At 39.0% G+C, this 72,089-nt stretch overlaps 1 long non-coding RNA gene and 1 other non-coding gene across 2 annotated transcripts; both read right to left on the bottom strand.

Annotated features, from left to right (window-relative positions):
* Window positions 1-29,472: 29,472 nt before the first annotated feature.
* Window positions 29,473-62,634, bottom strand: LOC143443220 (uncharacterized). The gene is made up of 3 exons (XR_013111986.1): window positions 62,586-62,634; window positions 61,537-61,666; window positions 29,473-31,014 (listed from the first exon to the last, which is right to left on the bottom strand). It is a non-coding gene; the product is annotated as an uncharacterized LOC143443220 (long non-coding RNA).
* On the bottom strand, window positions 50,341-50,476 carry LOC117714450 (small nucleolar RNA SNORA17). The gene has a single exon (XR_004607532.1). It is a non-coding gene; the product is annotated as a small nucleolar RNA SNORA17 (small nucleolar RNA).
* Window positions 62,635-72,089: the final 9,455 nt, after the last annotated feature.

The raw sequence follows: 72,089 nt of genomic DNA, 5'->3' as shown, positions 1-72,089 counted from the left end.
TGACTGAAAGTAACAGGTTAAATGGAGTTACCTCGTCCAAGGCCCAACAGTCCTCTGTCTATAAACATGAACATTGGACTCAAGGTCTGTTCTATCTTACTGACCTGGTACATAGCACAGGCTGGTGACTCTGATAGTTGGTCTCACTTTTGATAAAAGGGTTTTAATGAAATCATCATCTTAATCACATTCTGAGCTTTTGATTCCTACCTCCATTCTTAGCCCTGCCCCCAACATGTTGGCTTCCCATGCACCATGCCATCAGTCAGCCTTTAGCATAGTCAATACCAGCCAGTTTATTTTTGCTACTCTATTCCCCTCCTGGTAAAGTGGCCACTGGACCTGGGGATTTTTTTCCTATGAATTCAGGGACCCTTTCTAATTTTTTTAGACTATCATTCTATAGTTGCATCCTGCTGACTATGACAGATGTGACGTCTGAGCCTCCAGCTAGAAAAGAAGAGACATCATGAGAGGCCACAAGACTTAAGGGAATGTGAGGAGTCATAAACAGATAAGACATGATTTATTTATGGACACACAGGCTGCTAAGCAGGCAGACCCTGGCAAGTACCTAGGCATGTATTAGCACATATCAGTCATATACAGGCTGGCGTGAGCACACACGCAGATCAACACACTTGCTTCAGGCAGGCCATGCAGGTCTATACAAACTGACTGGCAAAGACAGAAGACAAAAGGCACTTACCTTTGACCTCAAGGCTGTGTTTATACAGAATCACTTAAAAATGACATTTTCCATGAATAATTATAGCAGAGATTCCACCATTGTTTCTTTTTGGATGCCCTTGATATCTGATGTCAGCCATTTTTTTTTGCTCACTTGTAACCCTCTGGATATCCAGCATTAGTCATTTTGACCCATGTGGGTGTTAGTCTTGGTGCTGTGCTGTCTATGCCTATGTGTTCTTGAATGAATTTTCATTCCCTTCAGTCCCAACCTGCAATCACTAAAAATGAATGGATGTGGATTTCCGTGTCACTTTTTCTGTATACTTCCTTTGTCTCTAGGTCAACTTGGTTTCAACCTGAGCACATATATTACATTCCTGTGTGTTTCCGCTCTTCAAGAAGATGAATGTGGTCTTTGAGTTTCTACAACAAAAGTATTCTACTGGCTTATAAACAACAGCCATTTTTCTTATAGTCCTGAGAGTAGGGAAGTTCAAAGGTCATAATAATAGAAGATTCAGAGCCTAACTCTACTTTTATGCTTACATTTGTATGATGGAAAGAATCAATTATGATGAAAGAAGTCAATGAATTGCCTTTTGAAGCTGTGTTATGCTCCTTAATCCCACTGGTAAGGTTTTTGCCCTTTTGATCTAACCATTTTAGAGAGGTTTCACCTTTTAATACATGTACATTGGTTTTGGCATGTGACTTTTAGAATAGCCAAAACATAGAACATAGCAATTGACTTTTTTGAATCTGCGCCATGGCGTAGCAGGCTGACTAATACAACCTCTAACCTCAGGGACCAATAATCCTTAGACTGGTTGAATATGTTTTTTGATGAGAACAGGGATTAACAGATGGAATTGTGGCTAATAACTGGGTGACTTTAAAGACAGTATTCTGTATTATCCAAGTAGAATGGATGAAATAAAGCATCCCTCACCTGCTAAGAAGCAGAAAGTGATGTGCCAGGAAATTTGAAAACACTGCAGTATTAGCTTTAAAAATGAAGTTGGGTCACAACCAAGAAAAAATATATACAGGGAGCCCAAAGGAAAGAAAGACAGTCTCTTAAAGACTTTGGCAGGAACACAACATTTCTGACTGGTTGATTTTTTTTTAACCTTTCCAGATATCTGACGTCTTCAGGAAATTATGGCTCTAAGGTAATATGCTTCTGTTATTTCAGGCCACAGTGCTAATCTTTTTATTACAGCAGTAATCCAGAACTAACACACACAGTTGTGAATACACCTATACAGAAATGCTTGTGTGTTTCACTTCTCTTGAGGACCTCAGTCCGGTTCTATCAGCTTTCCAGTGCTTGGAAGCATTTCTTCCAAATGTTTGGTCTGGTTTATAGTGGTTTGCAGTGAGAATGTCAAGGAAAATTGTACCAGACAAGAAAACAGGCAAGGAAGATTATATTCAAGATTATTCCAGTAGGAAAGGCATGTAGAGCTCACCTGACAAACCAAAGACAAGAGGATGAGGAGGGAATACCGCCATTCTTTCTGCTATTTATAAATGTATTATATCTTAATTTAATGGATACATGGAATGTAAATGATTGCATAAAATCATGGGGTAATATATGATCTATATATATGCAAAATGTTCAAACTAAGACACAGGAATAAACTTATCAGGTTTTCTTCATGGTAAAAAATTCAATATTTATTATTTTTTCTTCTAGCTCTCAGAGAGACATAGTACATTACTATTATCTCTAGTAACTCTATAGCAGCAGTTCTTGACCTGTGGTTCATAACCACTTTGGGGTTCAAATGACCCCTTTAAAGGGATCACCTAATGCCAATGGAAAACACAGATCCTTATGTTACAATTCGTGTCTTAGACAAAGTTTCCGTTGCTATGAAGCAACACCATGACCAAGGCAACTCTTATAAAGGAAAACATCTAGTTGTGACTGGCTTACAGTTTCAGAGGTTCAGTCCATTATCATCATTGCAGGTAGCATGGCAGTGTGCAGGCAGACATGGTGCTGGAGGAGCCAAGAATTCTCTAGAAAGAGACTCACTTTTGTAGGCAGTCAGGAGGAGGCTATTTCCCACACTGGGCAGAGCTTGAACATTAGGAGCCTTCAAAGCACACCTACACAATGACACACTTCCTCCAACAAGGCCACACCTAGTTCAACAAAGCCATGACTCCTAACAGTGCCACTTTCTATGGGCCAAGCATATTCAAGTCACCACATTTCATAATAGTAGCAAAATAAAAGTTATGGAGTAGCAACAAAAGTAATTTTATAATTGGCATGGTCACCATACATGAAAAACTATTAAATTGTTGTAGCATTAGGAAGGTTGAGAACCACTGCTCTACACAATAATAGCACACCTAAATTATTCATATGTAATTGCAACTTAATATTCATTGGATAATGTTTTCTCACATCATTTACTCCCACTCTCCCAGCATATGATAATCACCATTCTTCGCTTAATTTTTATGTGATTACCTTTTATTACTTTACATACATATGAGTGAGCTCCTGTACCATTTGTCTTCATTCACCTAGCTTATTTCATGTAACATACACTCGTTTTATCCCAGTTATCACAAATAGTAGGATATCATCCTTTTAATGACTAAATAATATTCTATTGTAAACAAAGATCACATTTTCCGTATTCATCAGATGAGGAACAATAATGTTGATTGGATATCTTGGCAACAGGGACTAGTAATATAATAAACATTAAAGCATATTTCTTTGACATACTGATTTCATTTCTGTTAGATGATGATTCAATAGGTGTAATAGCTCATCTGCACTGTCAACTTGATGAGATTTAGAGATTTGCCATAGAGACAAACTCAAGGCCTATCTGTGAGGCATTCTCTAGATTAGGTTAGTTGGAAGATTAGGTTAGGGAAGATCCATTTGGATGTGGATTATAGCTGTACTCTTCCAGGGACTGGGGTCCTGGACTGTATAAAATGTAGAAAGCAAGCTGAATACAGTTATTCTTCACTCTTTGATTCCTGACTGTGAACAAAATATGTGCAACTGCTTGTTGCTGTGGATGCCATAGCCTGCCACAATGGTCTATTTCTGCTGGAACTGTTAAGCCAAGTCAACCCTTGGTCCCTTAAGTTCCCTTTGTTGGTTGTGTTTCTATAGCAGGAAGACAGGTAACTAATACAATGCTACAGAACTACCTTTGCATTCACCATTCCATTTAGTCTACTCACAAGCATTGCCTCACTTCACAGATAAGCAAATTATGGACAAGAGATGCCAAATAAATTTCCCAGAATTGTTTTGCTAGTAGTGATGAAACCAAAGTGTAGGGCAATCTCCAAGCCTCAGGTATCCCCACTACACACTATGTTACCACTCACCAGAGAGGTGCCATGCTGTTGGTCTATTAACCAAAGCAAAGTCAAGAGGTATTGATTCAGTTTAGGAGAAAACAATCCTCCTGCCCTTGTTGATGTTATTTGTCATTAAGACTTTGTGTGGAGACCCATAATGGTGTGAAAAAGATGATCTATAACCCGAGTGTTTTAGTGAATCCAAGAAAAGTACGTGTAAATAGTTCATAAATACATACATGGCACATGAAGTCTTCCTCTGTCATTGATGCTTAACATTCACCCCTATAGTCAAGCTATAGCTGGAGACTTTAGAAACACTGTCCTTCTGAAGATATGAAGTTATCCTGAAGCCTGAACTGATCCAATAAGCAACAGAACCATGACTGACCCTAGGTCACAGGAGTGCTCAAAACCTATGGTCATGTTACTTCATGTGTAAAGCAACCATCATGGACAGTGGCTCAGACAGCTGGGCTAATCAACTCCTCCAGCAACAGTTGCAGAGATTGCCTTTTCTTTTTACCTGACCTGAGGAACCCATCTAACGACACAAGTTCCTTCCATTCTCCCCTAGGCAGAAGACCTGCAAGCTCATTGGCAGTCTTCACCTCTGACTGCTTCCCATTGTAAAACTCTCAGTATCTGACTGCTGCTTAGTTCTTCACCTCATTCTTCCTCTCGCTGTAGCTGTTTGTGAGGATTGTAGGTGTGCCCAATTGCTGATCTGACTGACTCGACAAGGTTCCTGTTCTCTGTGTCTCTTGGCATGCTCCTTGAAGCTGTGTTCTCTGTGGTTGAGGGCACATTGGAGAATGGGGCATTAGGAATTATCAGGAGACTTTTCTCACCTGTATTATTTAGGGTTCTCTAAAAGAACAGAAGTGATAGAATGAATATAATATATACTAATATATATAATATATTTATTATATTATATTCATCCATATATATAAAATTGGGGTTCAATTACATATAATATCTAATATATATCACACACACATATATACACATATGTATGTATATACACACACATATATATACACACATATGTATGTATAAACACATATATGGGGTTTATTAGATCAGTTTACAAGATGTAGTCTGGGTAGTCTAGCAATGTCTGTCTCACATTGGGGAGGCTGAGAATCCAGTACTTATTCAGTATATGAGGTTGGATATCTTAGCAATCACAATCACAATCCGAAGGCTGGAGGGTTTCGGGAGAGCTGCTGGTCTTCAATCTACATTGGATCTCTGAAGAGGTTGGTTGTACTATCAATGAAGGAATGCCATAGCAACAGGATAGATATACTTGACAGTAAAAGTGAGGACAAGCAGACAAACAGCAAAGTTTTCTTCTGTGTCCTTTTATATGGGCTGCCACCATATGGTGCTACCCACATTTAGTGGGTCTTCCCATTTAAGACAACCTGATTAAGAACCTCCCTCACAGGAGTGCCAGCAACCCGAGTTTTAGTTGATTTCAGATGCAGTCAAGTTGTCAGCCAAAATTAGCCACCACACTGCCTCCTACTAGACTTCAGGCTACTTGAGGACAGAGGAAATTACTAGGCTGCCAGAAAAGGGCTCCTACATCTGAGAGATTATACTTGTCACCACAAAACAAGGCTCACTGACTACCTCCCAGTGCCACCTCCATCCACACTCTCAGCACTAACTGGGTACATGGTACCTTAGTGATTTGAGGTTTTTAGTCTTCAATAGTTACTGAGCTTCTGCTTTGTAGTAAATACAGATGAAGGAGACAAATTATAACATTATGATTCTGATTCTGACACATCAGAGTCATGGAATGGTGTGCAGTGCTTCTTTGTCAGGGAGAACAAAACATCAAAGAAACAGGAGGACTTTCCAGGTAGCCTTTGTCTCTGAATGATGCACAGACCACAATAATTGGTCCTATTAAATTTGTACTGACAGCCTATTATTTGGCAAGCTGTTTGCTACCCACACTATTTCATCCCATACACAATGGCCAAATAATAAAAATGAAAAAATGTTGGATTTTGGATCTGATCTTAATTCTTGAGTAGTTGTTCCAGTCCTAACCTGGCACAGCTACTCCAGGGAAAACAAATGGAAAATCTCAAATAAGATGAACCATCCCAGAGCCTGGTCTTGTTTTACTCCCACGTCCTGACAAGTGCATGTGCTCTGATATTCAAGGGCTGGGAGAGAGGAAGAATATGAAGTAAGCAAAGTAATAACCCCTAGAAGAATTCCATTTTTTTCTTCAGAACCTGTGGACATAAAAGGGGCTTTGCCAAAAATGTAAGATCAATTAAATGACATCAGGATGGGAGTATTGCTTCCAACTATCCAAGTAGGCCTAGTGTTATTACAGAGTTCTTAAAAATCAGAGTAAGGAAGTATAATACAGGAGGAAAAGGAAAGAGGTCTTTGAAGGTGTTGTGCTACTGACACAGAAAGTAGAAGAGATGGAACAAAAAAAAAATGAGTGTCCTCAAAGCAATCAGACTTGCTTACACCATGATGTAGCCCATTGAGCTACACCAGACATTGCTGACATCTGGAGCTCTTGTATTACTTTGAGCCACCACGTTTGTGTGATCTGTTACAGGAGTCATAGCAATAAATATAATATGACATGCTAGCCCGAATAATCCACAAGTTCTGAAGAAAAAAATGCAATTTCAGACAATGTCATTTTTGAATAATGCATTGAAAAGGAGGAGCCTGTTGAGTTAATTTTCACTGTTTTCATGTGTGTGAAATTGTCCAGTCATGCCAAGTTTTAACTTTTACCATGAGAAATAGAATAGTGGAGTGTGCATATTAACACCATGATGAGTTAATGAAAACCATCACACTCACTCCCTGCTTCTCTTTCTTTTGAGAAAGTAAGACATAGGAGGTGGGCAAAGGACAAAGGAGGGAGGGTTTCTGCTCCTCAACTCAACTCCTGTTCTTGGAGATCATTTAGCTAGGTCTTCTATTTCTGAAGTACTTTCAGGACTTTATGCCAGACAGTAGGCAAAGAGGAGTCTTTATGTCTACCCTGTATGGCTTATTCTCTGAGACATCAGCCAGGGTGGAGAGAGAAAAGTTGAAGAAATAGGAAGGAAAGTACAGGGAAGAAGATATACTGGAGGAAGCAGCCAAAGGTGCAAGGGAATCTCTATTTCTCATAGCATTCCCAAGAACTGAGCCTAAAAGGAAGGAGGGAAGAGAAAGGAGTGGGGAAGGGTTGCTAAGGAGAAGCTGAAATGTGATGACCAAAAATACAAAGGGACTCAGACTCATAGCACTTCAGGTCCTGGTGAAGTCTGGTGCTGATGACATACAGGTAATCCTCTGTACCTCATATCTGAACTTGTCCTTGCTTGATATGATGCTATGAAGAAGCCCAAAGAACTTTTCTTCTAGCACCAAATTACTTCACCTCAAGTGATAGTCTATGTGACCATGCCAGGGGATACTACGGGGCCTGGAGAACTTGTCTTGATCATTATTTTTACTGTTCAATAGCCTGTATCCACTATAAGCTTCTGAACCCTCACATACTATTATAGTCTATGGCGTGTCCTCATCATAGCATGTCCAACTGTTTGTGAAGTTAGAATCTGGTTTTACTTGAAATTCATTCAGCTTTTAAACTGGGTTAAGTAGCTTCCAGGTGGTATGCATATGATCGTTGCAGCCAATTGGAAAGGATCAAGTAACCAAAGACCTTGCCAAAAGATGATTGCAATGTGATTAAACAATAAAGTATTGGTCCTCTGGCCTTTGTCCCTGTGTTCTTTTGTGATCCTGATTCTGCAGCTGTGCCAGGAAAAGCATTATTTGAATAGTGGCACAGGAGAAAATCCAAGGACATGGGGCTATAATACAGTGTATAATGTTTCTCTGGTTATTTGACTCAAAAATAACTTCTTGGTGAAAAATCTAGAGTGCAAAAAATTACCAAGACTATAACTACAGAAGTCTGGAGAGAATTCTGTTGGGGGTGGGGCATTTGGCTTTCACAGGGCAGATGGAGGCAGCCAGGACTGCCATGTGGTCACAGGACCAGAGAAGCCCAGGAATAGATCTCACAGAGCAGAGCTTCAACAATAATGTGACCTTGTGCTGTAGAGGGGTTGAGAAGTGTGTGGAGTATTGTGCTCAGAGCAGAAGCAGGTGCTTTTCTGTGGAAGAAACTCATCAATCTAGTTAAGTACCCCAAACAAATACTGCTTTTAGTGTGTGCCCTTGGACATTAGGGTGGAATTCTCATAGAGTGCAGCAGAAACTTCACACAGGGTATGAGTACCCAGTGAGATGATGATGTGCAGAGAGAATAGTTAGGAGATGCCATAAGAGGGGGACTGTCAAATGAAAAAGAACAGCTACTTGTGCTTTACTGAGCTGAGCTATGAAGGTTATTGTTAAGCAGTGAAATCTGGTAGGAAGTAGGGCTAAAGGTGGGTGGAATTACAAAGACATAAAGACATCTCCCTTAATCCATTTCTAGCATAGGTAAGTATATTCTTTAGTATGTATTGTGTGGATGCCTGTATCCAGGTACAAAATCCTGGATCCCAAGAACATCCATAAGGCCACAATGTCTCCCACATCTCTCACTCAAGAACTTCAGAATCAAAAGGCAGTGATAGCATCCAATGATACCCTGTCTTCATCAGAGCTCTACCAGATGAGTCTTTCAGATTACTATTATTGAGTTCATAGTTCCTTAAGAAGAAAAGTAAATCTATTCTACTGTCATATGTGATAACAATGACAGAAATAAGTGGTACATCAAATCATATTCCTCCATGTGCTGAGGGATTCACTCAAACTGTACTTTATGTTTTAAATAAATATAAGGACAGGGCTGGGGAGATGTCTCAGTGGTTAAGAGCACTGATTGATTCTCTAGAGGACCCAGGATCAATTCCCAGGGCCCACATACTAGAATAAAGTTGTCTGTAACTGCAGTTCCAAAGGATCCTTTGTACCAGGCATGCACATAGAACCCATAACATAAAGGGGCGTTGGATTTGGTCAAAGGCTTTTTCAACATCTAATGATATGATTATGTAATTTTTCTTTCATTTTGTTTATATGGTGGATCATGGATTTTTGTATATTGAGTCATCCCTGAATCTTTGGGATAAAGCCTACTCGATCATGATAGATGATGTTTTTTATGTGTTCCTGCATTTGGTTTGCAAGTTTTTATTGAGTATTTTTACATCAATGTTTATAAGAGGAATTTTTATGAAGTTCTCTTTCTTTATTGAGTCTTTGTGTGGTTTAGGTATCGTGATGGCAGCTTCATAAAATGAGTTTGACAGTATTCTTTTTAATTCTATTTTGTGGAATAGTTTGAGGAATGTTGGTATTAGCTCTTCTTTGAAGGTCTGGTAGAATTCTGTACTAAAACCATCAGGTCCTAGGCTATTCTTGGTTGGGAAAACTTTTAAAGACTACATCTATTTCCTTTGGGATTATGGGACTGTTTAGATGGTTTAACTGCTCCTGATTTAACTTTGGTACCTGATATTTGTCTAGAAAATAATCCATTTTATCTAGATTTCCAGTTTTGTTGAGTAAAGGCTTTTGTAGTAAAATCTGCTGATTTTTAAAAGTTTCCTCAGTTTCTGTTGTTATGTCTCCCTTTTCATTCCTTATTTTGTTAATTTGTATACAGTCTCTCTGCCCTCTGGATAGTCTAGATAGTCTGGCTAAGGGTTTGTCTGTCTTGTTGATTTTCTCTAAGAGCCAGTATCTAGTTTTATTGATTCTTTGTATAGTTCTTTTTGTTTCTACTTGGTTGATTTCAGCCCTGAGCTTGATTATTTCCTGCAGTCTACTCCTCTTGGGTATATTTGTTTCTTTTTGTTCTAGAGCTTCCAGATAAGCTGTCAAGTTGCTAGTATATGCTCTCTCTAGTTTCTTTTTGGAGGCACTCAGAGCTGAGTTTTCCTCTTAGCACTACTTTCATTGTGTCTCATAAGTTTGGGGTATGTTGTGCCTTTATTTTCATTGAATTATAAAATCTCTCTCTCTCTCTCTCTCTCTCTCTCTCTCTCTCTCTCTCTCTCTCTCTCTCTCTCTCTCTTCCCTGAGCAAGTAATTACTGAATAGAGAATTGTTCAGCTTCCATGTGTATGTGGGCTTTCTGTTGTTTATGTTGCTATTAAAGACCAGCCTTAGTTCCTGGTGGTCTGATAGAATACATGGGATTAATTCAATGTTCTTATATCTGTTGAGGTTTGTTTTGTGTCTGTGTATATAGTCTGTTTTTGAGAAGATACCATGAGGTGCTGAGAAGAAGGTGTATTCTTCTGTTTTAGGGTGAAATGCTCTGTAGATATCTGTTAAATCCATTTAGTTCATAATTTCTTTTAGTTTTGTTGTGTCTCTGTTTAGTTTTTGCTTCCATGATTTGTCTATTGGTGAGAGTGGGGTGTTGAAATCTTCTACACTATTATCTGAGGTACAATGTGTGTTTTGAGCTTTCATAGCATTTCTTTTACAAATGTGGGTGCTTCCGTATGTGGGGCATAGATGTTCAAAATTGAGAATTTATCCTCTTGGATTTTTCCTTTGATGAGAATGTAGTGACCTTCTCAATATTTTTTTGATAACTTTTGGTTGAAAATTTATTTTGCTGGATATTACAATGGCTACTCCAGCTTGTTTCTTGGGACTATTTGCTTGGAAAAAAATTCACCATTCTTTTACTTTGAGGGAATGTCTGTCTTTGATTCTGAGGTGTGTTTCCTGTATGGAGCAAAATTTTGGATCTTGTTTACATATCCAGTTGGTTAACCTATGTTTTCTTATTGGCAAATTGAGTTCATTGATGTTGAGACATATTAGGGACCAATGATTATTGCTTTCTGTTATTTTTGTTTTTATAGTTGGAATTACGTTTGTGTGTCTCTGTTCTTTGAGATTTGTTGTTCCCTCCTTGTGTTGGACTTTTCATTCTATTATCCTCTGTAGGGCTGAGTTAGTAGAAAGATATTGTTTAAATTTGCTTTTGTCTCGGAACTCTTTGGTTTCTCCATCTATGGTAATCGTGAGTTTTGCTGTGTATAGTAGCCTAGGCTGGCATTTTTGATCTCATAGGGTCTGTATGACAACTGTCCAGGTTCTTCTGGCGTTTATAGTCTCTGATGAGAAGTCTGGTATAATTCTGATAGGTCTACCTTTATATGTTACTTGACCTTTTCCCCTTACATATTTCACTATTCTTTCTTTGTTCTGTGCATTTGGAGTTTTAATTACTATATGACAAGAGGAATTTTTTTCTGGTCTCATCTGTTTGGTGTTCTGTAGGCTTCTTGTATGTTTATGGACATTTCTTTCTTTAGGTTAGGAAAGTTTTCTTCTATAATTTTGTTGAAGATGTTTTCTGGATCTTTGAGTTGGGAATCTTTACTCTCTTTTATTCCTACTTATCTTAGGTTTGGTCTTTTCATTGTGTCTCAAATTTCCTGGAAGTTTGGGGTTAGGAACTTTTAAATTTGACATTTTCTTTGACTGATGTATCAATATTTTCTATGCTATTTTCTATTCCTGAGTTTCTCTCTTCCATCTCTTGTATTCTGTTGGTGCTGCTTGCATCTGTAGTTCCTGTTCTCTTTCCTAATTTCCATCTCCATGGTTGGCTCTATCTGTGATTTTTTTTTATTGTTTCTATTTCCATTTTCAGGTATTAGACCTCTTTGTTCATTTCCTTCACCTGTTTGTATTTTTCTGTATTTCTTTAAGAGGTTTGTGTCCTCTTCAAGGGTGTCTACCTGTTTGTGTTTTCCTGTATTTTTAAGGGAATTATTTATATCTTCTTTAACGTCCTCTATCATCTTCATGAGATCTGATTTAAGGCCAGGATCTTGCTCTTCAGATGTGGTAGGGGATCTAGGATTTGTAGTAGAAAAGCTGGGTTCTGGTGGTGCCAAATTGCATTCATTTATGTTGATTACTTTTTTTTGCTTGCCTTTCACCATCTTGTTGTCTCTGGTAGTAACTGGCCTGGGTGACCAGGTTTAAAGCAGGGCTCCCAGAAGGCATGTGGAGCTGTGTGTCTGGGGTTAGAGCAGGCTTCCTGGGAGGTAAGAAATGCTGTTTCTCTGGTTACAGCAGGCACCCCGTGTCTCTGTTTTGAGCAGGCATCATGTGAGACAAAAAAACAAAAGAGCTGTTGGGAGGGGAGGTGGACATGCCAATGCCCCTGAGTGCAAGTGAATGTATGGACCTGAAGGAAAATGGAGCTCTGCATGGTGAGACAAAGCCTGCTGGATTCTGTGGGGTCCCAGGTGGCATGAGTGTTGTGGCAGGGGGTCTCACCTGTGTCCCTGTTTAGATCAGTCCTCCTGGGAGATAGGCAGAGGTGTAGGGTGTGAGAGTGTGCATGAAGATCTGCTGTGAATTCAGGTGGAGATATAGACCAAAAGGGTAATGGTGCTCCAGCAGAGCGAGACAGATCTCATGTCTGCTAGGTTCTGTGAAGTCCCACGTGGGGGGTCTTACCTGTGTCCTTGATTAGAACAGTCCTTCTGGGAGACAGGCAGGGCTGTGGAATGAGGGTGTGAGCATACAGATCTCCCACCTACTAATGTTTTCTTGTCCCATCCATTTTTCTGTAAGGTGAATAATTTCATTTTTTCATGGATGAACAAAATTACATTATCTATATGCACCACATTTTCATTATCATGCATCTATTGATAGATATCTAGGCTAATTTTATTTCCTAGATTTTCACCATAAAAACAAACAAGATAAAGGAAGATGGGCAAGAAAGCAAACAACATAGGAATAGATATGGGGAATTTGGAACCCTCATTCACTGTTAGGGGAAGTGTATGTTTGGATAGCCATTATGTAAATAAGTATGGAAGTTTTTCAAACAACTAAAACTAAAATAACCATATAACTCAGTAATTACACTTCTGGTAATATACCCTAAATATTTTATATTCATATATATATTCATATATATATTCATATATGTATATTCATATATATATATATATATATATATATATATATATATATATATACACACACACACACACACACACACACACACACACACATATATATAACTTTCATAGCCCTGTTTCCATTATGTAAAAGGAGAGATGGAATCTCAAATAGATTTTCATTTTTTTTTGTTCTGTTTTTTTAATGCAAGATTCATTACTCTTGTGACTTAACTCATGGATCTGAAGATTTGGTTCTTAGTTGTAGTGTTCTTTGGAGAAGTTATGTAACCCTCAGGAGGTATAGCATTTCTACAATAAGTGCATCACTGGGGAAGACTTTGAGAGTTTACAGTCTCACTCACTTCCAGTTCACTCTCTCTACTGTGTTTTTTTGTGTTTGAAGATGTAATATCTTAATTTTCTGTTCTACCCTACTTCTACTATGACTCCCCTGACACTATAGATTTTTTTCCTTTGGAATGGTAAGTAAATTAAACTCTTCTAGTTTTGGTGTTTTAATAACAGCAACAAACAGTAATTACTACAAAAATTGTTGATACTAAGAATAGGAACAGGGTTCTTGTTGTGAAGAACCTGGTCATATTTTTTTTTGAAGGATGTAAAGGGCTTTGGCACTATAAATGAGAAAAGTTGTTGAATAATGCAAGCATAGCTTAAACAGGAGAATTTTGTAGGAACTTAAAAGACAATAATAGAGAGTAATACAAACTGTGGCTGCCTGGCTCATAAGGTTTGAAAGGGGAACAAAGTCTCTAATAGCAACCATTCTAGAAGCTATTCATGTGACATTTTCCAAAGAATTTGGCTGTTTTCTGCTCATGTCTTGACAATTTAAAAACAGCATAATGTTAACTCTGTTAAATGATTATTAATGATAATACTTCTGTGGGTCTACAACGAAAAAGAACAAATTGGTCAGAATGTGGTGCAAAATGTTCAATGTGGAGAGGAAAAGATCACTGGGAAACTTAATGATGGAGCCAGAGCATGGGCTAGAAAAGAGACTGTAGTTGGGGGAAAAAAGTTAGTGCCATTAAGGAGAGGTCTCCTTCTCTGCATTGAAATAATGATAAGAGTACCTTCAGGGAAAGACACCATTTTGCTGAGCTTCTAATTTATGAAAGAAGAAAGCCTAAGTGCTTTCTCATTCCTAGAAAGCAATTTTGAACACAGAAAAGCTGCTATAAATGTGGTAGAAGTGCGCAAGTGTCCATCTCAAGCTGTCAGCTGAATGTGACAGTACCATCCTCATGAAACTGGCTTTAGAGGTATGAAGGAAAGCTACAAGATTAATATATTCTTCATCTATTGTGTCTGTGAGCTGCTGAGGCCAGGCAGTGTGTGGCATAGAAGTCGCTGTGAGAAATCTATGACAGGCTATTGTATGAAATGATGTAAGTGAAGCCTGAGTTGTAATGCAGACCCCAGAGCCCAGAGAGATCTGCCAAAGCCAGATGCATATTGGGAAGGAAGCCAGCCCAAGAAAGAAATGATGTAGGTAGCAAAGATGGAAAAGTGGAACTGTTTAATCCCCATGAAACTGCTGGGCAGTGGTGGTGCACGCCTTTAATCCCAGCACTTGGGAGGCAGAGGCAGGTGGATTTCTGAGTTCAAGGCCAGCCTGGTCTACAGAGTGAGTTCCAGGACAGCCAGGGCTACACAGAGAAACCCTGTCTCAAAAAACCAAAAAAAAAAAAAAAAATCCCCATGAAACCTGGATGCCAGGCATGGACGTACTACATTAAATGGTTTTGGTCTAATTTTTTTTTTGTCTTCTTTCCTCACTATGCCCCCATTCTTCCCCCTTTGGACTAGGAGTGCATATTCTGTATCACTGTATGTTTAAAGTGTACAATTAGACTTATATTTTTCAGGGCTCACAATTAAGCTATTGCATTGATCTATTGCTGAAGACAATACATATGTCATTGAAAATGAAGAGGTGGAGCTGGTGCTTAACTAGTTTTACCTGGTCTTACTAGTTTTAACTGGTTTTACCTGTACTGGCTAGCATTCGTGGTACTGGAAACCACTCTTTATACTAATGAAGGAGAAAGGCAATCATTAAAATTTTTTAAGTACAACCTCTGAAATCTTCAAAGTGACCCACCTGCAAGAAATACTGCTCCAATAGTGATATAAATGGTAGGCGAGTAACCAACCACATTCTGATTGGGTTTAAAGCTGACTGCATGAGAAAGAACTCATATTTGATATTGCTAAAGTGACAAAGACCTGAGAATAGGTCATGGCCTTAGGGTGAAAACATACTACTATTATTTTGCTAAAGGAACATAGCAAAAGAAAAAATGACTTGTGTGACATACTGCTATAGTCCTAGATCAGTGCCTTCCTCAGCTATCATCAGAGAAGCTTCTTCTTATCGTAGATGTGAATTAGCGTAGAGACTCACAAATAGATAATGTACAGAGAGTGAGAGATTTTGGAGCACTCAATCCTAAATGGGATGTTTTCATCAAAAATTTCCTCTCAAGGTTCAGGGATCTATTTGAAGAGGAAACAGGGAGATTGTAAGAGCCAGAGGTGGTAGTCGATTTCAAGGAATATGTGTTTTCCTGACACTATAAAACTGAAGCATATATGAACTTCCTGGGGCTGTGGCAATACACACAAAACCTGCTTTATGCCAGATGGGTACTAGCACTGAGAAGGAAAGGTAGTCACAAGCTCCCACTTTTAATCAAGACTGTACCTGCAGTTGATACCCATTGGCAAAGAAAAGCCAGTTTTTTTTCTAATGGATTGTCATTGAGTGTATTAACCATATTTAAAGGTAGTCCACATGCCCAGGTGCAGTTGGACAATACAAAAATGAACTCAATGGTATTTTGTGGACTTTTGGTCTCATTTTGCTTTGTTTGGGAGTTTTTGTGTTATTAGCCTTTTTATTTCAGTTTTGTGGTTTTTTTTTTTTTTTAAATTCTTGGTTTATGTTGTTGGTGTTTTGCTTTTGTCTGTCTTTAAGAGAAAGCAAAAGCATAAAGCTGAGTGAGTAGGGAGATAGGGCGGGATCTGGAATGAACTAGTGGAGGAAGGAATAATTAAAGCATACTCTATGAAAAAAATTTCAATTAAAATAAGATATTTCCTTGAGTCTATAAAGATAATTTGGGCTTTTAAATTGCATTGAGTCTGTTAAAAGCTCTGGAGAATTTAAATTTGTATGAAATAAATTTTATATTATATATCCATGAGCCTTTCAGGTGCTAGGAATTCCAACACTTTTTGCTTAGTAGTTGGTGGCACTGTTTGGGGAGGATATAGAACCTTTAGCATGTGTAGCATTGCTAAAGTAAGTAGGTTACTCAGAGAGGCTCTGAGAGTTTAAAAACTTCCCCCACTTCTATCTCTGCTTTATACTTGGTTGGTTGAAGTTGTGGTCTCTCAGCTTTCTGCTCTAGCCATTTGCTGCCATGTATTCCTTGTCATTATGGACTCTCTTTCTGTAAACATAAGCCAAAATGAACTCTTCTCCCATAAATTTACTTTTTAGTAGTTTTGTGTGTATATGTGTTTGTGTGTCATATAAACAAAAATCCAGTTAATCAAATTATAGTAGCATGCTTGTTTAGGTAACCAGGCATTGGCGATCAACTTAACCTTTCACCTCTATTCCCTTCTTAAAGTAGGACAAGGAATTACTTGAAGTTCAGTCAGGTAATATTGACTTAGTATTTGAGAAATCAAACACCATCCTGAAGTAACTTATACGTTGTCCCAAATTAGTTAAATTTTAGTCTAAAAAAAATAAATTTAGCTCTTTGAACATTCCAAGGATGATTGTAGAAATTACTTGGCAATTACATGCCAGGAAATGGAGACAGTTTCCTAATAAATATTTTACAGCATAAAAAAGACTGATTCTGAAAAAGAAATAGAATATATAAATTATAAACACTTGGAATAAGAGAAGATCTAATCAGGACTGTGTTTTCCTTCTTAATAGTTTTATTAATACAGGTGTTTCTATTATAATCACCCCTTTACTCCCAACTATACCAAAATTCACTGCCTTTTCTACCCACTCAACTTTGTGTCCTTGTCCCCTTCCAAGAAGACCAACTGTGCTGTCCAAATACTCTTGAATGTGCATCCTTCCACTAGGGTGTGACATGAGAATATTTTCTTTTCAGGCTTAAGTTATATTGACGAGGCAGTTGAATCATGGGTTTCTAGAATCTATCAGGCTTGGTATACTTTGATGGTATAACCTCAGGCACAATTAGGGGCTTATTTCTTAGTCTCCAGATGAGTCTCGAATGTTAGGGGGATCACCATTGCAAAATTAGGTGTGCCTCTTTGATGGTGGTGGTGGGTCTAGATGAGGACATTGCATAAATCGGCAACATTAGGCATAAAGGAAGGCTGTTCTGGAGTGGTTCCTTTCAAAGGTGTTCTAGAGATAGTTTAATGACAGATTTCTTGAAGCTAGCTGGCTTGAATTACTTCTTTTATGGTGTATTTCTGAGTATTTTTCATACCTCACTCCAGGGTGAAGCCTTCATATGGAACACATGATTCTGTAAAGCATGGCTTTTCTGTGTCTGATTGAAAGGCTGAACTACTTTCACAATCTATCTCGTGTATTCAGGCTTGTTCTTTTTGTGGTTTTAATATGTCCATGTGTTCAGATGGCTTAAATTAACTGATAAATATTTGAGTTCTAATACTATGTTGTGTCTGTGATTGGTTGGTCCTGGGCAAGTGATGGTATTTGCATGTACAAGAAGGAACAGCCATCATGTCCTCTGATCTGTATTCAAAATGGACCCAACTGGTGCTTTGTACAATGGCATCTAGGAGAAGGAACACCCTGAAAGCTGCTGTTTTGCATAATAAGGAATGATAAAACAGGACATATCTGATTTTAGCAATGTGTCTCTTCTCTGTGACCACTGTCTTTTGCTCTCAGATATTTTTAATGCCAGGAAACAACCAACTCATTATTTTTATCCATTTTTTAAATATAGGAAGTTAAGTCTAATATTAGTGACTATGCCATTAGTTAATATGCACTAGAAGTGGCTTAATGTGTGCACAGAAAGCATTGCAAAGGTTGGTAAGCATTCTTTGTAGCTCTAAATAAGTATGTGTATTAAGGGTAAAGGCAACTGCTTCTCACCGAGGATGTGGCTGTAGACAGATGATTTCTGCCACTCCCTAGTTTATAAACCAAGTCGGCTATACTTCCTGGACTACAGTCTATATTCCTTGATATCCATGTACACACAAATCTTCAATAATCTTATTCTAAAATTAATGTTTATTCACATTCATGTGGCTACCCCATAACAGACTTTGGAAAGATTAGCCCATCTGCAGCATTTCAGAGAAGAATGGAATTCACAATCTCACAGAACCCGAGACTCACAGTAAGGAAAACTGACTATCTTAATGTCATAGATCACAATGGGAGCAGAGACAGGCAGCAGTAGCTCTAAGCACTGATCCTTTGTGGCTGAAGATGCTTTTTGCAATCCATGCTCCTGTCCTTATGCTGAGCCTATCAGCTCAGCCCAAGCTATTTTCCAGTTCCTTGGTGTTCTCTATCCTTGAAACCAAGTTCATCCTTCTCTAAGTTTAGGGCTGTTGGGCTACTTCTTTGGCTGGGAGTTTTGTACTTTGTAGGCAGCCACATTGCCTCTTTTCTCTGAGCTACAGACTAATGAGAATGGGAGAGGCCATTTATCATTTTAATAAGATCTCTACATTCAGATATTAGAGACCTCTACTTTATTGGTACTTGGGGATAGAATACTAAGGAAATCATTACATCGTTTAGTTGATGGGTTCTGCTAAAGCTGTTCATGTAAGCCACAGAGAGCTTAAGTCAATCATCCCTGACATCCTCTCCCTCTTGGCAACTCTCCCTGTAGTTGTGATATGCCTCTTGTTATATCCTCAGCACAGTACCCTCAGCTGTGAATATTGATGTTTTAAAAGTATAAGTGTTGGGGACACAGAAACCCAGGAGGTCTCATTATACTTGCTCCTAAGTTTTGTAGTCAATCTGCTATCTTCCTGTCCCACGATGCTGCAGCTAAAGAAATCAGCCCACTGCACCAGGTAATGTGATCTCCATAAGTGTTGGAAAGATACCTCTAAACAACCATTTAGCAAGAGTCATAAGCTTCTGAGGCTTCCAAGATTGGCCCAGGGGACAAGGCATTGTGAGGGTAGTAGCTAGTGTCTTCAGAACCTTAACCATAATAGTGCCTCTGTGGAGATGCAGATCAACTCACTTTAAGATCTCTCTTACTCAGCAAGTGAGGTACCAGTGATAGGATGAAGTTCAGGAGTCATGTTCTAGTATCTGTGTTGCCATATATCAAACATCTCCCTCCTCTATAACATTGAACAGCATTTTGCCTTCTTGACTCTGGTTTTTGCATTGGGATCCCCAAATTATTATTACTAAACAAAGGGGTACCTGAATATTACACTGTCACTCAAGTCTCTCTCACTCAAGATCAAGGTTCCAAGAATATTCTCTCTACCTTAGTGTTTTCACTCTATAATCTTTATTGGTGTGATCTCTTTGGCCTCCCAGGACTGACCAATCCTGCCATTCTACACTGGAATGCATTCTAAACTCATTGTGTATTTGATTCTCCAATAAGCTAACTGTAAACTTAATTAGTACAGATAATATGATTTCCACTTCAGCTGACATGAGGACACGTCTGGGCATCACTGAAGGTCTTCCTGCTGCTTCTATGATTCACAATGGTAGTTCATATACCATACAATGGGATTTCTGGTCTCAATTAATTCAAGCCTTGCAGTAGCTCTGCTCTTAGACAATACCCATGTTTTCACAGAGAAGGGACACAGAGTGTTTCTGAACTAAACTGCCCCCCTAAGATTTATGTTAGTGGATGATGGAAAGAGCTGCACCATACCATGTGACTCCAGGATGTGAGCCCCATACTGCTCTGCTCTATGGAAAATGACCATTGAGCCTGGCTGCTCTCTGATCCTATGGTTCTTGATCTGGTTATTACACTTCTCACTGACAACCACTCTTACCCCTGCTTGTTGGGAAGAAGCTAGCTTTACTTTATACTTTCTAGGGCCTTGAGTATGGTTTGACTCTTCAGATCCACACCCCAAACCGTCATGCTTCACCTATAGACTTAGGCCTCTATTCCATGCTTTAGTTTTATCCCTTTAACTGGATCTTCCCAAAGGCATTTCTTTCAAAGACATCTTTCCAGAAAGGATCAATAAAATAATAAGAACTACACTGTAGCACCAACAACAGACTTCTTGATCAAGTTCTAGTCCGACTTTTGAAGCCTGTTTTCAGGTAGGACTGTATGTGACTTTTTGCCTTTCCTTAACTAGCACTTTTTGGTGTTAAGAATCTTGATTAGTAATGATATCCTTCACATTTGGCTGGTTTAGTAAGAATCCTATATTAACTCATTTTCTGTCTGTTATGTACGTATTCTAACAAATACCTGAGATAAATGAACGTGTAATCAGAAAAGGGATACTTTGGCTTTCAGTTTTAGAGGTCTTATTTTATGTTAGATTGGTCCAAATGCTTTGCTTACCAAATGGTAAGACAGTCATCTGGAAGCAGAAGGTGGAACATAGTGATGGGAGAAGGAGGAGTCATTGACCCACAGTTTCATTTGAGAGAATAAAACCAATAATCTGATGACCTCACCAAAGTTTCCACCTCCTGACATTTTAATGAACTTCCAAAATTGCTGCCTTAGGACTTTAATATAGAAATCTTTTGGAGACACCTAAGATGTTTCATATTAATTAATTAATTAATTAATTAATCTTTGACTGCTCAACTGACTGTACACTCACATGCCAGAAGAGGGCAACAGATGTCCTTATCGATGGTCATCAGCCACCATGTGGTTGCTGGGAATTGAACTCAGGACCTCTGGAAGAACAAAGAGTATTCTTAACCACTGAGCCATCTCAGCAGCCCGACATCTAATGTGTTTACTATACTGGTTCTCACTAGATTATTAAAGCCATAATTCCTCAGCCTTTGAGATATTTATTATTATAAGTTTTCTTATTTATTTATTTATTTATTTATTTATTCATCAAAACACTGTTCTCTCTTCTGGTCCCTCCCTCACTGAGTCTCTTTCCCACATTTCTCCTCCTCTTCGTCTTTGAGAGGATAGGAATCCTCTGGTTGTCCCTTCCCTACCCATTGAGTTGCCTGTCTGCTACATATGTAGCTTGGGGCCCTCTTTCCAGCTCATGTATGTTCTTGATTGGTGACTCGGATTCTGAGAGTTCCCAGGGATTCAGGTTTGTTGACTCTGTTAGTGTTCCTGTGGCGTTTACATTTACTTCTGAGCTTTTGATACTTCCCCAAACTCTTCTATAGGTGTCTCTACCCTACATCTACTGTCTGGTGGTGGGTATCTGCTTCTGTTTTTGTCCACTGCTCGGTCATAGCTACTCAAAGGACAGTTACGCTAAGCTCCTGTCTGCAAGAAATTAGTCTGGCGGTTTCTCAGAAAATTGGAAATAAGTTTACCTGAAGACTCAACTATACCACTCCTGGGCATATACCCAAAAGATGCCCACCATCTCAAGCACACATGCTCTATTATATTTGTAGCAGACTTATTCATAATAGTAGAAAACCTGGAAACAATCCAGATGTCCCTCAAGCAAAGAATGGATACAGAATATGTGGTTTATTTTCTCTGTGAAATACTATTCAGCAATTGAAAACAAGGATATCATGAATTTTACAGGCACAAATGGATGAAACTACAAAATGTCATCCTGAGTAAGGTAACCCAGACTTAAAAGGACATGTACGGTATGTGCTCATGTCCTTTGAGTTTCTATTAAATTTTCCTAGTCATTTTTATCCATTGATCCCCAATGTTCATTGTTTTTAATTCCTGGGCTATCTTTGCTGTTTTTAGAGTTGAGCTGATTTTTATTCTGAAGTCTCTCTCTTGTTGTAGTAGGTCCAATGAATATTACCAAACATCAAAAATAAAGACATTCACAGTAACAGGGGATTTGATTTTTCACTTCTTTTCATAGATTAAAACAACTTTCTTACATTACTTATTGATGCATAATAGTATATAAATATCCACAGAACCTGGCTTATTTTCATGAGCTGAATATATCTGCTCCTCCAGAGCAAAGATCAAAATGAAACTAGCACACTTCTCAATGTTGAATTGCTTTCAAGACCAAGAAATTCAACCTCAAATAATAATTCAGATTGAAAGAAAGTGTCTCATAGACACCAGTTTAACCAGTCCTAGCCATACTATTGATACACACTGTTCCTACCATCATCGACTGAACTGTTTGTCCTGTTGTATATGGTTAATTATTATGTCAGCAGCATGTGGAAGTCATTAGAAATAGAGGTCAGTTGTCTTCATAAATTAACAAAATGCTCCTTGTGATATTTCTATATTTAAATTACAGATGCTTTTTAATTAAAATGTTTGTCTTCATGAGTAGTCTATAAAGGCCAGGAAGATTATGAGAACTACAGTTATCATTGCTATGAATGAAAGACCCATCCCATGTCAGGCACTGGCCTAGTGATGACATATGTCACACAGTGAATGTATTTCATTGAAGTCTCTGAGTTAAAGAAACTTACTGTTGCCATACACCTAAGAGGGGTTTGGGTGAGTTCCAGAACAAAGTCTGACCATGAAGTCAGCCATATTTAAATTGTGCCTCTCAGAAACAGAAATTTCTCCTAAAATATTATTTCCTAATAGAGATCAGATTAGGTTTTCCTAACATGAGGTGTAAGCATCATGATTCTTCTTGAAAATGTCCCCATATAGTCTTTCTGGAAAGAGATATGGGTAGAAGTTTGAGGGTTTGCAAGTATCTGAATAACTTGCATCTCCTAAATTTATATTTGAGATCTTTATCCTCAACACAATAGTATTAGAAGACAGGAGCTTTGGAAGGCGATATGCTCGTGAAGACAGAGGTCAAAGGGTAATGATTAGTTCTCTTCTAACAAAGGTTCTCATACACCCACCCTTTCATTACAAATAACAGGAAGGTATCTTTTGTGTAACACGCAAAGATGCTCATGAGAGATCAAATCTTGGGGCTATGATCTTGGGCTTCTATCCTTCAGATTACGTCTGTTCTTATAAATGCTCACTCTATGGTACTCTGTCACATCATTTGGACTACACATGCACAGGTGGGTGTCCCATTCCATTCTATGTTTAATTTTTCCATAAAATCCAGAATCTTTAAAATCTTTCTCTATTTATTAATAAATTTCTTCTGAATACACCAAACTGGTGCCACAGGAGCAGCAAAGGACTTCATGTAGTCTACTATGTGAAGCATGTCTCACTTCTTATGAGAGCCCATGGAGCAAGCCAGGATTTAAAGTCACCTTCATAGTCAGTGACTGTCTCTGTGAATTTCATTTAGCCTGGCCCATTCAGAGATTCTCTCTCAAGGCCCCTATTCAAAAAAGACCACATTAATTGAGATCCTCTGAGCCCTTAGTTCTATGACTGCCATTAACTCAATCTAAATTAAAGATTTTGCGCGTGCGCGCGCACACACACACACACACACACACACACACACACACACACACACACGTTATCAAAGGGCTGAGAAACAAACTAGAAGTTGGCTCAACTTCAGTAATGTAGGGTCCCTTAATTTAGAAGTTTAGTTGCTTCAAATGCTATTTTTATCTTTCCATTATATGTTTTGAAAAGATTTGCCAAATACACTTAGAGAATAAATGATATAATAAGAACCTTTCAACAGTTTAACAGAATGTCACCATTAAGTTGGTTAGGCATATGATTTTGTCTTGTTCTACCCTTTTGTCTTTATTAGGCTTCAGTTATCATTCTGCAGTCTTTTACTGAACAGTATTTATTTTCATGCTTAAAACAAAATATATAGACACAGATTTTAAATGTTAAGTAGAAAATTTCATGAGATAATTGAAATTAATGATAATTGAAATAAGTATAATGACTAGAAAAGCTAATACCAATACTTGGAGCAATCAATTTAGCATCGATTTCTGGATGTAAGTGTCCTGGCAGTAATGAAGATATTCTGTGTTTCTCTTGTTGACTATCATATTATTTAAAGAATGTTGTCCATTAATTAAATTTCTCTAGGAATGTCATGTTGAGAAAATAGTGAGGCTCTCATGCCAGCCAAGTTCAAGGGTTGTGTCAAACTGTCAGATCACTTTGCAGTTAGATCCAAACAGAGCCAAAGGTAGTGGCTGCAAGCACATCCTGACCAGAGATGCTTAGCTGTGAACACTTCTAGCTCTCTATTCAAACCTGGATCTCATGACTCAGAAATTTTACTTGATGAGTTGATGCGACCACTTTGTTTCTCCTCAGTTTTGTTTTTTTTTTTTTTTTTTTTAAAATATTTTGAGCAGGGCAGTAGTAGCATACACTTTAATCGAAGCACTTGGGTGGCAGAAAGGCCAGCCTGGTCTACAAAGTAAGTCTTCAAGACAGCCAGGGCTACACAGAGAGAAGCCCTGTGTATAAAAGAAAAACAAAATAAAATTTATTTTGAAAATTTTATATATGACTACTATATACATCATTTCTACCTCTCTGTCTCTTTTCCAATTTCTCCCGTGCCTTCTCCAACTCACTTTAAAATTGGTAATTTCTTCTATACTTAATCTATGAATATAAGGAAGTTAGAAGTTGTATTGTTTTGGAAAAATGGCCTTATACCCTAGGGCCCATGATTTTACCTGCTGTAAATAGCTGGCACATTACAATACCAGGCATGGATGCCTTCCCATTGTGTGGGCCTTAAGTCCATTTATATATCTGTTGGTTACTGCAATGATATATGAGCCACTGTTGCATTGTATTATATGACTCATTTGTTGTAGTTCTCAGGCTTTACATCTGGGCAGGACTGTTGATGGCTTTATCCATTTGGTAGCTTTCATAGTACTTCCAACATTATGGGAGATAGTCCTTTGGGAAGGGAGAAAGCCTTCAAGGCAGTCCCAGCTCAATTTCAAGTCCTATTTCCAAATTATATAGTATTCAGGAACGGGGAGGCAACCAAAAGCAATAGCAGTAGCCGATATTGCTTTAGGAGTATCTTGAGAGGTTTTACATGCATGGGACTTGGGATTTTGTTAGTCTATAGTTATTGAAGGAAACATTAGCAATCCAAATATATTTTATTTAACTGTATATATTTATACCTTAAATGTGTACATTTAAGTTGTATATATGCACATAACACACATAACCTTCCCCCCACGTGAGTAAACATACAAGTACAACTTGTTCAGTCTGTAAAATGTTATTTGCATGTCATTATCACAATTGCCTAAACATGACAACAACAGTAGACATACTAAGAAAACCCTATACACAGAGCTACAGAAACTAAGGCATGGTGAGATCAGAAGAAGCAGTCTTCCCCAGAGAAGAACATATGTATTTGTTATCCCCACCAAATTGTCAGCCCTATACTTTAAGAAAATGTAAACACATTGTTCTAGGCTTTATCAAGCATCCTTGGTGTTATGTTTCTTCACTCCTGCCCTCACATCCTTCTTCTCAGAATCCACCTTTCTTTTTCCCATCCTGTTATCCTCCTTACTAGAACTCTTTTTTCCCACCTCCCTACAGTCCCTTTTTACTTTTCGGGTATGTGGATTTACTTTATGTGAAATACTCACATGTAAAGGTTTGGAACCAGAGTTAACAAATAAAAAAGAACATGCACATTTTTCTTTCTGAGCCTGGGTTATTTTATTCTTTATATTTTGTATCTCCATCCATTTAACTGAAAGTCTCATAATTACTTTTTTTACAGCTGAATAGAAATCTATTGTGAATATGTATCACATTTATCATCCATTTATCTTTGAAGGATATTAAGGTTGTTTCCATTATTGTGGACAGAATGGGATGACTACGGCTGATCAATTATCTGTGGAGTAGGATGCCAAGTCTTTTGGGCATATACTCAGACGTGGTATAGTTAGATCATATAACTATTTTAGATTTTGAGAACTCTCCACACTAACTTTCAGGGTGACTGCATCAGGTTACTGTCCCACCAACAGTTAATGGTGCTCCCTTTCCCCCACACTCTATCCAACTTCACTGCAGGTTGTTTTGTTGATCTTAGCCATTCTGACTGGAGAAAGATGAGATAGCAAAAAAGTTTTAATTTGCCTTTCTCTAATTGCTAAGGCTGTTGATCATTGTTAAAAAAATTTTAGGTTTTTTTTTTTTTTAAAAAACTATCTTCTCAGATTCATAGTTCACTTTGAATTAATTGGGCCATTTGTTTTCCCGACTCTTTGTTTTTTTGGATTCTTGTATATTCTGGATATTAATTGTATATCAGACATATAGCTGGAAAAGATTCTCTCTCATCTTCTAGATTGATTTCTTCCTTTGCTGTTACCGAAGTTTTTAGTTTTATGAAACCCCATTTGTCAATTGTGGGCTTTAACTTATGAGCTAATGGAGTTCTGTACACAAAGTTCTTTGATGGACCTATATTTTGCAGGGTACTGACTGTGTTTTCTTTTTAGCTTTGTTACTCTTAATATTGTCACACTGAATACATATCCTTGCCTCTCTTCTCATTTTTACTTGTGGATTTATTTGGTTTATTGGAGACAGGGTGGCTGAGTTACAGGGAGAAAGATCAGATAGGGGCAGGTCATGGTGTGATATCTCCCAACTTTACTCTCTAAACTCAAGATAAAAGAAAAAAAAAACAAGATGAGTGATAGAACAACAAGATTTATCTATGGAAGGCCCTGTCCACAGGGAACATCTCATGAACCATTTCATACAATAGGATCCAGAAGAGTGATTTTTTTTCACAGTCTAACTTGTTTGTCAATACCTGAGCCTGTGTTTACTGACTTAGAGAAAATTCTTAGGTCTGGGGTTCATATCTTTGGTGAAGAAGTGCTCAAGGACCAGGGTAGTAAGGACATTAGTGAAGGCAAACAGGGAAGAAATGGGTGGGATCTCTGTAGAGGGCTTACTTGTCTGTGCTGAGGGCACACCTATGGCATAAGACACATATCAGCATCTTATAGCACCAAAGTAGACAAGAAGAGAATTAACCTACATGACTATCTCCTGTAGGTAGAGGGTTTCACCTCTTGGCTTTTTTTAGCATAAAAAAATTACGGGCATTTATCAGAGTGCCCAGCTCCACTAGGTCTTAAATCCACCCATAAGATGACTGTGAGTTCAGGTTCTATCAGGAGCCAGTGCCCATGAAAGGCTGATTTATATTTTTGTAGAGAGGCTGGGGAGGTTACAATTACCTGGAAAATGTTTTAGAAGGAGACAGTACAAAAGTTTTGAATGGTTCCTAGAAGATGTCTGAGTTCTACTGAAGAAGACCATAGCTATGGTCCAGCTCAGTACCCAGAGGACTTGACAACTGATGAAAGCCTGACCACAGCCAGAGGAGGTGTAGGCAGGCACTTCTGTGGATGGATGTTCAATGCATTGATTAACATTGTGTGTCAGCTTGACAGAATCTATAATCATCAAAGAGATAAAACTTCCATTTGAAGGGTTATTTTAATAACGTTAATTGAGATGAGATGACCTACTCAAAACATGGGCAGTGACTTTCCTTGTTTTGTCCTATTCTGAATATAAAGGAGAAAGATGTTGATTAGGAACATTCATTGCCCTCTGTTTCCTGACAACAGATGCACTGTGCCTAGATACATCAAGAGCTGCATCAATTGTCTTATGGCACTGCTTGCCATGATGAACTGCAAGTCTAAATAAACCCCTTATTCCTTAAGTGGTTTCTGATAAATGTAACTAATACATTCAGTAGCCCAAGTAGGAGAGCTTCATTCCCTTTCCACTGTACACAGGGGAGACAGTCATAGCCTGGAAATTCTAAAACTCAAATGCTCAAATTTTCAATTGCTCAATTGCTCAAATGGACCTTTGGGAAGATCAAGGGACTTTTCAGCACATGTACCTGCCTTCTGGTGTTTTTTTTCTAGTTGATTATTAAAAGAAACATAAGACCTCTTGAATGAGGAAGGAGATTGCTTATGTCAGAGAAAATTAACAATTTCCTATGATAAGCAGCCAATTCATAGTTGACTGACTGTAAACAAGGGTATGGCTAAATCTCTGGGAACAATGGCAGGACTCTGTTTTCCATACACTTGAAATAGCAAAAGCAGGTTAGAGAGGCTTGTTCCTACCCTGTTGACATAGCTCAAGGGGTATAGACTTGCCAAGTTGAAAACATTCTAAAGCATGTACCATCCCTGGAGGCTGGGTACCTGTAGGCCCATAGTATCTTCTCATGGTTGGCTAGTGGCTAGGCCAAATTCTCATTTGATTTATGTTCACTTTCTGCCATTTATAACCCAATTTAAGGTGAGGAGACCTACCAAAGGGTACTTATCTAAAAACATCCATTCTCCAGTACAACCATATCTATCTTGTGAGGTCATACTCATATCCTTGCTTAAAGGGGAAAGTTATTGTGTTGCTTTGTTATCAACTTAGAAGTAACTGGGTTGATGTTATTGACTTTCATGTTTTAACATGGTAGCCTTAACCATCTTGATTACAGTATCCAAAATGCCTCATTGCTCCAATTTGCCATCACTGGAAGTGGCCCAAACCTTGTCAATTATTCTGTTCAAGGTCACACATCTGGGGTTTGGATTCTGGGTACAGTAGAGGGCTGACTTAGAGGTGAAGTATAGGACTGCACACGAGTAAGATTTAATAGGGTCTACCTTGAGAAGTGAGAGCAGAGGCCATTCTTTCTCCATACAGCTATCCATTTTAGTCAGAGACTTTGGGGGGAATTTTCTATTTTTCCTTAGCTCAAAGCATTTCTGAGGTTAACAACTCACTGTGTACTTTAACTGTTGTTGGGGACCGCACTAGCCCCACGTTGGGTGCCAAAATAATGTTGCAGCCCAGGCAAAATGTTGAGGCCCGGGCCGACCCACGTTTGGGCAGCCACTGTATGCTGGCCCAAGCTGCCGCTCCGGTCTTTAGGTCGGGGGTTCAGCAAGAGCGAGGGTGAGGCCAGATTTTACCTAATGTCTGAGATTCGTCTCTGATGATCCCTCTATAGTCTCTGATCTCTGGTTCTGTCTTCTATCGTCTTAATTCTGATCTGTTCTGTCTCTGCCTTTTATATGTCTCACTTCTAAGCCACGCCTCTAAGTTACATCTTTAATCATGCCCTTAGGTCTTGTCTCTAATTCTGATCTCTATACTTCTAAGTCACACACCTTTAATCTCACACACCTTTAATCTCACACACCTTTAATCTCAAGGTATCTAAACCAAGATTATCCGAGTGTTCTCAGCTGTTGTAGGCTATTGTAATCCAAGTCTCATGTCAGGGTATATGGCTCAAGATGGCTGCAAAGCTGATAGCCGCTTTCTGTTAAAAGTCGGCCCCCAACAAACTGTGAGGTTTGTGGCTGGCTGTGCTGTTTCTCCATGTCTATTCTCTTCTAAGTAGGATGCTTCTAATTTTCTAACTAAGCACATCCAGTATCACCTCTGCTGATGTCCTTTCATGCTTGCCTCACTTAAAATGCAGCTTTTCTCCTGCAGGAACACCTGCAGATGCAGGGTGAGCCTGAGGGAGGCCTCAGGATAGTAAAAGTGAGAGGTCTGATGGCCTGCACTAGGACTGATATTGATGGCTGGTTCACTGAATCAGACACTTCTCATGTGTAGTTCTGGGGTATGTGTGTGTGTGTGTGTGTGTGTGTGTGTGTGTGTGTGTGTAAAAGAGAGAGAAACAGGTTTCTTACTCAGTTCAAAGTTGATTTCTTTGTATCTGGCATCCAAATTGAGTGATGCTTCTAGCATCCCATCTAGTTACTGTGGGCACTCAAAAATCATGACACTAGTTCTGTTCATCTAGTTATCTATCTCTGAGCTCTCCCTGACCAATAACTCATAATCACTTTTTTAAACATCATCCAAATTTTAGGTACCACTCCACACAGTTCTGGGTTTAATGGTGTTGAGTAATTCTCACTGCCTAGCTGGCTTCTGGTTCAATCATGTCCTTCCTAGTTCCTCTGAACATTGCCTTCCATACTTCTTACATCTATATGTCATTTGTGCAGTCAAATACTTCAGTATGATGATATTTTCCTTCTGCAGAGAATCTCCAGGGCTGTGTCCTGCATCCACAACAGGACCAGCACTGGTTTTCAGAGGGTTTGTGCTGCCCCCACTGGGATAGAACCACTACTGACTTGACATGAGATATTCCTCAATATGGGACACTAGTTGACTCAGAACAATGTGAAATGAGTAAAATAAAAGGTAATAGACAGAACATGATTCATAGGTCAGATGCCATTTCAGTAGATTAGAGATACAAACCATGTTAGAAAAGCTGTACATGCTCTAGAGAAGTGGTTCTTTCATAGGGGCTACAAATTAATTATCTTGTATGTAATATACTTACATTAAAAATCACAACACCGGCAAAATTATAGTTATGAACTAGCAACAAGATTATTTTATGATTGATGGTAACCACAAAATGAGAAACTGTATTAAAAGGTTTCCAACATTGAGAAGGTTAAGAACTATTGCTCTAGGCTATACATGTGCCTAAATATTTGTGGTTCCTTAATTCCATTGTCAAACACATGTCAATAGCTCTTCTTGGAAGATTCAGGAAAATAATTATGGACACCCTGAGGAAGAAAGATATGTGACACAAAGTCAAGGACAGCATGATTTCCACATAGCAGAGCTCCCCATTCCAGACACTGAAGGGCATGGTCAGCTCTATTTCCTATTTCTGAGGATCAAGGAAATTGAAATGTGAACTGATGGATGGTTGTCATGCAACATCTTCCACCCTTCATCACCAGGTGGCTTTTTAGTTCTCCAGCTTCCAAGTCATAAAACTCTCTATGAATCTCCATACCCTACAAAGACAAGAGTATCCATTGTGTATGATACCCGATAATAAACACATTCATCTTCTCAGAGCATCTGTGATGGCCAGACTCGAATGTCAGCCTGATCAACCTGGTATAAGGGAACCTCAAGTGAAGAACTGCCTCCATTAGATTGGTCTTTGTCCATGTCTATGGGAACATTTTCATGTGTGCTAGTTGTTGTAGGATGTCTACCATGGGCAGTTTAATTTTTAGATTGTGGGGCCTGAGTTATACAGGAATGATAATTGAATATGGATCTGGGAGAAAACCAGTAGGCAGGATGCATCAAAGTTCTTGACTCTAGATTCCTGTCTGGAGTATATGACCTGGATTCCCTCGATGGTGATATGTTACATAAACATATTACTCCCCAAATTTCTTTTGGTTATGTTATTTACCATAACAACAGAAAGAAAACTAGAACTAAATCACAATCTAGGAAGGGAGATATTTTCTGATAAATGTTTAAAATGGAAAATCTATAGCCAGATGTCTACAACCACACACATGTTCTACTCACTAATATCCAACCAAGTGTGACGCATTGCTCACATTGTTGGGTTTTGGGGAGCTTATTTTAAAATAATCAAATAATCCCCCAATCTGACAGTCTAGCTCTGATTTTAAAGTCAAGCAAGTTATTGATCAATTATTGCTATGAGATAAAGAATACACAGTAAAGGAAATATTGCCAACTTGAGGCAAAAAAATTACACATTATATTGTGAAATTTGCTGCATTTTAGTAATATGTGCATAATTTAGAAGCTGAAAAAATTAGTAAGTACAATTCTCTTTATTAATTGAAAACTTTGAAGAGATTTATAGCATCAAGAATGGAAAAAAACAACTGATAAATTTCAAAATCCATTAGAAATAAAAATTGTAGAAATATAGAAAAAAGGAAACATTTTTAAAACAAAATCACAGTATTAATTCAAGACAAAAACTTAGTATAAAAATAACAATAATTGACCTTTGCTCATGAGTCCACATCAAACTCTAAATTTTTACAATATTACAGGTAGGAGAAACATCTTCCTCATTTCTGTTCATCTGGATCTAATGAGGCGAGCCCTAGGTAGTTTCTGCATGGGGGTGGTCACAAGAGAGAATAAGAGATTGGGACTTGAGATGGTTCAGCTGATTAGTATAGCATATTGTCCTATGATAAAACCAATTCAAAGGCAGCATACTTTTTGATGCTAATGTTATGGCTTTGTGGGAAACAATAAAAGCAGTAAAATAGACCACTGATGATCAAGGATGTGTGATATGTGATTATTTTGTGTGTGTGTGTGTGTTTATGCATTGAACAAGTCGAGTATGGGCTGTTTTAAGGGCCAGATGGCTTAATCAAAACCTAACCTATAGAACTGTGAACCTTAATGTAGACTATGGAATTTTTAGTTAATAACAATATATTGATATTGACTCAATTGTAACTACATGCATTCTACATGTTAGTAGTAATAGAAGACATTTTGTATGAAGTTGGGGGACATACATGACTTCTATATTTTTCTGCACACATTTCAAAGTATTATAAAAATAAAAATTACTACATTTTAAAGAAATAAATAATAATAATGAAATTACTATGTAGCCAACAGTGTGAGTTGTCCTGTTTAAACTTTGAAGCATATTTGAGAAAACCAAATCTTGCCACCATTGGATAAATCGTTATCTTGATTTTCCTTTGAGTTATTTGGTCTACAGAATTGTCCTTGTTTGCATTTTTTCTTAGTTTAGTAGATTTTCATTAGAAAACAAAATCGTATGTGTTATTGTGACATTTTCATATATGTCTATAATGTATTTTAATCATATTCTACATTACCCAATGGAAAGCAGCAACAATGCCCATCAGTTGAATACAACTTTATGGAATTTTTACTATATAGATTTTTGACAGTATCCAAGAGTGAAGAATGATGAATCCTTTGTGTAACTAGTCTTGAGTACAGTGAGAAAGAGTGGTCCAGATTTTCTCTTAGTGTGATGAAGAGAGCATTGGTTTGATGGATCACTTGTGTTAAATCACCTGCTTTTCTAAAATCATGATTTTATTTTCCGTCTCTAAAAAAAAATCGTAGTGGAAAATATTATATAATCAATAAGGTAAAACATTTAAATAATATCCTCTAAGTCAGTTGCATAGAAAGAACAAACAAACCTGAGAGTTTGCTAAGGCTGGGATCTATATTTCAGCATTGACTGTTTCTCTAATGGTCTCTATTCTACTTCTCCAGCATCAGGGACACTGAAGCACTCACAGAGAATAAGAAAGGTGAGTGCTGGGCCAGTGGAACTTGTCCGGTGTGTAATACCTGAGTGTTATGCTTTATTTAAAGAAGACAGAGGAAACCACATTTCCATGCTTCACCCATAGACAATGTTGTGTCTAGACACAATGTTCTGAACTTAGTAGGTTTCTTCCTATTGTTTGGGAGAAATGGATGGCAATTTCTGCTTCTTAATGTGACTTAATATTAATATTAATTAATAACTTAATTTCTTAATACTATTATGAAATCCCTTCATAAACTGGTCAAAAAATGAAGACAAAGAGAGGAAGTTATAGGAGTGAGTAAACAGAATAGAAGGCGCTTTATCCCTTCGGGTACATTTTAAGCTTTAGCTCTGTTCTCTCCATGAACATATCTTGAGTTCTACACCCAAGTGAGAGTTTTCTGTGACTAGATGAAGCAGAATTATTATAAGGGCTGAAGAACTGTTTTATAGAATTCTTCAACTAAGGACCAACTCTTCCCTATCAAACAAGCCAAAGCTGGCATGCCAATGACACTGGGGATTAATAACTATAATTTCAAAGGAATCTGCAATTAAAGGCACTTCTCTATCCCCCAAAGGCAGATGAAAGATGTCTTCTGTGGGAACTGGTTCTAGGGAGAGGAAGTACAACAACCATCAAAGCAGAATTTTATAGGGAAGATTGTAAGGGAAAATGAATTCAGAGCTCCATGTTTGAGATTAGGAAATGCAGGTTGACTAATGTGTTTTAGAGAGCCAATAACACTACTAAATTAGATCAAAGGGATACAAATTGGAAAGGAATAAGTCCAAAATCACTATTCGCAGGTGATATGATAGTATACATACATGACCCCGAAATTTGTACCAGAGAATGTCTAAAGCTGATAAATACCTTCAGCAAAGTAACTGGATACAAAATTACCTAAAAAAAATTAGTAGCCCTTTTTTATACAAATGATAACATGCAAGAAGAAATTAGGGAAACAGCACCCTTCACAATAGCCACAAATAATATAAAATATCTTGGTGTAACTCTAACCAAACAAGTGAAAGCCCTATATGGCAAGGATTTAAATTAGTAGGATTAACATAGCAAAGTGACAGTCTTATGAAAAGCAATGTACAGATTCAATGCAATTCCCATCAAAATTTCAATATAGTTATCTGCCAATCTTAAAAGAACGATTCTTAACTTCATATGGAAAAACAAAAAATGTAAGATAGATTAAAACCTATGCAATTAAAAGAACTTCTGGAGGAATCACCATCCTCTATCTCAACTTGTACTACAAAGCAATACTTACAAAACCCACATTGTATTGGCATAAAACAGACAGGTTTATCATTTGGTTCAAATCAAGGATCCAGAAGTAAACCCATACACCTATGAACACTTGTATTTTTAACAAAGAAGCCAAAATCTATACAATGGAACAGAGAAAGCCTCTTCAAACATGGTGCTGGACTAACTTGATGTTTGCATGTAGAAGAATGTAAATAGATCTATATTTATCACCCTGCATAAAACCCAAATCCAAGAGAATTAAAGATCTCAACATAAAAGCAAACACATTAAATCTGATAGAAGAAAAATGGGGACTAGCCTTGAATGCATAGGAGACAACTTCCTGAACAAAACATGACAGCTCATGCTCTAATATCAACAATTGATAAATGAGACCTCATGAAACTGAAAAGCGTCTGTAAGGCAAAGGACACCATCAATAGGACAAAGTAGCAGCCTACAGAATGCAAAATGATCTTCATCAGCCCTACATCTGACAGATGGCTAATATTCAAAATATAAAGAACTCGAGAAATTAGACAGCAACAAACCAAACAAAATAAAACAAAATTAAAAACAAAGTATAGTGTTAATCAGAGCATTCACAAAAGAGAAATCTTTAAAAGCTGAGAAGCACTTAAAGAAATGTTCTTTTTAACTACATTTAACAACATTCTTAACTATCAGGGAAATACAAATAAAAATGCCTCTGAGATTCCATCTTACACCCATCAGAATGCATTAGACAAAAACTCAAACAACAGCTCATGTTGGTGAGTTGGTAGAGCAAGGGGAACACTTCTCCATTGCTATGGGAGTGCAAACTTGTACAGCCACTTTGGAAATCAATTGACAGTTTCTTAGACAACTGGGAATAGTTCTACTTTGAGACCTAGCTACACTACTCCTGGGCATATTCCAAAAAGATGCTCCACCATACTACAAGAACACTTGCTCAACTATGTTTATAGAAGCTTTATTTACAATAGCCCGAATTTGGAAATATCCCAGATGTCCCTCCACTGAACAACGGATAAAATAAATATGATACATTTACATAATAAAATTTTACTCAGCTATTAAAAACAAGAATATCATGAAGTTTTCAGGCAAATGGATGGAGCTAGAAACAATCATTCTGAGAAAGGTAACCCAGACCCAAAATGCTAAACATGATATGCACTTACTTATAAGTGGATATTAGCTATAAATTATACAAGAACCATGCTACAATCCACAGACCCAAAGAAGCCAAGTAACAAGTAGAAGGGAGGATGCTTGAATCTCATTGAGAAGTGGAAATAAAACAGACATCTGGGGTGGATGAAGGGAGAGAAGTGGGTGGAAAAGGGGGTTGAGAGAGGAACATGAAGAATCAAATATGGAGAGAACTGAGAGAACTGAAATCAGTGTGTGCAGGTGGTATATTTGGGACAAGTTAGAAATCTAGGACAATGTAAATTCCCAGTAATCTAGGATGGTGACTCTAGCTAAGACTCCTTGCAGTTGGGGACATAAAACATGAAACTGTCACTTCCTATAACCAGGGAAGACTTCCAATGGAGGTGTGGAGATACCAACTCAGCCACAGAGCCCTTGACTCACAATTATTCCTGCATGTATGATGTGCAGGGATAAATAGGGAGCAGAAAGTGTGGAAATGTCCAATTAGTCACTGGCCCAAATTGAGTCCCATGCCATGAGAGAAAGCTCACCCCTGACACTATTAATAATATTCTGCTATACTTGCAGACAGGAGGGTATTTTAACAGTTATCTGAGTGGCTTTGCCTAGCAACTGATGAAAACATGCAGAGACCTATAGCTAAACTTTAGGCAGAACTAGGGGAATCTTGTGGAAGAGGAGGGTGGAGAAGATTGAAAGATTCAGAGAGGTCAAAGACAATAGAAGAAAACCTACAGAATCAACTAACCTTGACACTTAGGGGCTCACAGAGACTGAACTACCAACTAGAGAGCGTACATAGGATGGACCTAGTCCCTCTTCATATATGTAATAAATGTACAGTTTGTCCTCATATGGGACCTCTAACAGCAGAAGCAGGGACTTCTCTGACTCTGTTGCTTACCTTTGGATCGCTTATCCCTTACTGGACAGCCTTGTCTAGCCTCAATAAAAGAAGATGTGCCCAGTCCTACTATAACTTGATATGCCAAAGCAGGTTGATAACCATGGGATATCTTCTTTCTCTGAAAAGAAGTAGATGAGGGCAGAAGAGGAGGGACAGGAGAGGGAGGAAATGGGAGAAAAGAATGGAGGGGAAGCTTTGATGGAGATGTAAAGTAAATAAATTAATGAGTAATTTTAAATAAATAAGCAAATAAATAAATAAATAAATTTGTATTCTCAACAAAAAATGTGTTTTAGAAACCTATACATTATGGTTATTTATTTTTAATAACTTTTTATGACCTTTTTGGAATTTTTAGAGATATGCAATGTATCTTGTTCAATCTACCTCCATTCTCTTCCCCCAATTCCTACTAGTACCCCTAAATATCTTCCTCCCAAGTTCATGTTCTTTCTTTTCTTTTAGATTTATTTTATATGTATCAGTGTTTGCTTACATGTATGTATGTGTTCCTCACACAAATGGAGTGCCTGTGAAAGTCAGAAGAGGGCATTGGATCCCATAGAATTATGATGGCTCTGAGTCACTATGTATGTCATAATAATCAAACCTCAGCGCTCTGCAATAGCATCAAGTGCCCTTAAGTACCAAGCTGTGTCCCCAGTTCTCAGCTTCTTCTTCTCCTTTTTCTCCTCCTCCTTCTTCTCCTCCTTCTTCCTCTTCTTTTTCTCTTCCTCTTCCTCCTTCTCTCTTTCTTTTTTCTTTCTGTCATTCTCTCTTTCTCTCTTTCTCTCCCTCTTTCTCTTTCTCCCTTTCAAGTATATAACCTATTGAGTCTGATTAGTGTGCCTCTGCATGAGTGGGGGCCATTCATTGGGGGTACAGGTAGTTTATCAGTAAAAAAAATAAAATGACTCTACCTCCCCTAGCTGAAGTTAACTAACCATAGTTTCTTGTCTAAGGAAGGAACTTCAGGAAACCCTATATCATGTATTCTTGACATTTAACCAGCTTGATCCTGTCCAGGTAATCACAGTTTCTGTGTTAATAGCCATGCCATGTCCAGAAGACAGCTATGGGCAATGGAAGCAACCAATTATAGACTAGGAGTTCTCAAATCATAAGTCAAAATAAAATTCCCTCCTTATAATTTAATTAGGGATGTATTTTGTTACAGTAATGGAAAGATGACCAACACTATGTCAGAGTTTTGTAGTCTTAGAATCTATTTGGTAGAATTCTTGTGGAGATAAAATGGGATTGCTTTCCTAGCATGCAGAATAGAACTTGGCATAGGGAATTATAGATGTTTGTTAAGGGTTAGCCATTCTTATGTGCATATGTGTGTACCAGAAAGCAAATGCATTAGTAAGTGTGCACATGGGCATGCACAGACAATATCCTGGAATAGTCACACAGAGTTTAGCACACATCCACACCTGTGTAAATAGAGCCTTTCCTAACTCAAAAAGCAGAGTCTTGGAGATCTACTCATCTTGCCCTCTTTCTTGCTTGAAAAACATTCAATCTTCCTCAAGTTGAGGCCCATTCTTGACTAAAATGTTCCCTCCCATAGGCACAGTAAAATGTTTAGGGGAGTGAAATTTATCACAGTTTCTGTGTCTTCCTACAGTGTGAATTACCAAACAGCCAGGATTTTGTTTACTCATTAGTTTTAACCAGAACTTATTATCCAAGACTCCTTATTATCAAACGTATCTGCATATTTTCTTTTGTTTTTGCACACATTGTATTTGTATGAATGGACACATGAGCAAAGCAATGGTAGAACATTTGGGTGGGCTTAAAAGTCACCATAGAAAGTATCCTTGGGACCTTTGGAATGCCTCTAGAAAAACCTTAATCAGCACCACTGTGATCTCCATTGGCTTGGCTCAATACATTGTACTAAGATGCAAGGGGTTATTTATGTTTGCAAGCCTAGAACTTGTGGTTATCAATTTGTTTTTCATCTCTGCAAGTAAAATATGCACTTTGGGGACAACAAAAGATATATTTCCTGTATTTTTAGTGAATGAAATTGAAAAGTTTGAATTCAAGTGCAGTTTCACAAGGAAGATAACTTCCAAGAACATGAATGAATGACCACACACAGGTAAACATTTTGAAGGAGCCAGATATCATAGAATCATTTTATTTTATTTTCATCTTAAATATATTTTAAAATTAAAATATAGTTACATTATTTCTTACCTTTTTTCCCCACCCTTTTCTCATTCAATTCTGGTTACCCCCTCTTCCTTCATTAAAAGCTTTTCTCTTTTTTCCTTGTTCTTGTTACACACACACACACACACACACACACACACACACACACCAGTAAATATATGGGCAGTCTCCTCGATTTTAGGGCTGACTACTTACATCTGAAAAATGAATTAGGGAGCTCATCCCTGGAAATAGTTCATTTTCTCTTTCTTCACAGTCTTCAGTTGCCTATAAGTCTTCTGCCAAGGGTGGAGCTGCATGAGATTTTCTAGTTTTGCAATAGACAGTCTTATGTTGTTAAAATTCAGTCCTGATTGGCAGCCATATTGTTGAATTATGATGGGTATATCTTATCTCACAACAAACTTCCTAGTCCTCTGACTCATAATCTCCCTGCTCTATCTAAGCTTTAGGTACAGGAGTTGTGTTGTAGATGCATTCATTGAATTTTGGCGCTCCACTGTCAGTTGTTTTCTGCATCTTTACTTGGTGTGTGTGTGTGTGTGTGTGTGTGTGTGTGTGTGTGAGAGAGAGAGAGAGAGAGAGAGAGAGAGAGAGAGAGAGAGAGAGAGAGAGAGAGAGAGTTTTCATAATGGTCTCTACTGGCTACAAAGATGATTTGGCACCTATTTGATGAGTAGTAAAAACTATACTATGTGCAGATATAAGGGTATGTATTTGAAGTACAGTTAGGAATTATGCTGGTTTATTAAAATAAGAATAAAAGGTTCTTATCTAAGATCCATGATGCACTAGTCATAGGTAGTTAGCTAGGCTTCTAGAATTAGGCATGATTCCCCATTTTTTGAGAAGTCTTGAAAGCCATTTAAATAGATGTTGGTGACCAGCAAGAAATGAATGCCTTTATTGTACTTTTTGGGATATCTTGCTATACTAGTCATCATTGTGGTTCATAGGATTCATGGATGGATAGGACTATTAGTTGCTTTTCTACCTTGGCAGTTTGAATAGTACTTTCTGGAACTATAAAAGCTAGTCCCTGGGGAGAGGCTTATGAATCAGATCCAGCTTGATTACTTCCAATTCTGTGTCTAAAGTATATGCTATCTTCAGAAACAGGAACTTGTCTTCAACTTTTGGGAAGCAACTCAGTGGAACAGCAATAGTATATATTGTTTGAGGATTCTCTTGAATTTCTCTGACCAACAACTCAAAAGGGGATTCTCATACCTAGTACTGGGGTTTTTGTTAAACACTCAGTGGTTCCTGAGAGGCATTGTCAGTATAAATGGCATTATTTCATTAAATACACACATGTACTGTACATATTTATGTATCTTATATGTAAATTTGGGTAAATAAAATTCTACAGTCTATTATAATTTTTACAAATATTTTAATACATTTTACCTCTTCCCTCCATCTCTTTCTGTGTTGATACCCCTTATCCTTTCCCAATTATATTTACCCTCCACCCACATTTTGATGATTTATTTCTTCTTATTTGTTTCCTGCTATTTCCCTCTCTAGTAGTTACTCTCCCATGTTCCTTTTTATTTTCTTGGTTTCTTTTGTTACTCTTCATGATGTACTCACATTTGAAGTTTTGGAGCTATGAACCTCAGGTAAGAAAGAACATATGATGTTTGCCTTTCTAGATCTGGGTAACTTCCGCCAATGTGGTATTTTCTAGTCCCATCCATTTAATTATAAATTTTATAATTTTTTCCAAAGTGGAATAGTGTTCCATACTCTGTATGTACCACATTTTCATTATCAGTTTGTTAGATGGAGGATATTTACGTTTTTTTTTCTTTACTAACTATTGTGAATAGAGGGGCAAGAACATGTCTAAGCAAGTTATCTGTGGAGTAAGAGAGTGCTGAGTCCTTTGAGCAATTGCCAAGGAACCACATATCTTTTGTATGTAATAAACTTACTTTTAGATTTTTGAAAAAACAATTCACACTAATTTCCAGAGGAGTTGTACCAGTTTGTAATTCCATCAATAGTGAATGAATCTTTCCTTTTCCCCATATTCTCTCTAGCATCTGTTGTCAGTTGTTTTGTTGATCTTTGGCACTCTGCAGTGAGTGGAAATTTAACTTTTTTCCTTATTTGCATTTTCTAGTTGCTAACAATGATGAACATTTTAAAAAACTTTTTATTGGTTCTTTGTGAATTTTCCATCATGCATTCCTATCTCACTCATATTCCCTTTCCTTCATACCTACTTTCCACCCTTGCAACTTCCCCCAGACAATAAATCTTGTTGTGGAAGGTATAGTGTGTCACAGAGTGTCCAAGAGTATACCCTTTTATCCACACTTCTTTGCTTTCAAATGTTCATTGCAATGTTTCATTGTTCTGATACACAAGGCCTCTGGATTCTGCTATTCTATCAATACTGGAATCTCACTGGAACTCTTCTAGGATAGCCTGTTCTTGTCCTATGTCATGAAGATCCCATTGTTTTATATCTATAGAATGTGCCAAGGACCATTTTTAGCTTCGAGAGAGCATCTTGAGGAAGGGGTGTTTGGGAATGGCAGAAGAAATGACTCAAAGTCAGTGTTAGGTGCAAGCTGACAGATTTCTCCCCTGCTCTCTAGATAGCTCATGTAAATAGCTTAGCTTTTGCATACTAAATCATATCTATTCATCCATATACCCCAGGTTCCCTTTTGATTATCTGCATGAATCAACATTTTATGACCTTAGCCCTTTAATTAGTAGAAAAGACAGCAAATGCATGTTTTTAAACATAACAAATGAATTCAGAGATTCTGCCTGCCTATGGAAGCACAGACAATAAGCTAGCTGGATGGGATCTGGCTCTGAGATTTGAAACGAGCGCCCCCCAAATCCCTTTTTGCCCGTGAATAAGGACAGGAGGCGGTAATCGGGTGTACTGCGACGAGGACCCTTTACTACTCCACACGGTAAAGCGGAAAGACGGAAGAAACCGGAAGCGGCTCGCTTAAATACACCCTAGAGTGACGTATTCACTTCTGAATGGCTGTTCGCTCACCACCCAATATTACGCCTCGGGATAGGCCAGTGACTTGGCGCTCTTTCTGCCTAGCAGCTGCGCAGAATAATTGTTTACTGCTGGGGAAACACGAGGCCAGCGCCATCTTGGAAAATGCAAATGTGTAGCCACTGAAACAGCGGCTCACTACATCTCTCCCTGTTTAAATTATTAATATAAAACAGCCTTTCGCCCATTAAATGCAGCATCAACTCAGTGAGGGAAAGCAGAGGCCTGATCCCCTGTGCAAAATGAGATATTGTAATGGGTTTAATTCCCATACCCAATCTCGATGCCTTTTGACGGGGAAAGGAAGCCTCTACCCTGGGGCGCCACCAGGGGAGGCTTTTGGCATCAAACCTTTATGCAACCAAGCATACTTTCGGGAAATCTATCCACACTCCTGGAACATTCCCTGCCGAGTACCCACTCGCAAACACCTCTAACTGCTCAGGTACCGGTTATTTAGGCAAGGGCTGACTGGACTTAGCTCTCTCATCTACCCAGTGCAATGGGACGAACCCCTGGAGTGCATAGACTGAGGGTCACAGTCATCGGCTACTTTCCAGCCTAGATAGTCAAATTTCAGGGAGGGATGCTTGCTCCAAGGCTGCGAGTGCTTAGGCTTTAAGCTACCTTGTCATGTTTTTGTTGGGCTTTGAGCTTACAAACCAACCATCTATGAATACTAATTCACATCATAGGGCTGTATCAAGCAGGCCTATTCCCGCTCTTTAGAAAGAAAGAAAGAAAGAAAAGGCAGAAGAAATTTAAGAAGTAAAATCTCCACAGGCAGCAGGTTCCATCCGCTGGAAATCCGGGTTTGCAATTGCTGCTGTACCTGGTCCAACTTCCCATTCCACTTTCCTTTTAAATAAGCAGAAAGATTATGGCTTTAAGTAAATGCATCATTCACAAATCTCAGAGGTGTAAGACCTAGATGTGGGGCTGCTGACACACAGCTTATTTGAACCACATCCGTGAGCTGCTTCACATGGGCTTAGAGCCAATCAACTCTCTGATTGACCAACAGGATGCCTGCAATACATCCACTTTCTGTGGAAGTGTCAAAGCCTCAGAGGCTTTTTCTGAAATTTGATTAACAACAGTAGCTGCTGTAACTTGATTAACCATGTCTGAGTCAGCTGTCACAGCTGCAATTGTAGGGATGGTAATAGCAGTGATAAGGGCTGCAGTTATATCAAAATAAAATCAAGGTCTCAGACGTCTGAACGGGGATAGGGATCAGAGTGGTAAACTGGCTATTAGGCCTGCTTATAGAAAAGCAGACCAGCACTGGAATATAAAGCGAGTTACATTGGTACAAGTTAGCAGCAGCAACGCCTTTTAAGAAGGCAAGGGCATAGGTTTTTGAGAAGCAGATAGGTTAACCATCTAAATTCACTGTATATACTAGGAACCCGATTTAGGAGAGTCCAAATGGGAGCTGAGAGCATCTGCAGATGAATCCTTCGGGGGGTCTTTTTCAGGAACCGCTAGTCGCCGCTTCAGTCGCTCTGGCAGCCAAAATGGATTGTCTTCCCCCTGTGGAAACACACAGACCGCTCCCCGGGATCTTATTAAAATAGGATCCGGGCCTTTCCATAGACCAGTCAAAACATCTTTCCATTTTACCATTTCTTTTGGCCTAGTTGGTTCCAGGCAATGGCAATCAGCCGCTGTGTTGCCCTGACTGTCCAAATTCAGAAAGTTGAGGGTAAAAAGTGCCAGAGAAATAGTAGCTCGTGGCACCGTGGGCAGAGCTTCCTCAACTTCTCCTTTTTGTTTTATCAAATAAGTTTTAAGGGTGCGGTGAGCACGCTCAATGATGCCCTGTCCCTGGGGGTTATAAGGAAGACCCGTCAGGTGTGTCACTTCCATATGGCGACAAAATTGTTGAAATTTTTGAGAAGTGTAGGCTGGCCCATTGTCAGTTTTAAGGATTTTCGCTTTCCCCAAGAACTCCAAGCTTCGAGGCAATGTTGAATAACATGGGCCGCCTTCTCTCCGGTCAAAGGAGAGGCAAATATAACTCCAGAACAGGTATCAATAGAGACATGCAAATATTGTAATTTACCAAAGGATGGGATGTGGGTAACATCCATTTGCCGGATTTGTAAGGGCCTGATTCCCCGAGGGTTAACTCCTGTATGGGGAACAGGTAGGAATTGACAGCAGTTTTGGCATTGAGTCACAATATCTCTGGCCTCCCTTCTAGAGATGTTAAATCGACATCGTAATGTCTCAGCTGTCACATGAAACCTTTTGTGAAAAGCTTTAGCCAAATCTAACTTTGGCGAAGGGGCAATTGCAATTAACCTTGTGGCTCGATCTGCCAGGTCATTACCACGGGACATAGGTCCCGGTAAGCCTGAGTGAGCCCTAATATGAGTTATAAAGACAGGGGATCTAAGCTTAGCCAGGGTAAGCTGAATCTTTTGAAAAACTTCTACAAGTCTGCTAGATGTCTTAATTAACCCAGCAACTTCTAATGCTTTTACTGCATTAACCACATAGAAGGAATCTGAAACAATATTTAAGGGACCTGGAAAGATTTCCAGAACTTCTGACACCACTAAGCATTCCACAATTTGAGGTGAGGTTTCATGATATTGTTTGGATGTAACCTTATCATTAACCACATAAGCACCCACTCCTGTTTTTGACCCATCCGTATAAACTACCATTCCATCTGGGAGCGGCTCCTGAGACACAATATGTGGAAATATGATAGCTTGAGTTAAGGCAAATTGTAAGATGGGATGCTTAGGATAATGATTATCTATTTGACCATTGAAGGAAGTAACCAGCACTGCCCACACATCAGAGGTCGCCGTTAATATTTGGACTTGATGGGCAGTATAAGGCACTATCAAAACCTTAGGCTCTCTTCCAAAATGAGTAATGGCCGCTTTTAGCCCATGAAGGGCAAGTTGAGCAACTGCATCTGGATACCTTTCAATGATCTTTGCGGGAGACGCATTAGGATGAACCCATAACAAGGGCCCCTCCTGCCATAATACAGCAGTTGGTAAGTGTCTAGTTTTAAAAACACATAAGTCAAAGGTTTTGGTTTCATCTATGCGTTTCAACTGGGCATCTTGCAAAGCGTTTTCTACTACTTGCAGAGCACGGCTCGCAGCTGGTGTTAAGGCCCTCGGTGAGGAAATATGAGCATCCCCTTCTAAAATATCAAATAAAGGTTTCAGCTCGGTCGAGGGAATTTTTAAAAACGGTCTTAACCAATTTATATCACCTAATAATTTCTGAAAATCATTTAAAGTATGTAATTGGTCTCTACGAATCTCCAATTTCTGAGGAATTATCTTTTCTGGATAGATAACTGTCCCTAAAAAGGAACCAATCTCTGAAAATTGAACTTTGTCAGTGGCAACATGTAGACCCCACTGTTCTAAGGTTTTTAATAATAAGGGGTATGAGGTCTGTAAAGTACTTAAATCCTTATGACACATAATAATATCATCTGTATAATGAGCCAGCAACAGCGAAGGAAATTGCTTCTTAATTGGCTCGAGGGCCATTTGTACATACAGCTGACATATAGTGGGGCTGTTGGCCATGTCCTGAGGCAGAACTTTCCACTGATATCTCTTATCGGGTTCAAAATGATTAACAGTAGGTAGTGTAAACGCAAATCTTGGTCTATCTTGTGGACATAAGGGAATAGAGGAAAAACAATCTTTAATATCTATAATTATAATTCTCCACTGCTTAGGCAAGGCAGAGAGTAGAGGCAAGCCTCGTTGCACAGAGCCAAATAGTCGCATCTGTGCATTGACGGCTCTCAAATCATGTAAAAGCCTCCACTTCCCGGATTTCTTTTTAATAACAAATATAGGTGTATTCCAGGGGGAGGTAGAAAGTTCTAAATGACCGAGCTGCACTTGTTCTTTAATTAGTTTTGTAGCAGCTTCCAATTTCTCAGAGGATAGAGACCACTGAGGAACCCAAACAGCCTCCTCTGTGAGCCAGGGTATGGGCATAGAACCCTCAGTGGCAACTAGGAAAAACCCAGTCTTTGTCTTCCTGCATTTGATTCTTGTGAGACAGGATCTAACCTTCCTTGTTCGTTCCTGCCAAGACCTTTCCCTTCTTTAAATCCCATGCTTTTCATAATGTTTACGGCTTGTGGGGAGTATTCACTGGTCAGAACCAGCCCTAGGCCCTGTAAAATGTCCCTTCCCCAGAGGTTGACGGGGAGGGGAAGCACATAAGGTATAAAACTTCCTGTCTGACCCTCTGGTGACTTCCAAGTCAACGAGCAGGAGCTGACTGCAGGACTGGCCTCATATCCCAATCCTTGTAGGGAGTGAGATGATCTCTCTACAGGCCATGCCTTAGGCCACCAATTAGCGGAAATGATATTTTTATCCGCTCCTGAGTCCAGAATTCAGGTAAATTTCTTCCCCTCTATTGCTAACTGTAAGGTGGGTCTAGTTTTAAAATCAACCACCAGATGAGCGAAGTCAGTTCCTGAGGAAACAAGCCCCTGAGAACCTCTAAGCTTCTCAGTGGATGGAAAACAATCATGCAAGCTTGGAAGAACAATTAATTGAGCAATCCTGTCCCCAGGGGAGATGGAGAATACACCTTGTGGACTAGCACAGAGAACTTGAAGTTCTCCGGTATAATCCTGATCTATTACACTGGGGTGTACCACGAGCCCTTTTAAGGTAAGAGAGGAACGGCCTAATATAAGACCAATGCTTCTCTGGCAGGGGGCCTCTTTAATAGACCGGGATCGGCTGCACCCCCATGTGTGGCATTAGTAAGACTCGGGAGGTGGAGCAGAGGTCCAGTCCTGCGGAGCCCCTTGTGGCTCTGCAGCGAAAAGAGTCCCCTGAGTGTTCCGCAGTGTCCCATATCTTTTGGGGCCCTGGGATCTTGGGCCCGCATATCCGTTTTTTGAAAATTTTTCCTCCTTAATGGCTGAGAGATTTGGGGGGAGAATTTGACCTTTTATATCTCTAATAGAGCGGCAATTTTGAGCCAAATGGTAGCCCTTTCCACACCTAGTACACAGCTTCGCTGGTATTTGATTATTTGGGCACTCCCTTTTCCTATGTCCGGCCTTCCCACAGGCATAGCATATGTTTTGAAGGGAAGGTTCCACGATTCTGACCCTTAAGCAGCACTGCCGCCATTTCTAAGTTCACCGCAGCGAGCCCTGCATTAGTAAGGGGACCTCCCAATCCTCGGCAGACTCTTAACCAATCTTGTAGCCCTTTAGCTCTCCGCGGCGCAATAGCGGCACGGCATTCTGCCGTGGCATTTTCAAAAATCATCTGTTCTATTAGTGGCATCGCCTGTTCTGGTTCCCCAAAGATTCTACCCGCTGCCTCGGTCATCGGAGCCACAAAGTCAGAGAACGACTCATTAGCTGTCTGAATTATCTTGGACAAATAAAGGTTACTGCCTTCCTTCCTAGGGAGGGACTTCCACGCCTTTATCGCAGCTGTTGCTATCTGCGCGTAGACCTGCCAAGGATGAGCGGTCTGGTCATTCGCGTGTACGCCAACTCCCGCTAGCATGTCAAAAGTCCATAATTGCTGTCCCTCAGTATTTGCATTAATCCTAGCTTGTGCTTGTAACGCCTCATGCCACAAGGCCTTCCACTCTAGGTATTGGCCCATATTGTTAAGTACCGCCTTCACTGTGTCCTGCCAGTCTCCTGGAGTCATGGCAGCTGTACCTAACCTCTCTACTTGGGCTACAGTAAAATTAGCTCCAATTCCATATGCCTGCACTGCTTCCGCTAATTCTTTGACCTGTCTATAATCTACGGGAGCTTAAACGCGGGCGCCTTCTGCCGCTTCAAAGACCGGAAATGCAAGCTGTAGCTGCCTCTGATATGCCGGGCTGAGAAATGAATTAGGGTCTCCGCCCGAGTCATAAGTCGGAGGCAAGGGTGGGGCTGAGGAATTCAAAGTCTTTCTTAGTCTTACTTTGGAACTGCCAGCCTTTGTACAGGCAGCTGGTTCCTGCCCCAGGCCCTCTTCCTCTCCTTGTGTTAGATCTTCCTCGGAGCTGCTAGGGTGTATGGAAGCAGGCTCCTTAATGGAGTGCGAGGGGCTTCCCCTGAACTCCGGTTTCTCTTCACCAGCCGGTGAAGATTTGTTAGCTTTAATAGGCCCTGCAGTGGCCTGTATTCCTCCTGAACATTCTTTCCTATAACCAAACTCTCTGGCCAGTCTCTCTCCAGACTTCTTCATCTGTTTCTCTTTTCCCAACCCTATGGCTGAGCGCCTGTTGCCACATCCTGGTTCTGATAGCTTAGAGCAGACCTTTTTTGAAACCTCTCCGCTCGCCCTATTAACTGTGCCTCGGGCTGGATCCTCACAACAAAAATAGACTGCCAACGAAAACCACACGAGCACAAGGCCAGCTGCTGCAGCAGCGGCAGTGAATGAAAATTCGGTCACAACAAAGGTCTCCACGCCAAGCATACCTTCCAAGATGCACCTCGAGTTCCGCAGTTTTTAACCCGTCCCAAAACTTGGGTGGTCTCCCGCAGCGCCTGAAAAATCCCAGGTTTCGGCACCAGATGAAACGAGAGCCCCCCAAATCCCTTTTCACCCGCGAATAAGGACAGGAGGCGGTAATCGGGTGTACTGCGACGAGGACCCTTTACTACTCCACACGGTAAAGCGGAAAGACGGAAGAAACCGGAAGCGGCTCGCTTAAATACACCCTAGAGTGACGTATTCACTTCTGAATGGCTGTTCGCTCACCACCCAATATTACGCCTCGGGATAGGCCAGTGACTTGGCGCTCTTTCTGCCTAGCAGCTGCGCAGAATAATTGTTTACTGCTGGGGAAACACGAGGCCAGCGCCATCTTGGAAAATGCAAATGTGTAGCCACTGAAACAGCAGCTCACTACAGAGATTACCACTTCTTCTCTGCCTGGACCTAAATTTGCACTGTCCAGGCTGAAATTATACTCAGAAATCTGCCTGCTTTTGTATCTTTCTGGCATTCTAGCTCATTAGTGCTACTGCCTTTTTTCTTTTAGGTCTCTGAAGCCCCTCATACAATTTATATTGTATCTTTACATTTTGCATAGTAGAGGAATTATGTATTCTTGAACTCAAGTTTTCAGAGTTCTTTCCCACAGCCTTAAGGACTGTCCTTAAGGTCACAGCATTTACCATTTTTCTCAGGAATATTAGATACACCCTTGCCTCCCAGACTTGTGCTACTTCTAATTACAATGGAGTCATTAACCTTGACAGGGAGACCATTTCCTGAAAGGAGGAACATAAAGTAAATTATGTACATTATTATACAAACAAGCCCCACACCCACAGCAGCCATCAGCACTCTAGAAACCCACATTCTGCTGATTTGGCTCCAGGGCCAGGAAACTGTATCATGTCATTCTTTCCACAGCCATGCAGGACTTTGTAAACACTGACCACTTCATGTACTCCAGCAGTTTATCAATGGGGTAAATGTTGGGGTTAGCCAATTCAAACCTGTAAATCTGGGCCTGAGGGGTATCTGAGCTGATCATTCCACCAGCTTTTCTACTTTTATGACTTCAGTGCCAACTTACTAGCAACTCCTGCCACCAGGGTCAGCTCTCTCTAGTGCAGCAACTGTGGACCAGCAGGACTAGCTCTCCTGCTCTCATGGCCCCAGGGATAAGTCTGGTACATGCCTCAAGTGGTGAGGGGTGAGGAAGGTATATATCTTCTTAGTCCACATCACTGCAGGGGTGATGAGTAGCAGAGTCAGCTCGTCCATTTTCATACACTTTGGGTAGGCTAGTACCTGCAACTGCTTGCAATGTGTCCACAGGCTGATTTCCCAAGTACTGCATTTGGCTGGGAGCATGGTAAACTCTCCTACTCTCATAATTGCAGGGCCAGATCTTTAATGATTCCTAGGTGAGGGATGGAGCCATTTTTGCACAGCTCTCTTCTGGCAGCAGCCCAGGCAAGGTATGTACTTCTAGCCTTTGGTGGTAATAGCCTTGCTGCTTCAGGGCAACAGACCCAGACATGGTCCTTAGTGGCAGCACAAGCCAGGACCCTACCATGGTTCCAGGTGGCATCACCAGCTACTCTCATCTGGCTGTTTTTCGCTACCTTGGAGTATCCAGCTCTGCCTTTCTTCATTGTGCCTGCATTCTTCTGTTTATCATTCTTTTTTATTTCTCCACCACTTATTTGCTCCTCTTAGTGGCTCCTGGGGTCTCTGAGTATCTAGAGTCATCTGAGGATTGATTTCAGGATTGGTCTCAGAAGTGTTATGCCTCTCTTTTGTATTATAGCACTGGGCAGGGGTCATTTCTGGCTTGTTTTGCCCTCCCAGGCCTGCATGGTACTGGATTGATAGTCATCTCAGGCAACTCCCTGTAGGGCCCCCTGGTGCCCAATTGGTTGTTGTGTCAAGCTCACTTTTTTTCAGGGAGTGTTAGGCAACTAACTGATCATTCAGATATTAACAGGTAGGAACACTGAGCACAGACATAGTCTCTCTCCTTTGCGCCACTTACTGACATACATGTGACACAGTAGACACACCTGCAATGTTTCTAAGGGCAGTAATGTTGAACATTTCCAAAGAGCTACTTCTTAAGAAATTTTATTTCTTATTTTGAGAACTCTCTGTTTAGATTCATGCCCTGCGTTTTATTTAGGTCATTTGTTTTCTTGACTTCTTTTGAGTTCTTTAAAAACATGAAGAAAGAAACAGTGAATTAAATAGTATTATATATCAAATGACCAAATAGATATCTATAGAATATTTCATGAAAATACCAAAAAGTATGAATGCTATGCAGCAGCCCATGGACACATCTCTAAAACACAAAACAAATATTAACCAAACCAGAAAAACTGAAATAGGTTATACTCCATATATTCTATCTGACAATAATGCTTTAATGCCTGGGGAAAAAAACAGCAAAAAAAAAAAATCTAGTAGCTACACTAACTTGTAGAGATTGAACATCTCATTAAACTAAACTAAAAAAACCAAACAAATCCCTAAAACTGAATACAAATGATAATAGAACACAAAATGATTACTTGGAACACATTAAGAACAACTCTAAGATCTATCTATCTATCTATCTATCTATCTATCTATATCTTACATATATATATATATCTTATACACACATATATGTATATATACGTATATGTATATACATATATGTATATATATATACATACATATATATATATATATGTAAAATCAAAAAGAGATTCTTCTTCTGTCTCTCCTCTAGGGCTATCAGACTCCTGAATCATACAGGCAAGTGTCCCTTCCTCTACACATCTTCCCTGCCCTTTGAGCCCTCCTTGCCAAGCCAAGCTGTCCTGAGCAGCCTGCCATTCTGGGGGGACATCCATTCTTCTGCCACCTCTCTGCCCACCTTCATCTGACTTGAGGCTTCTGAACCATACAGAACTGCAGGTCCGGAACCATACAGCTCAAGAATATTTATCAGAGGCCTGCCACACCAGGACCATTGAGGGTTATCCCCTTCCCAATACCTACTACAGCAGAAACATCCAGGGAACAAAAGGCCTTTGGATGCTAAAGGCCCTCAAAAGAAAACTATCAAAGCACAGCTACCTCACTACAGCAAGTGTTGGATATCCTAACACAACTGAAACACAAGAAAATGACCTTAAATCCAATTTTACTAAGATGATAGAGGCCTATAGAGAGAAAATGAATAATTTCTTAAAGAAATAAAGGAAAATATAATCAAACAGAGGTCTTTAAAGAGGAAAAACATCACTTAAAGACATACAGGTAAACACATTAAGCAGTTGAAGGAAATAAAACTGTATGAGACTTGAAAGTGGAATAGAAGCAATAAAGAAAACATAAACTGAGAGAATCCTGGAGATAGAAAACCTAGGGAAGAGAACAGGAATAATAAATACCAGCATCATCAACAGAATACAAGAGCTGGAAGAGAGAATCTCAGGTGTGGAAGATACAATAGAAGAAATGGATACATCAGTCAAAGTAAAAGTTAAAGCTAAAAAATTTCTGACGCAAAACATCCAAGAAATCTGGGATAGCATGAAAAGACCTAACATAAGAATAATATGAATAGAAGAAGGTGAAGAGTCCTAGTTCCATGGCCCAGAAAATATTCTCAACAAAAATCATAGAAGAAAAGTTCTCCAACCTAAAAAAAGTGATGACTATAAACATACAAGAAGCTTATAGAACTCTAACTAGACTGGAACAAAAAATAAAATTCTCTTGGCACACAATAATCAAGACAAAATCTATAGAACACAGAAAGAATGTTAAGGGTAAAAGATCAGAAGCATGTTGTCCTCTGAGAGGCTCCACCCAGCAGCTGACTCACATAGATACAGACACTGAAAGCCAAACAGTAAATGGAGCTTGGGAACTCATAGAAAAACAAGAGGAAGGATTGCAGCTCCAAAAGAGATAGAAATTGCACAGGAATGCTTGGGGCTCTCAGAGTCTGAACTACCAACTAAAGAACATAAACGATCTGGACCTAGGTCTCCCCGTTCATATGTAGCAGATGTGCAGCTTGATCTTCATGTGGGTCCTGAGCAACTAGAAATGGGCCTTTCCTAAAAACTGTTGTCTGTACATGTGATATACTCTACTAACTGGGCTGCCTTGTCTGGCCTGAATGAGAGAGGAAGCTCTTAGCCTTGCAAGGACTTCAAGTGCTAGGGTAGGAAAATACTTAGGTGGGATAGGGAAAGGGTTATGAGAGGGAGTAACCCTAAGGGGGCAGTGAATAAGTAAAAAAACATTAAATTAAAATTTTTAAAAAGCCAGAAAGACCACAAATACATAATGATGCAACATGATTAAAAACAAACAAGCAAACAAACAGAAACAAGAACCAAGTCCAAACCAGTATGACATAAGAACCAATAAAAATCTGAGAAGAAATTGATAAAATAGACATACAGAAATCAGATCAAAGAATCAATAAATCTAAGAGATGGTTCTTCAAGAAAATAAATAAAATTAATAAAACCTTTAGCTGAACATAAGAAATATAATATAATATTTATTATACTGAGCTATCTTCCAGTCCTGCTATCTCTAGGATATTCATCATGAAGGATTTTTTTTCAAAGATTTTTTTTCTGCATCTATTGAGATGATCATGTAATTTTTGTCTTCAAATTTATTTACATGATTAATTACATTTATTGACTTACATTAATAGATTCAGGAATAAACTAGGAAATATTACAACCAAAGAAATTCAGAAAATAATAAAAGAGAATTTAAGAACCTGTTTCTTAAATACTCTACCTTCCAGTTTCTGTCTGTGCATGGAGCTGACCCTTTGCCACAGCTCTCCATACCCAAATCCCACCAGGAGAGAGTTGGTCTCCCAGGAGTGTTGACACATAGGCTTACAGAAGAGATAAGCCAGTCAGAGACAGCAAGACTAGCTAACACCAGAGATAACAAGGTGGTGAGGGGAAAGGGCAAAAAAATAAGCAACTGAAACCAAGGCTACTTGGCATCATCAGAACCCAGTTTTCCCACCACAGCAAGCCCTGGATACCTCAACACAGTAGAAAAGCAACACTCTGATTTAAAATTACATCTCATGATGATAATAGAGGACTGTAAGAAGACCATAAATAACTCTCTTAAAGAAATACAAGAGAACACAAGTAAACAGGTAGAAGCCCTTAAAGAGAAACACATAAGTCCCTTAAAGAATTATAAGAAAACACAACTAAACAGGTGAAGGAATTCAACAAAACCACCCAGGATCTAAAAATGGAAATAGAAACAACAAAGCAATCACAAAAGGAGACTACCCTGGAGATAGAAAACCTAGGAAAGAGATCAGGAGTCATAGACACAATCATCATCAACAGAATACAAGAGATAGAAGAGAGAACCTCAGGTGCAGAAGAGATCATAAAAAACATTGACACAACAATCAAAGAAAATTCAAAAAGCTCTTAACCCCAAATATCCAGGAAATCCAGGACACAATAAGAAGACCAAACCTAAGTGTAATAGGTATAGAAGAGAGCAAAGATTCCCAACTTAAAGGACCTGTAAATATCTTCCACAAAATTATAGAAGAAAATTTACCTAACCTAAAGAAAGAGATGCCCATAAATGTATAAGAAGCCTACAGAACTCAAAATAGATTGAACCAGAAAAGAAATTCCTCCCATCACATAATAGTTAAAACACCAAATGCACAAAGAATATTAAGAGTAAGGGGAAAAAAGTCAAGAAACTTATAAATGCAGACCTATCAGAATTACACTACACTTCTCAACAGAGACTATGAAAGCTAGAAGATCCTGGGCAGTTGTCATACAGACCCTAAGGGAACACAAATGCCCAGGCTACTATACCCAGCAAAACTTTCAATTACAATAGATGGAGATACCAAGATTTTACATGGCAAAACCGAATTTAAACAATATCTTTCCACAAATCCAGCCCTACAAAAGATAATAAATGAAAAACTTAACACAAAGAGGGAAACTACATTCTAGAAAAAGCAAGAAATTAATCTTGTTTCAACAAACCCAAAAGAAGATAGTCACACAAATATAATTCCACATTTAATAACAAAAATAACAGAAAGCAACAATCACTATTCCTTAATACATCTCAACATCAATAGAGTTGATTCCCCAATAAAAAGACATAGACTAACAGACTGGATACATAAACAGGACCCAGCATTTTGCTGCATATAGGAAGTGTACCTCAGTGACAAAAGACAGACAGTACTTCACAGTTAAAGGCTTGAAAACAATTTTTCAAGCAAATTTTCCAAAGAAACAAGCTCAAGTAGCCATTCTAATATTGAATAAAATTGACTTTCAACCAAAGGTTATCAAAAACAATAAGGAAGGACACTTCATATTCAACAAAGGAAAAATCTGCCAAAATTAACTCTCAATTCTGAACATCTATGCTTTAAATGCAAGGGCATTGCCATTCATGAAAAAAACTTTAATAAAGCTCAAAGTACACGTTGATCCTCACACAATAATAGTGGGAGACTTTAACAACCCACTCTCATCAATAGACAGATCATGGAAACAGAAACTAAGCAGAGAAACAGTGAAACTAATAGAAGTTATGGACCAAATGTTTTAAACAGATTATACACACACACACACACACACACACACACACACACAAACACACACGTATATATTTCATTTTAAAACAAAAGAATATACCATCTTCTCAGCACCTCATGGTACCTTCTCCAAAGTTTACCATATAATCTGTCAGAAAGCAGGCCTCAAAAGATACAAGAAAATTGAAGTAATCCCATGCATCCTATGAGATCACCACAGACTAAGGGTGGTCTTCAATAACAACAAAAACAACAAAAAGCCCACATACACATGAAAGCTGAACAACTCTCTACACAATGATAATTTGGTCAGGGAAGAAATAAGTAAATAAATTAAAGACATTTTAGAATGTAAAGAAAATGAAGATACAACATACCCAAACTTATGAGACACAATGAAAGCAGTGCAAAGAGGAAAACACATAGCTCTGAGTGCCTCCAAAAAGAAACTGGAGAGAGCATTCACTAGCAACTTGACAGCACATCTGAAAGCTGTAGAACAAAAAGAATCAAATACACCCAAGAGGAGTAGACTGCAGGAAATAATAAAACTCAGGGCTAAAATCAACCAAGTAGAAACAAAATGAACTATACAAAGAATCAACAAAACCAGGAGCTGGTTCTCTGAGAAAATCAACAAGATAAACTCTTAGCCAGACTAACTGGAAGGCAGAAAGACAGTATCCAAATTTACAAAATCAGAAACAAAAAGGGACATATAACAGAAACTGAGGAAATTTAAAAAAATCATCAGATCCTACTAAAAAAAAAAAAGCCTACACTCAAGAAAACATGAAAATCTGGATGAAATGAACAATTTTATAGACAGATACCAGGTACTAAAGTTAAATCAGGATCAGATAAACCATCAACCCATTCCCATAACCCCTAAAGAAATAGAAGCAGTCATTAAAAGTCTCCCAACCAAAAATACCCCAAATACAGATGAGTTTAATACAGAATTCTATTAGACCTTCAAAGAAGACCCAATACTCATCAAACTATTCCACAAAACAGAAAAAGGAATACAAATTGGAAAGGAAGAAGTCAAAATATCACTATTTGCAGATGACACAATAGTATACTTAAGTGACCCCAAAACTTCCACTAGAGAACTCCTAAACCTGATAAACAACTTCAGCAAAGTGGCTGGATATAAAATTAACTCAAAAAAAAAAAAATCAGTAACCTATTTGTTCCATGAAGCCACAGTTATGCTGATACCAAAACCACCTGAAGACCCAACAAAGAGAACTTCAGACCAATTTCACTTTTGAATATTTTTGGTGCAAAAATACTCAATAAAATTCTCTTAAACTGAACCAAAGAACACATCAAAACAATCATTCACCATGATCTGGTAGGCTTCATCCAAGGGATGTAAGAATGGTTCAATATTTGGAAATCCATCAGAGTAATCTACTATATAAACAAACTCAAAGAAAAAAACCACACGATCATTTTATTAGATACTGAAAAAGCATTTGAAAAAATTCAACATCTCTTCATGGTAAAAGTCTTGGAAAGATCAGGAATCCAAGGCCCATATCTAAACATAGTAAAAGCAATATACAGCAAGCAAGCCAGTAGCCAACATCAAACTAAATGTAGAGAAATTTGAAGCAGTCCCACTAAAATCAGGCTTTCCTCCCTCTCCCTATTTATTTAATATAGTACTTGAAGTCTTAGCCAGAGCAATTAGAAAACAAAAGGAGATCTAAGGGATACAAATTGGAAAGGAAGAAGTCAAAATTTCACTATTTGCAGATGATATGATAGTATACATAAGTGACCCTAAAATTTCCATCAGAGAACTCCTAAACCTGATAAACAACTTCAGCAAAGTGGCTGGATATAAAATTAAGTCAAAGAAATCAGTAGCCTTCCTCTTCTTAAAGAATAAGCAGGCTGAGAAAGAAATTAGAGAAAATACACCCTTCACAACAGTCACACACCATATAAAATATCTTGGTGTGACTCTAACGAAACAAGTGAAATATCTATATGACAAGAATTTCAAGTCTTTGAATAAAGAAATCGAAGTAGACCTTGGAAGATAGAAAGATCTCCCATGCTCGTGGATTGGCAGAATTAATATAGTAAAAATGGCCATCTTACCAAATGCAATCTATAGATTCAATGCAATCTTCATCAAAATTCCAACTCAATTCTTCTCAGAGGTAGGGATATTCTCAAATTCATTTGTAACAACAAAAACTCAAGACAGTGAAAACTGTTCTCAACAATAAAAAATCTTTTGGGGGAAATCACCATCTCTGACATTAAGCTGTATTACAGAACAATTGTGATAAAAACTGCATGCTATTGGTACAATGACAGGCAGGAAGATCAATGGAACAAAATTGAAGACCCAGAAATGAACCTCCACACCTATGGTCACTTATTCTTTGACAAAGAAACTAAAACCATCCAGTGGGGAAAAAAAACCAACATTTTTAACAATTGGTGCTGGTTCAACTGGCAGTCAACATGTAGAAGAATGCAAATTGATCCATTCTTATCTTCCTGTACAAAACTCAAGTCTAAGTGGATTAAGGACCTTCACATAAAACCAGATACACTGAAACTAATAGAAAAGAAAGTGGGGAAGAGCCTCAAACACATGGGCACATGGGAAAATTCCTGAACAGAATACCAATGGATTATGCTCTAAGATCAAGAATTAATAAATGGGACCTCATAAAATTTCAAAGCTTCTGTAAGGCAAAGGACACTGTCAATAGGACCAAATGGCAACCAACAGATTGGGAAAATATATTTACCAATCCTATATTCAATAGAGGGCTAATATCCAATACATACAAAGAACTTAAGAAGTTAGATTCCAGAGAACCAAGTAACCCTATTTTAAAATGGGGAGTAGAGCTAAACTGAGAATTCTCAACTGAGGAAACTTGAATGACTGAGAAGCACTTAAAGAAATGTTCAACATTCTTAGTCATCAGGGAATTGTAAATCAAAATGACCCTGAGATTCCACCTCACACCAATTAGAATGGTTAAGATTGAAAACTCAGGTCATAGCAGATGCTGGTGAAGGTTTGGAAAAAGAGGAACACTCCTCCATTGCTTGTGGGATTACAAGCTGGTACAACCACTCTGGAAATCAGTCTGGTGGGTTTTCAGAGCATTAGACATAGTATTACCTGAGGACCCAGCTATACCACTCCTGGGCATATACCAAGAAGATGCTCCAACATATAATAAGGACACATGCTCCACTATGTTCATAGCAGTCTTATTTATAATAACCAGAAGCTGGAAAGAAACCAGATGTTCCTCAACAGAGGAATGGATACAGAAAATGTGGTACATTTATACAATGAAATACTTCTCAGTTATTAAAAACATTGGGTTCATGAAATCCATAGACAAATGAGTGAATCTAGAAAATATCATCCTGTGTGAGATAACCCCGTAACAACAGAACACACATGATACAACTCATGGGCCACATGAAGCTCAAGAGGAAGGAAAACCAAAGAATAGATGCTTCAGTCCTACTTAGAAGGGAGAACAAAATAATCAAGAGAAGTAGAGGGTGGGAGGGACTTGGGAGGAAGAGAAGAGGAGGAGGGGAAAAAAGAGAGGAAGAATCAGGTATGGGAGGAGATGGAAATTGAACAGAGGTGTGTAGCCATGGGGTATGGGGAACTGGGGATAGCAACCAGAAAGTCCCAGATGCCAGGAAAGTTAGAGCCTCTCAGGATCCCATGGGAATGTCATTAGCTGAAATACCCCACAAAGGGGTGGGAGAATTTGTTGAGACCATATGCAGAGGTTAGGGATGGCACCCTAACCCCGGTTGAGGGATGGGGCCACCCACCTGTCTCCAAAATTTTAAACCCATAATTGCTCTAGTCTAAAGGAAATACAGCGACAGGGAGTGGAGCAGAGACTGAAGGAAAGGCCCTCCAGAGACTGCCCACCTAGGGATCCATCCCATGTTCAGACAGCAAACCCAGACACTATTGCTGATGCCAAGAATTGTTTGCTGATAGAATCGTGATACAACTTTCTCCTGAGAGGCTCCACCAGATCTTGACCAATACACATGTGGGTATTTGCAGTCAACCCTCTGACTGAGCACAGGGATCCCAATGGAGGAGTTAGGGGAAGGACTGAAGGAGCTGAAGGGGCCTTATCTGGCATCAATGGGAGGGTAGACCCTTGGTCCTGTGAAAGCTTGATGGAGAGGAATGATAGGGTGGTGAGGTAGGAATGGGTGTGTGGGTTGGTGGAGCACCCTCATAGAAGCAGTGTAATGGGGGACAGGATAGGGGATTTTCAGAGGGGAAACCGGAAAATGGGATCACATTCTAAATGTAAATAAGTAAAATACCCAATTAAAAGAGAAGAAGAAAAAAAGAACCTGTACTCCATTAAGCTGGAAAATTTAAAAGAAATTGATAAATTTCCAGATTTAGGCAAACCATCTTTTGAAGCCAAGAAGGGATCACCAACCAGAGCAGACCCATAACAAAAGAGGAGATTGAAATTTCCAATTAAGAATTTCAGGCCCAGATGGAATCACACCAGAACTCTGCCAGACTTTCAAAGAATATCTACAATGAATATTTTTCAACTATGCAATAATTGAAACAGAAGAAATTCTTAAAAATTCCTATGAAGCTAGTATTTACCTAATATACAGTCTTGGTATAGACCCTACAAGAAGGCCAATATCCCTGGTATACATAGATGATAGTATCCTCAGTAAAACGCTTGCAAGAAACATATCCAAAAGATCATCCATCACTATTAAGTCAACTTCATCCCAGAGATCCCCACTGGCTCAACATATGTTAGTCAAGAGATTTAATTAATCATGTAAATGGACTTACAGACAAAACTGTGTGATCATCTCAATAGAAGCAGAAAGAAGCCTTAGGAAAAAATCCTTCATGATAAATGTCCTAGAGATAGCAGGACTAGAAGATACTTCAGCATAATAAATGTTATATATGAAAAACCCAGGGATAGCATCATCCCACATTGAGAAAAATTTAAAGCTATCCCAGTAAAATCATGAATGAGATAGGAATGCACACTATTTCTACCTTTTTTTCAATATAGTACTGGAAGCACAAGTTAGTGCAATAAGACAAGAGAAAAAAAATTAAACGGTTACAAAAAGTAAAAGAAGAGATCAAATTATATATTTACAGTTTATTTAATACTATACACAACTCCTAAATATCCTACAAGAAACTTTCTAGAATTTATCATTGAGTTCAACAAAATAACAAGACACAAAATCAGCTCTCAAAAATCAGTAGCCGTCTCCAAACCAACAACTATACTAGAGAGAAACCATGTACATACTACCATTCACAATAGCCTCAATAAATCCAGGAATAAATCTAACCAAGGAGGTGAAGACTTCAATTACATCAGATCACTGAAGAAAGAGACTGAGAAGGACATCAAAAAAGTGAAAACTCTCCCAATGCTCTTGGATTGGTAGAGTAAATGTGAAAATGACAATTGTACCAAAAGCAGTTAATAGATTCAGTGCAGTCCTAGTCAAACAACATTCTTTATGCCAATAGAAAACAGTATCTAAAAATTCACATGGAACTATATATAAAAAAAAGGATACTGAAAGAAAGCCTAAACAAAAAGGACAAAGAAGGAGGGGTTGCTATTCTATATCAAACAGCATGATCTTGACACCAAAAGAGACACAGAGACCAATGGAACAAAATAGAAAACCCCAACATGAGTACATGTAACTTAGGACATCTGATATGTGACAAAAATGCCAAGCATACACATAAGAAAAGAAAGCATTTTCAATAAGCAGTGTTGAGTAAACTCAATATCTACGTGTAGAAGAAAGCAATTAGACCCATAGCTATCACTTTACATAAATACTAACTGTAAATGGATCAAAGACCTTAATGTGAACCCCGAAACACTAAAACTGTTAGAAGGAAACATAAACAGTATCGTAAATTTACAGGATTAATAAAGGGCTTTCTGAAAAGTACTCTATTTTCCTGGGAAATTAAGGCTGATGATTGACAAGTGGGATGCCATAAAACTAAAGACATTTTGCACAGCTCAGAAAATTATCAATTGACCGAAAAGAAAGTTCAAAGCACTGAAGAGAATCTTGGCCAACCGTATATCAACCATATACCATGGGTTCAATTTTTAGGTGTTTTGTCTGATTTTTTTTTTTGTGTGTTTTGTTTTTGTTTTGCAACTGTTAAAAGAGAATTTAAAATACAGTTTTTTGGTTTTGTGTATGCGTGCATGTGTGTGTGGGGGGGTATGGGTGTGGATATGGGCTTGGGTGTGTGTTTTGTGGGAAGGCATACATTAAACATTCAAGTTTCAGTTGTATCTAAAACTAAGCCATAGACTTGTTTTGGGCAGTACAGCTTAGGCTTTTCTTCCAGAGACTGATTTTATTAGCTTTGGGAGTTTACTAGCTTTTTAGCCCAGAGATCTTTGTAATACACACACCAGGAGTTTCTTACCAGGCTGATCCAATTATGCCATGAGAGAGCATGAATCTTGTGCCTTCAAATCACTTCCATACCCAATTGTCACTTGAATCTTAGCTCTTGTATACTTGTCTTGTCTTCATCAGATTTTCATCTGTTCCATCTGAACATGAAGTGAGCTCTAGTAAGGATCCCTTTCACACATGTAGGCATACGTGTTACTCCAAGGAGGAATTTCAGGCCCTACATCTATGGCATCGACTTAGGGCCGCATGTTAAAGATAAAAGCCTGGTAAATGAACCTTACATGAGCATATCCTGTTTAAAGTATCATGTCATCCTAGGCTACTAGTATTGTGCTAACATTATTTTTAGGTGTCTTATTCACAGGATGTTTTAGTTCAAATTTTGGGCTATGAAAGTTGCATCTTTCTCTCTTTTTCTTTTAAACTTGTGAGTTTGCTTTATTCTCTCTCATCTTAGTTATCATTAGTCATTTTTCTTAGCAGTTTTTGGTTACCTGTAGCCCCATGTGGTTTTTCTAACCACACTGGTATTTTCATTGTCCAAGCTTTAAGAAGTTATACTGCTGAGCTATCATGGGTATAGTCTGCCCACTGTATATAGAAGACTCAGTCTTGCAGCAGACTCCCTGGTTCTCTGGCACTGTCCATCTTTATGCTTCTTCTATAATATTTTCTTAGTCGTGGCTATAAGGGTTGTATTGTAACTGTGTCAACTGTGGATGAGTACCCCCAGTACTCATCCACATTCTGGTTAGTAGTCAATTTCTACAACTGTTTCTGCCTGCTTTAAAAAGAAGCATCTTTAGTGAGGGGTAAGAACGATGCTTGTCTATGCACATGAGAATCAGTGTTTAGAAAGTAGTCAGAAATAATACTGGCAATCCTAAACAGGTTTAAGAAATGACAGTAGTAGATTCTTTGAGATCTATGCCCTCACTAGCAATGTGTGGGTGGCTAAGTTTACAGTACCAGCCATGACTTCCTTTCTGTTTAGTGGTCCTTAAGTATAATTAGACAGCATTGGTAACTACCAATATATAAGTACCACTACTATACCTTTAAGGGATATCTTGCTGTGCTGATCATTGTTGTAGTTCATAGGCTTCATATTTATGTAGAAATATTAAATGACTTTCTCCCTTGGGAGCTTGCATCCTCTGCTATTATGAAAACTAGTCTCAGTGGGGAAGCTTTTGAGTCAGAACCAGCTTAAGTCCTCTGTTCAAAGTCTATGGAGCTTTCAGCAATAGACCTTGATCTTCAGCTTCTGGAAGTCAACCAAAGGAAACAGCAATAGCCTATGTTGTTTGGGTCTCCCTTGGGGAGTCTGTTGGACTCCCTTGACCAATGATTCAAAAGGAGGTTTCTCATACCCACTTATGGATTTTTTGTTAGATAGTCTATGGATATTTTGTACAGCATTAATTACCCCATGAAACATAATTTCATATATATATATATATATATATATATATATATATATATATATATATATGTAATTTTAGACTAATATGATTCCTTATGGCCTTTTCAAGCATGTGTTATTTCTTCTCCCTCTTGCATCTCTTGTACTTGAACACAAGTCATGAGGGTGTCCATGTCAAGGTTCTGGCTTATTCATATTCCAACTACAGTGAACACCATAGAGTAGTGTGTAGCTCCTGAGAGTGTGGTACTGTGGCAATATCCTTTTATCTGTAAACCCTTAGTTCTTGTCTCTAGTATTCAGGAAATCATTTATGTATGTAGAGGTATCATCTCAACATCCAGGTTAGTCTGCTAAAGGTGGTAGATATCATCTCTTTGGAAGAGTTTGGAGGTTGTGATTCTATAAGACACACAATTCCTTCACATCACTGCCATCTCTTTTGTCTAGTTGACATGGAAGACAGTGTTCATAGGAGTATTACTGGAGATGCAGCATCCTGAGTGATGATAGAGCTGATGCAAGATCAGTGGTATTAAGCAATTGCATTGGCAAGGTGACCTGTGCTACTTCTGTACAAATGGGTTCTGAAGAGCCACAGCACCACACAAATCAGCAAGGGCACTGCTTCCTTTTCCTCTTAGCAGGAAAAAAAATAGATGGGAATGAAACTTCTGACAGGAAAGAAATGAAGCTAGAAAAGGAAGAGGATATGTAAAACTCATTAGGATCACTGAGTGCACTAATCAGATATAGGGAGCATATAGGAGTATGTCTCCCCTACCACAGTGTGTGTGTGTGTGTGTGTGTGTGTGTGTGTGTTTGTGTGTGTGTGTGTGGTGTGTGTGTGGTGTGTGTGTGTGTGTGTGTGTGTATGTATGTATGAAATAACTCCTTTCATTTCACTTGTATCCATACATTGTGTAATCCACTCTTTCTTAAACCAAGCAGGAGGGCCTGCACTCTAGGTGGTCGTCATGCACAGAGAGGATGAAGGTTCAGTATGAGGAATCTGAGAGTTGCCATTAAATTGTTTCAGCTCTGACAGTTGGAATTTTCAAGAACATACAACATGATCTGATGACCACAGGCTACAGAAATTTGACTTTCTCTTGGCCATTCTCTATAAGGTGTTAGCTTAATTATGTATCCTGCAGAGAGACAAGAGCCAGGGGCAGGTTCCCTGCTGGGTTTGTTTGCCTGCTGAAAGCCTTCTGTTACCATCTCAATTGCTGATTGTCAGAAAGGGCAACTTTGCATAATAAATTACACTGTAATAGTCAGGCATGTCCTAAGATCCACATTTCACTTTTCCTCAAATGCACTGTTCTTCTCCTTTCATCTTAATCCCCTATCTGTAAAATCGAGTAGTGATACCTGCACTGCTTTTCAGCACAATGTTCCATTTCTTATCAGTGATTGACAATGAGTAGGGGAGGTATAGACTTCAGCATGCCTTTTCTATCCCCAGACCAGCATATATCTATACCATGTCTTCTCCAGCTTTATACAGACGCTGCCCTTCAACACACTGAGGGAGGAGAAAACTGGGCTGGAGTGTGCTTCTATCTCCAGGTGGAAAGGTAGAATTCAGAATAAAGTCACTTTCAAAGTGCAGTGAGAGGGGCAGAAGTGGCAGAAGTGGCAGAGCCAGGCATGAGGGGGAAAAGCAGAGGAGTAAGAAGTGCAGGCCTATTATTTTCTCTTCAAGCTAATTCCAGTTTGGTACTGGAGGAGCCAGGAGAGGGACTGGCATGCCAGAATATGATCTTTGGAATAGAGTGGCTTTCAGAAATTGTCACACGGCCTCTCATCTTTGGCTTTCTTACACCATAAAACATTTCTGGGATTCCACGCCCAGGGTGTTATCAGGGTGAATTTGCAGCCCATTCTGTAATTGAGACTTTGGAGGATGGACTTGTGTGACCAGATTAATGCAGATTTTTAATGCAACAGAGTCTTTCTTGACCCAAGGATCTAGTGAGCTACAACTCATGATCATCAAAGAGCGATTTGGGAGATTGATTTGAATTTGCTGTGTCATGCCAATGAAGACTAATGACCTATTATATACTCTCATGGGTGTATATAAAACATAAGCAAGCTTCATTAAAGAGAAAAACAGGAAAAGAAGAAACTGAGATCTGAGGAAACTCTAGGGAATGTATGAGGATTCTCTCTCTCTCTCTCTCTCTCTCTCTCTCTCTCTCTCTCTCCCTAAGTTTCTTTTTAACCCCAGTGTACATTTCTCTGCAACATATGTGAGTAACTTTCAGTTTTCACCATGGGCTTCTTTCTCTACCTAGAGAGTGCTAGGTTCTGTAGTAAGATCTTCAGGCACAGGCCTTCAAAAGGGGATGAATTGCAAGAGACATCTTAGTGTGTAGCAAGTTGGCCTAATGCTGCTTGTATTCTAATGCTAATTAGGTCCCTCAAAACTATTTGCACCAAAGAGAGTCCGCATGTATGACACTGGGGGCCCCTGCCTCCAGTTAATTCTGATTGCTAAATAAAAATGCCAGTAATCAATAAATGTGGTGAAGAGACATAGGTGGGATTTAGATTTACTGGGCTTGAGACCACAGGAGGAAGGAAGAGAAGCTGCAATTGGATAGAAAAAAATATACAGGAGGAAGGAGGAGTGATGCCATGGGCTAGGGGCCAAAAGAATGTGGCTCAGAGGGCTGCCTAATTGAAGCTAAGAGCAGTCCAGATGAAACACGGTAAGTAATAACTTGGGTTATGGATAGGAGGTAAAGTCTAACAACTTGGTGGAGGGGTAGAGAGTTGCACAGCTATTGTGCCGCCTGAGGCATATATAAAAATATAAAGCTGTGTGTGTCTTTCATCTGGAAATATGAATGGTCAAAGGTGGGAAGAGACTCTGCACTGGGATTTTAAAATATTTTTAAATCCTACATCATTAAATATTTTTAATACTACTTCAGTGTCTTGGTCAGTAAAAAAAAAAAAATCTTTGTTGTTTTTAAGTACAAATTTTCTCTTCTTGTCCTTATTATATGCCCATAATTTCCCATTTTCTACAGTACGTGCAGATTGTTTGACCATGAGATGTGTTAGAAAATAAAACGTTTTGAATTGTATTAGAATTGGGTGAGTCATTTCTCTTCCACCTTTGGATAATCTTTTATTGCACTAAGTAGTTCAGAGACAGCAGGGAAGTTGTAGAAGTGAGAAAGAAAGATAAAGGGGGGCTACCGGCAATAGTGAAAAGAACTAGGAAAGTATGTAGAAGAAAACAAGCAAAAAGACGATAAATGAGGAAAGATGATAGAATGAAGTAGACTGGGTTAGAGTTGGAGCTACTATATCAAATTACTGCATCGACTAACTAATTATTATTATTACTATAGACTGAATTTCTAATGGCATCAAACTGTTTTCTCAGTTCAGCGGTGTGGTACATGATACTATGGCTCTAAAATCAAGTTTCCAACATGACTTGGTTCTGGTAAGGATATCTTTATGGTTTCGAATTGCTGACTTTTAATTTGTATCCGCATATGGCAAGAATTAGATATGAAAGTGTATTTGTTGCTTTCCAGCTGCTTTGACCAAATGCTTAACAAGAAGCAACTTAAAAGAGACAAGGTTTATTTCAGCTTAAAGGAAGAGGTGACACAGCCCACCATGGTGGTGAAGCCCTGGTGGCCAGAGAGTGAGGCAGCTGGTGACATCACATCTGTAGTCAGAAAGCAGAGAGAGGTGAACTCAGGGGCTTAGTTTGCTATCTCAGTTTTATTCAGCTTGTGACCTCAGGACATGAAATGATTCTGCCTATATGCAGAGAGTATAATCCTTCTTCGGTAAACCTTCCTGAAAATGCACTCACAAACACAGCCAGAGGCATGTTCCCACCATGATCCGAAATCCTATTGACTCAATAACTAAGATCCACCATTCCAGAGAGGATTTCAACACAACAATTTTCAGCACAGGAATTTTAATGAGATCAAACATCTAGTTCTTCCATGACATTATCTTCTAGTTTTTCAAAATCTATCATATTGCAAGCAAAAGTCATTCCCTCCATGCTTACAATTTTGAGTCTTAACAGTTTCTGGTGTCAACTAAAATATTAGAAATATCACTGTGCTTGTTTGTTTTTCATCACCTTGGCACAAACCAGGTTCATCTGGAAAGAGGAAACTCCAGTTGAGAAACTGTCTCTGTCAGATTGGCCTGTGACAATGTCTCTGGTGCAATTTTGTGGTTAATGATTAGTGTGGGAGGGCCTAGCCCATTGATGGCAGTGCCCTGGGCAGGTAAACATCCCTGGGCTGGGTGAAAAAAGCAGGCTGAGGAAGCCATGGGAGTAAGCAAGTCAGCAGTATTTCCATTATGGTCTCAGCTCCAGTTCCTGCTCTGGTTTCAGCAATGATAGATTATAACTTGTAAAATAAATAAACTGTTTCCTCCACAGGTTGATTTTGGCCAGTGTTCTCTTAGGACAGAAGAGAAACAAGCTAGTAGGTTAGCATTTTTGATTGCTGGGACAAATTATATATATATATATATTTAATGAAGGAATGGTTTATTTGAGTCATGGCTTCAGGAATTTCAGTTTGTAGCTGTCTTTCTGACCTATTATTAGGAAAGGCACAGTGAAGAGAGAATGGTGGAGGGAAGCTGTTCACCTTATGGCAGACAGAAAGCTAAATAGACTTGAAAGTGACTGAAAACAAAGTACCATTTTAGGGCATGACTCTGTTGACTCACTTCCTTCAGTTAAGCCTCTTTCTGCTTTCTAGTATCTTCTAATAATATTATGTTGTGAATATATCAGATTAACTAACTAATCATTCTTAAAATCTAATCACTTTGCCCAAACCACAAACATTTTAAAACTGATTTGTTCTTTGAAAATTTCTTACATATATATAGTCATCATTTTCTCTCACCTCTCTACCTTCTTATCTTGCTCAAGCTCATCAGATTTTCCATCCACTTCACAATTCCCTCCCCTTCATTTATACTCTTGGTTTCATTTCATGACCCACCAGCTTTAACCAGGACTATCTGTGTGACCACAGGTTTGGAATTATCCCTGGCAGCTTGCTGCTCTTGCTGTTTGGCACCATGATGCCCATTTACTGCTGTTCTAGTCCAGGTCACCATTGAGCCAGCCACCTCAATGTTTGCTCTCACCATTGCATATTCACACAGAGACCTTAGAGGGATCTCAGCCAAGAGATATGCCCCAAAGGGTATTCAGAGAAAGCCCTGGCAGGCGGGATGGAAATGCAGGGCAAGTGACTGTGTCAAGCCCACCAGTGTGGTGCCATCTGCTACGTCACATAGAGTCTTTAATTAACTCCTTCAAAAAAAAAAAAAAAAAAAAAAAAAAAAAAAACAACGTATGTATTCATTTCTTTCTACTCAGAAAATAATTCCTGGTTATCTGCAATTGTTTTTCATTATAGACCAGAACTACAAAACTTCAATAGTGTTGTCGGTGCTCACTCCATGCTGGTGCTGGGTAGGCATCAGGCTATGTGAAGCCACAGGACTCCACTCCAGAGGTGGGGAGTGCAGTCTGAGGTCCCAGGGGACTGCCAGAGTTCTTGGCTTGCGGGTTCCCTGGAGCAAAAGGCGGCCGAGGACCTCCTGGTTCTCAGGCTCTTGGGCCTCTAGGCACTGCTAGAAGCCTCGGAAAAGCCGAGAACGAAGTGGGAGTGTACAGGCTGAACTGGCCCATAGCTGAAGGGTAGAGAAAGGGAGAGAGACTCTGGTTGTGTCCTGCAGGCATGAGAGTCTTCCTTGGCTTGCTTGGGTTGGGTTGGTGGTCTCTGTGTCTGGGAATGCAGAGACATCTTCTACGGGAGATTAGATGGCAGCTCTGTAGATGAAGATCTGCTCCACTGTTCCCTACGTTGGGTCCCAAAGAAGAGAAACAGTCGGTGATCTTAAGATATTTATTGCCATGATGGAAAGTAGATGAAAATTGTACCCCTGTTTTTTCATTGCAGGCCTGAGTTTAAATACCTTTTGCAGGGAGGAGGGTCTGGGAAGGTATGTTTAATTGGCTATGCCCCTCTGGCCTTTAGGTACCTAATTAATATAAAGATCTGTCTTGAGGCTCGGTGGCCTGTAGTCACACCCTCTACATGTCGAGGAGTGAGGGGGCATTGCCCTACATGGCTGAAGGACCTAAATCTATGGAGGGCTGTAGCCTCATGTCAGGAGCCTGGAGTCTGGGAGCACTGCAATTTCTAGCCTGTGTTCGACCAGAAACCAGGCTGCCTTTCATGGTCCTACACAAGCATCTAATTGGAAAGCTAAAAGGAAAGCCTTTAGCATAATTGCCTGGTGCTGGGAGTCAAACAAAAAACTTAATTTCTATTTCCCTCTGCATTGGTAGTCATTAGGCAGGGAATGGGCTTGTAACCTGGGGTACAGATCTGATGGGGTAATAACCTGGAGACACAGGTCTTGTCTGATGGGGTAATAATCTGGAGACCCAGGTCTTGTTGGGGATGAGCCTAGAGACTGGAACTAGGCTCAGGTTTTGTTGGGAGGTAACTTAAAAACTAATCTTTTGTACTGGTCTGTTAGTTTACTTGAGTTCAAACTTAGGTCAGGTTCTCTAAAATGGAGTCTGAATTTAAAAGATTTGGTCTCTTAGAGGAACTAACAACTTTTCTTCACTGCTCTGTTTCCTTTTATCTGAGTCCACTGACCCAGAGTGGTGGATAAACAGTCACGTGGCTTCTCAGAGTCTCTGGTAGAAGAGCAAACAGAAGCTTTGAGAAAGTCCTTGATTATTTTATAGCACATATTACATAAAACAAATTATCAATAAGTTTTTAGAGCTTACTTTCTCCCTTGAATCTAGACATAGTATTCTCTGATGCATATGTGTTGTATAGCCTGGTTAAAGCCTGCTAACTAAAGGCTAAGAGATTACCTGAGTTCATTCATCTTGCAAGAGGCAGTTGTGGCATAATATCCATGCTTTTAATCCTAGCAATTGAAAGATAGTGCTAAGTGGATCTCTGTAGTTCAGGAAAGCCTGAAACCTTTTCTGAACAGTAAAACTCACACAAAAAAAAGTAGAAAAAATAGAAAGAAAGAGAAAGAAGAAGATGAAGGGAATCTAGCCAGTCCCAAGCATAGCACACAGGGATCTAGCAGGCCTTCCCTTGCTCTTCAATTTCTCTGCTTTGCTAAAACCAGAACAAAACAAAAACACCAAACAAATAGATTACATTCCTAAATCTATAGCCACCAAGGTCTATTAGTTTATTCACTACTTCTTTCTCCTGAGGCTGACTACAAAAGTCCAGCTATCAAAATTAGAAGCCCACCCTTTTTTTGCCACCTTAATTAGTATGCCCAACCAAAATTAACCAACTTATCATGACATGGGGTTTTCCCCTTTTACCTTTATAAATCTCCATTTGCTTATGGGCCATGTCTGTCTCCTCTCTATCCAGATGCAGTCCTTAGTCCCTTGGACAAATATCCCTTCTCCTCTTCCTTGCACTCCTTTCTATCTTCTCCCTGGTTCCCTTACCTTACCTCTTCCTCTTCCTCTATCTCCTGTTTTTGTCCCTTATCTCTGGCCTCTGTTTTGTGCTAAGAACTTGGTCTTGGAGTACCTTAAGCTAACTTTGGGGTCTCCACAGGAGAGGAAATAAGGAAGGAAATTAAGGAAGAAAAAGGACTCAATACGGTGCCTGATTTCCAGCTGCTCCCCTAGTGTTGTTCCTCTAGTGTGACTATGCTTGGGAAATGATTAAAAGTGATTAAAAATCCAGTGCACCCCACCCCTGCAGAACACCACCTGGGAGCACCATAACGCCTGGTTCTACAGCCTACATCATTTCCTAACATCACCACATCCCAAACTTAAGCTTAGGAGTAGGATACTCAACCCTTTACTTCCAATGAGCTAATAACAGTTCCCTTTTGCTTCCAATGAGGAAATAACAGAGAATACAGGTAAAAAATAAAATCCACCAGGAAGTCTATAAAACAAACAAAAATTATATAGTCATTTTTATCTTCCACGTATATGGTTGGCAAGTGTGATGGTTAGCCTTCTCATCCTTATTTAGAATTAACTAAGGAACACACTGGGAAGTCCTGTGAGAATATTTCCTAAAGTATTCACTGAATGCAGCAACCCTCCCCAGCAGTAGGGAACAAATCCTGCTGGTAAAGACAGAAAGTTGTCCCAAGACAACGCAGCATGGCTTGTTGGTTTGTTTCCCCTCTTGCTGATGAGTGCATCTATACTTCTGTTGTTGCTCATGTTACCACTGCCTTCCTTCACTGATATAAGGGTCGAATTTCCTCAACATTCCAATGTATATTTAAGACCAGCAACAACAACACTCCATAGACCCTCCAGCATTCGGTGCTGTTTTGGTTTTGAGAACAAAATAGTCATTGGCTTCTCAGAATCTCTATTACACAGATGGTCATTGCTGAACTAGCCATCCCATGTGTAAATCAGTCTTATAAGGCCCCCCTTTATGATATGTATTCATCCCTTGGGTCTATCCTGGAGACCTCTGAGTAGTAGAGCAGGTATAGCCCATTCTAAGAGTCAGATGGTTTAGGAATAATTTCAGATTCCTTTGCTTTGAAAAATTTAATTCTTTTGTTTTTAAATGGTATTTCTTAATTTACTTTACACTATTATATGATCTGTAATAAGATGGCCTTGAACATTTTTTTTTTAGTTATCGACTTGCGCTTTTTTCATACAGTATATTCAGATGATATTTTCTTGTTTCCCTACTACTTCAATATTCTCCCTACCTCCCTGCCTATCCTTTTGCTCTCTCTCTTTCTCTTAAAAGGTTATATGTAAACAAACAAAAACTAGAGATAAAAATTATGAAACCAACCAATGAACCAGAAACATAACATCAAAACAAAACAACAACAACAAAAAAAACCCACCACACACACACACACACACACACACACACACACACACACACACACACACCACTTAGTTCATTTTGTTTTAACTTGGTCATGGGGTCTGCCCTGAAGTTCATTGATATACCCAATGTCACACTCCATTGAAGAGAACTGATTTTCCATGTCCTTCGGGTGTCAATTGTATAAATAGTTTCTTGGTTAGTGTTTGGGATTTT

Source organism: Arvicanthis niloticus, chromosome 8 (genome assembly GCF_011762505.2).
Source record: "Arvicanthis niloticus isolate mArvNil1 chromosome 8, mArvNil1.pat.X, whole genome shotgun sequence".
Classification (NCBI taxonomy): domain Eukaryota; kingdom Metazoa; phylum Chordata; class Mammalia; order Rodentia; family Muridae; genus Arvicanthis; species Arvicanthis niloticus.
Note: the sequence above shows the minus strand (reverse complement) of the source record. Positions and strands in the feature narration are given on the sequence as shown.